We start from the raw sequence: 72,089 nt of genomic DNA on the forward strand, positions 1-72,089 counted from the left end.
TGGTTAGAGAGGGGTTGTGCTGGCTAATCTTCAGTATGTATACTGGGGTTTTTTTTTTATTCAAAAGGGTGCTATGCATTATTCTTGTAATAGTTTGGAGAGGCTCAAATTGTCAGGGACTCATTACAAAAGATAATGATATGTATCAGGGTCTGGCTGTGTGGTGGCACTGTGGGAGAGGCTAGTGTTTCTGTAGATGTGAAGGGCAGTTTGAGGACAGATAGTCCTCCTCCTGTAGAAAACAGGCTATAAATACAGAGTGAGTGAACAGAAACCCCAACCAAGTCCACGGGGAGTGAGACTCGACTTGTAAGTGAGCACTTACAGTAGCAGAGACACTGTGCTGAAGCAGTGAGGTTATTGTTTGTTAATTTCATTAAGTCTGCATTCATCTAAGTGCTTAGGAGTTATATAGAGTACATCATATCCTGTAGCTTTTGTATTATTTATAAGCTCTGCTGATGCTATATTGTAACTAGGTCTTTGTTTTTAGGGAGTAATTTCTAGCTTTAAATAAGCATGGTCCATGTAAAAAATTAATTTAGCATCACAGTGGTACACCACAATAAATGCAGGAACATTTAAAAACATGCATTCGCTCTTGTAGGTGTGGCTGTGGAAGACAAATGGCAAAGTTTCAATCTACACTACAGAAATTACAATAAAGGCCAACCACTGGTAGTATTTTAATGATTATACATTTTGAATACCCCAGGGAGAGGTGCATGAAGGCTTATGGGCCAGCATGTAAACGCTGGGCTATAGAGGGGGTTTGAGTGCTGAATTGACTTTTCACAGCACGCCTTCTGAGGTAATCAGTCATTTTGACTGGCAGTGTTTGTGTTAATGTTCACGCCTATTCAGTGGCCTTCAGCCTCACGCATGTTCCACCAGCAAGTTCCTTCCTGTCTGGAAATTATGTTTTGATTTCTCACTCCACCGAGACTGCCACAGAGTGATGAGTGTGTCCTCTTTTGCCATGGCAGCAAAAGCATAACTGTAACCAAATACTCTTAACTGTGCTAGGGAACAGTACACAAGCAGCCTTCGTCTCTACCCACACACATTTTACTATGTAACTCACCCCCTATCACATCCTCATTGGCTTAAAATAAGACAGTAATAGCAAAGTGAAGATCAGTCTTAAGGGTTGAGAGAGTGTTGGTGGTTTTGAGGTAAATGAAAACATCTCCTTGCCTCCCTCTATTAAGATTATTAAAAAAGTGTATCTCGATGGGAGATGTCTAAGCCCTCTCCTGCTTTCTCTGTGGCAGGTGGTTCTATCTGCAGTGTGTGCGCTCTCTCCCCGACTCTTATCACTGCTTACTCGTCCCTTGAACAGGACCTGTCGACAAACAATCACAGCAGGAAGAGAGAAGGTCACCTACACCCACATACTGATGGCTCCCTATTCCTCCGTTCCAGTAATGATACCCTAAAGAGAGAAATGGGCACATAAAGAAGATAAAGCCAACACATCCGAGACTCACCCTGCTATATCAACAGTGCTGCAAAAACAACATTATTTAAGTGCAATGCAGGCATGCGATAGATGGTAAAATAGGGTTATGGTAGTAAAACAAAAGACAGAGTAAACTGAGTTATGGAATTCTTCCATGTGATTTTTTTTTACGATTCAATCATCTTTCCAAACAACCGCTTTACCACTGCTGCCTAGTGATGTCATTATGCGTGTTAAAAAGTAATGTTTAGACAGAAATTAAGTTATTTGAGATATTATACTAAACAACAGATTTTTTAATTCATCTTGAGAACTTAAATGTCTGTACCAAACGTCCAAATGCCAAAACCATCTAATGGTCGTTAGACATTTCACTCAAAACCACAAACATGGTGACTGGGTTAGCTCAGTTGGTAGAGCAGGCGCACAAATATAGAGGTTTACTCGTAGATGCAGCGGCCGCGGGTTTGACTCCGACTTGCGGCCATTTGCTGCATGTCATTCCCCCTCTCTCTCTCCCCTTTCACGTCTTCATCTGTCCTGTGGAAATAAAGGCCTAAAATGCCCCAAAAATAATATTATTAAAAAAATGTCATGTAATGAGAATTCATCCTCTAAATAAAAGATATCTGTACCGAATGTTCCATCCATCTATTACATATTAAACTAGATACCTTTAAGTGTTGACAAGATGGGGGCACTAGCTATAAGGTCATGGGATGACCAAAGTCCTTAAGATTTTCCTTGGGATGAGGAATATCTGCAACAAACTGAATGGCAATCTGATTAACAGACATTGCTATCCCAAAGCCATATAACTATTAGAACTATTAAAAAGTATTTTTCTTGTACAAAATTAGAGCAAAATATATTTCCGTGTTATACTGCCACAAACAACCATCAACAGCTGAGTCTTTGTCGGTCTTACAAATGTTTAATGTCACCTAGAAAATGGTTTGGCGACAGGCCATTACAGAAGAGATACTTTATTCTGACCGCATCACTGGCTGATCTATCGTCGTCCGGTTGGGTCGAGCCACTTGACTGACATGGCAAGCACAATGCTGATCACCACTCAACGTAGCTCTCTCTCACTCTGTCATGAACAATTACAGGGCTCCTCAGCTGCCATCCAGCAAATCTCTGCTACATGTATCCAATACAAACAAGCCAAGCGTGGGGAGATGGCTAGCCTCGAGAATAGAAGGAAAATACTTCAGATTCAGTGTATTCTGGCACACAACATGGTGCTGATTGGTGTCAAAATAACCATTTGGAGAGAAGAGGCTGTTGTTGTCAAGAAGAGGAGGAGTTTATGTTGAGATTATTTGGCACTACAGCTGTTGCAGTAATATGAAGTATCAATTGACAACCTTTGCTTATATGGACAACCAAATCAAGTTCTTTTTATTTAGATTCCCTTTGTGCTGTTACCATTGTCTAGGCACAACATCCATGGTTGGACTACACATATTGTTATGAGATGTTAAGTCAAACAAAAACATGTATTCAGAGGAGATGGAGAATATGGTGACCCTTGGAGAGAGCCTATTTCCTGGCTCAATGGCCATAAACCTTATTTTATGGCCAACCCTGTTATACTCATATTTGTCCTCTTGGGGTCTCCTAGAATAGGTTAATATGCTTTGATGTTAAAAAAACTAAGTATGTTTCTCACACTGCCCATTGCTGCAATGCTCTGTGTGCCTTTCTGAGAAGCCCTATCTGCTCTGATTGGTCAGCTGGCCCATTTCTGTCTTTTCCACTTCACATGACACCCGCGATCATATCATATACAGTGGGACTCGAAAGGGTGGGCACCCCAGGTAAAAATTGGAATTAATGTGCATAAAGTAGCCAAGAAAAGATGGAAAAATCTCCAAAAGGCATCAAACTTTGCATATGCCATTTTTTGGTTTTCTGTTATTTTGAAAGTGTAAATGATGTAAATAAAATATAACTTTTTTTGACATATTCTACAAATGTCTAATCTGTCATTTGATGCCTTTTGGAGATTTTTCCATTTTTTTCCTAGCTTCTTTAAGCACATTAGTACAGATTTTTACCAGGGGTGCCCAAACTTTCGAGCCCCAATGTAGCTCTATTGATTGTATTTAGTATTATGATGCAGATGTTTTATTGCAATGCATTCAAGATTGTAGACTTTAAAACTTTAACAGATTTAATAACTTGACGTGTCTTATTGTATATTCAATGTTAAATTAGTTTTCACATCTTAGAAATGAATGCCAGCTTTTACCAGTTGCGCGTAGAATTTCAATTGTTTTAAACAGTTTTTAATATAAACAAAACAAACAAATCCCCAGATATATTAATACAAACTAAACTGCTCTAGGGGATAGAGTGAATGATGAAATTCATTTATTTCACTTACATCCACTTTATTATATTGTAGTTTTGCTTCTGTTAAAATTACAGATCAGTGAGTTCACTTGCAGGATTATCTGCAGTATAGCTTTGCCTCCATGCCCTGGAGGCAGACTTTAACCTTTGTAAAACTATGGCATATAAAAATACCTGCTGGGTTACAGAAAAAAGTGCGACGCTTTGGATGAAAACCCAGCTCATGCCACAGATAATGATAGACATGATAATTACAAATGTGCCATCTTGTTAAGTTGTCATTGCCTGTGGAGCTTGTAACCTCAGGTCCTGTTCTATCATGCAGCGTCTCTCCCACCCAAGTACGCGGTGTTGGTACCTGTCTTCTCTGAGAGGATCCTTTCACAGCACCCTGGTACTACCCGCCCAACCTGCACCCAACTCAAACCCAGATAGCTCAAACCAAAGCCCTGTAATCACAAAGTCCCGCAATGTTTATGACCCAGTGAATCAAAAGCATGGACAGATTTACCCATGGGCCTCTGAGGGCCTGTTCCCAGCATCTACTTGACAAGAACAGACAGAACCCTGACAGTTGAAGCAAGCCTTGGTGATAGATGGCTTTCCTTAACGGCACCACCTTCCTACCTCACCTGAGTTAGTGTAGGCAAATCCTCTAATGATAGTATAAATAATCTAGAAAATATTTAGATTTGGAGGCAAAACATAGGGTTCACTGTAGTTTTAGCTTGGTATTAGAAGCTACAGCATCCCCAAGTGACAGGAAACAGACTTCGCGCCACCAGTTATGAGTGCAATACCACATGGTGCACTTTGGCTGGTCGATGTTCACACTTCACAAGTGAGACTCTCTGCTCAGAAGTAACGGACACTAGCAGACACTTTTCCTGATCGCTGCTCATTCCGTGTGTCACAAGGGACAGGGAAACACTTTCCCTGCTCTTCCCTTTTTGCCATGTTCTATTTCTCTTCCTCCTCTCTTTATCTCAGACTATAGTCTCCACAGGTTCTTCCCATTAGCCACATTGCCTGCTTTCCAGTCAGCAGAAGTCTCGTTTTAAATCAGACTGTGGATTGACTATAGCCTGGGGGCCTTAAGGGACCGCATCCGTACCACATCCATCTTCCACCTGGAAAACAGCCATCAAATGGCCTTGGAGAAAAGTCATTACTGTAGTATTCCTCTGCTGTTCTAAATTGTGATGGGAGAGATTGTGAATTTCTTACCAAGTTTTAAACAGAGCAAAAAGGCATGAAGAGGTGCATACCATGTCTCCTAGATTAATCTGGGCTCGGCTCATCCCAACAAGTGACAGCGGCGGGAGTCTACAAGACGCCAAGCTCTGCAGCTCAGAGGAGCTGATAAACAAGGCACACAACGTACAGAGACTCTCACTGAGCTACAATATGGCAATGTTTACACTTGCTCCAAGCCATGTACTAGAAATCAATCCCTGCATAATCAGGGAAGTTTAATATAATTCCCTAAAGTGTGTATCACCTGAGAAAATTAGGATCCAAACAAGCGGAACAGGCCATTGCTGAATTTTCCTGCAAACATGAAATGAATGCCAGCTGAAGTTAATACATGTAATGAATATACTGATTAATAATGTAATAATGTAGACAAAGCCTAATATGTACTGTAAATACTAACATTATTTAAGGGCAATGCAAACTAGAAATGTTCTAAATGTGAAGTGATGGTCTAAAAGTACATTTTCTGAGCTGTTCCATGTTCCCGGTTCCCATGGCCTTTTGAATGTCTTTACCTCCATGTCATCTGACATCGTGGTTGCATAATTTAATTTCTAGACAACAGAGCATCCTGACAGAAAGTGCCAAATTCAGAAATTCTGAGAGAAACATTTGCAGTTTTACTACTTAAACGTTATCTGAGGGTCAATGCAATTTTTAGTTTTGATATTAGTTACTGAATCACAGTAAAATGGAATTGCTGATGTAAAGTGGAATTGTTTTGTTAAATAAGCCTGGATTTGCATTTAGTCACATACTGCTTTCCATTTGATTATACACATCAGAGCCAAACAGAATATATTTTAACTGAAACTCAGATGGGTGCATAGCATTATGTTTTCTGAGCAGCCTGTTTAATTCTCAGGGGAAATCAGCTGCAAGAAACATGTAGAATAATCCGTCAATATTTGAGGATAATTTACAGCTAAATGATAGACGTTTCTAAACAATAAAACTATTTGCCTCTATCCATTACATCCATTTGTAATGTGGAGGCTATCCCCTTAATTGGACCCAGCGTCTAATCGATGTGATTTCCGACCAATTGCCCATGAGTCATCATACAACAACAGTACGAGTGATCACAAATTTACAGGAGTGTCAATACACTTTGCTAAAATGATATATCTACTGTATTTCCATACACATCAATTTGAATCCTGTTGACAGAGTGTATTGATCTGTGTATGCCCAACGGAATATTAAGAGCCTCTTTCAGGTATGCAGATGTCATTGTTTGGCTTCAAGCCCAAATGCTGTATGACAGCAGCCTGAAGAAGATACTGTGGTTTGAGATTCAGGGAAGGAACGCTGCCAACCTATTCATTTGAATCCTATTATGTTAGCCTCGTTCCCACTAGAGCCTCTGGATGCCGTCATTCAGGATGCTCAGGTGTTGCTTCACTATCATTAGTGGTCAGTGTTTCTTGGAAGAACAGCCCAGGCTGTGAAGATATGCAGGGATAGCAGTGGTGGTGAAGGGCATGTGCTTGGAATGGCTCATGTTTTCCACCTCTTGGGTAATAGCTATGGATCGCTATGTAATCATCGCTCTTTGTTATGTGCTACGACTTGGCTGCTGTGCTGTGATGGGGGGTTGCAAAGAGATGAGACTGCCAGTACAAACCTGGACCATAGTCAGGTTGAAAAAAAAACAGAGGAAATTATAAGAAGTTCATTTTATATCAAAGCCTTGGGATGAGCGGGAAAAACAACAAGCTCCATCTGCACTTGAAGGGTTACAGACCACATTTTCAAGCAGTAGAACCAAAATCACAAATTAGTTGTTGTTTTTAGTTTGCTTCTTTAAAAATCATGCATAAAAGTACAGGTGACCCAGAAATTAGACTGGAAACTGAGCAAAACAGCTTAAGAAAATAGATCATTAATTAAATATGCACCTTGCACTTTCGTGCCCATATATTATGATTATCATCACGAAAGGGAGCTGGAAAAAACCAAGGGGCACTGGGTGCATGTACAACTTTACTCCAACAGATTTATTAGAGGGCATGCACTCATAATAAAACAGACACGCTGCTTTTATTTACTTACACTATGATTTACTACTTGGCAACTGTCTTTTCCAAAACCGCCTGCAACAATTTCTCTTTTTTTGCCCTTAAGACTGGCCAATTAACGACATGATGATTGATACATGGTCAGATTATTAGTACAATGACAAAAAGTCATTCACACATTCATTTGAATATCTTGGTCATGTCTTTAAAAAGGAATTCTAATGACAAGAAATGTATCAGTGACTCCGCTGCCCTGCCAAGACAATATTGTTGTACGGCTTCTTTTGTTTGATGCTGAACCGAGGAAAACATCAGACATATTGGAGTAGACTGATCTGTCAGTCTGTTAGTACAGCAAGTTTTACCTCTTCATCCTTGTACATAACATGTATAGTGTTTAAAGTTCAAAGAGATGAACAGGAAAATGTAAAGAACAGGACAAACAGACTCAGAAGGAATTTAACAGCTAAGGAGAAATACAAACAAGTTATCCAGCTACTTCTTTTCATGGTAAACTAGTGTTTAAAGTGGACGGGCGCTGGGGGACAGAAGGGGGCACGATATCTGAAGAAAGGAGCTGGATTCATTGCCGCAGCGTCTGCAGGCTCAATTTCAACATGCAGCCCTTTGCTGCATGTCATATCCCCTCTCTCTCCCCTTAACGTCTTCAGCTGTCCTATCAAATGTCTAAACAAAAAAAAGCTTACTGGCTCCACAGAAGTAGCCATTGTCTTAAGTAGTGTGCCTTCTCTCTGAAATTGGTACTCATGATCCTTTTGTGTCCTCCTCTCACTTTTGAATCTGAAAATGTTAGAATCTGAGAGCCATGGAGGAAAAATAGCAGAAGTTGATATTGTATAGTCGATATACTCTACTAAATTATAAATAATGCAGGGTATTATTACAAATATTTTTAAAATAATTTGAAAGTTTTTTACCGACTGCTAAAAAGCGCTTAAAGCACTACACTGGGTTAAATTGTCCGTTCAACACAGAGTATAGCAGGCAGAGACCCAACAGACAATCTCGCAGGTGTATGCGGTGGAGATAGGCTCAGACCTACTTTCCACATCTACGGACAGCTGCAGACCTGCACTGGCAGCATAGACAGGAAAAGTGGGTGCATACGTCCATGACAATGCATGCAACTTTGTAGCTGAGTGAGTGGTATAAGTACGCACCAACGGAAAGTATGAACAAGCCTCCCAGAAGCGTCCTGGACAAGTTAACAGGTACTCCATTGCCTGCATGTCGGTAAACGGTAACTATCGGTGAATGACGGTCGGCTATCAGTCATAAAAAAAACATCAAAATAGGCTTAAATTGTTGAGAGAGAAGTATTTCTGATTCTAAAATCACCATTACAATCAGCACAGTCCATACAAAGTAGTAACAGTACACATAATAATATAGCCATATAACATTTAACCATATAGCACCTATTGTAGTGCTATGGCACACTATGCATACATGTCACAAACCAATAAAAAGAGCTTCCCCTCCACTGCCCCACCAGGATTATAGGAAAGCCTGTTCAAATATCTAAATGTCAACTGCGCATAAACACTTTCCAATTACGCTCTATGCAAGCAGTAACTCGGGGCGGGGGTCACACATGCTTTGTGAAGCCTTCAATCCCCATTGGGGGGTTGATCACAGCACACAAAGAATTCTCAAAACACATTACAGAAGGGAAACCTCTCATCATGCAACAATTAGTGATACAACGATAAAGGATAGGGTAGACAGAGATGTCCGTATCAGATAAAGAAATAGTAGAACCCCAAAACCTCGGTTTCTAATGTTTATCTGCAGATTCAGGTAGTGACCCTGAACATAAAAGCCCTTGTTTTTTGACAGCAGCAAGCAGATTCCACTACCCTGTATTCCCACAATCTTCTCATATGTGGTGGTGATGATAACTGCTGGCTGCCTGTCATCACCCCTCCACCAGCACACACGTCATTATTGTCACAGCAGATGATGGGTCATTTGTGCCTCACTGGGGGCAACAGGCATCCCTGGACCTTTTCTGACCTGTCTCCTAATTACACCCTCAGGACATTGGAAGAGGCAATCAAGAAAGAGCTGGTTGGATCAGTGGTGCCCAACAGTGGATCTCCTGTTTGGTTTCCAGTCAGATATGTGGCTGCTGTTGTCCTCCAGACGTGATCGCAAAATCTCAGGAACCACATAAAAGATCTCCTTCAGCTTAGAGACACAGGCCTTGAAGAAGCCAACTTAAACCACTTGGCTTCTTAAGAGGTCATAGGAGTGTTTGTGACTCCATGTCAACTGGTGGGGGCTTTGTAGGGGAAATGTAGATGAGGTCTTTTTAGTTTTGATCCACAGACTAATTGCCCAGGTTATTAGCATAAATAGCAACCCTGGTGCCCCAGACTGGGAGGAAGAAATCCCTGCCTAATTATTACAGCCACCGCTATGGTGGCAGCATGTACTCCCAGCAGCCTGGTTAATACTAGTGTTAGCTAACAGTTTAGAAGTAGACAGCTGACTGAGTCTGTTCCTCATGTAGACTTGAAACGGTACCAAAATATCTTCTGTATAACTGTCAAGCAGTGCTAAAGATTATGGTATGTTGATGGTTCATGGTATATAATTAAGTAAACATAAAATTCCAGAAATATAAATTTTATACTTAAACACAAAAGTGAAATAAAAAGGAAATAAAAATGAAATAGTTTACTCACACAGTGTGCCAGCTGGTAAGAGCCTCAGCATTTGATAAAAACAGGCTTTACTCGGTTATCCATTTTCTATGTTTTAACTGGTTTCATGGGACGCTGGAAAAATTAATGTCTATGTAAGTACTTAAACTTTAGGAAAGCATGTGACCTGAAGCTGGTCTCTAACTGGTTTCTTAAAGATTCTGAGTGGAGTTCTGAGTTTGAGTTGGCTATACCTGGCCATGATGTGAGTAAGAGCTCAGATAACCTGCACTTTTTTTTTTGCCTCTCACAAGAGAAATAATAATAAAGAGATAATATAATCAATGAAGTCCAGACAAGTGAAGTCCGGAGAGAGCTCAGTCTCATCTACATCAAGGAAGAGTTTTAAGCCTGCCATGGCCCTGTGGAGCTATTCCAGCTCTTTATGGAAAATAATCTTGAAGAACTCTTTTTCCAAAACTGTCACTCTCATGAAAGGTGTCATACACCCATGATCATGGCTAAAGCTGAGAGGTGTTTCTCAACCTTGAAAATAATTATAACTTTTCCCAGAAACACCATGACCAAGGAGAGGCTAAATGTACTGACCATGCTGTCCATGGAAAAAAGAACTGTTAATGAGATGACTGACTTTAATCAGAGAGTTATTGAGAAATCTGATGGCCAGAAGAAAAAAAAAAAGTATTACCGGCTGCCACTGGCAGTCCGTCCTTTTGTAGGGCTGGGGAATAATTCAATATTACTGTATCAACTTTCAGTGGAACTTATAAAGTGGTAATTTATAGTGTTGTTTTTCTCAGGTTAAAGATAGGAAGCGCTATGCTAGGCACAGATAATCACAGGTGTAAATAGTAAAATGAATTTGATTTAGCTGCTACAATTTCAGTGTCTTATTGTGTAGACTGGATCATTGTCACACTGTTGTGGCATATTGGAACATCTTAAATGTTTAAAGTAACACCTGAGCCTTTCACACTTTGACCAGTTTAATATTCTGCTGTGAAAAAGGCCTGTTTTCACATTTATAAAATAAGTTCTGTCAATATTTTAAATAAATTACATCAGCCATCATCTTGCCCTATCCTGTAGTTAAACTACCAATACTGAGCTGATTATTCCTGCTGTTCCTTCTCTTTCTGGCATATTTCAACTTAGACAATTCAATCATTTATGTTACTATACCATAGTATTACATTAATAGTTGTTTGCCAATATTAGACACGTATTTGATCCCACAATTTTCCACAACATAAAACATGTCCATGTCAGCCTCCACAAAACATGTTTATAATTGAACAATTAAGGTAAGAGGACCCTCCTAAGGCAAATTATACTTTTTCAGTGACAGTAAAAGAGTAAATATTGTGGTTACTTTCAGTCATATTACACCTATGTGCAAAGGCCTGCAGCAGCAGAATGTTATTCTGGCTTTAAAGACTCAGCAGGGGGAGATATTTCAGTGTTGTGATCCTTGGAATAAACACTTTATTCACTCCTAACTCCACGGGTTCAGTTGGCTGTACAAAGAGGGAGAAGAGAGCGAAGAGATATCACAATATGACGCTCAAACATGTGTCATGACGTTGACGGTGGCAAGGTTAAATGAAAGGTAGGCTCTAAATAATTTGTAGAGTAAATACAATATATCTGACATGAGGTTAAGTGGGGGTCTGTGGCACAATACGGTGATGTGTATGCAAGCATTTATCTCCTTCATGGTTAAACAACAGCAACAGGTCATCCAGCGTAACAAGAGAAGGATACATAGAATCCTGTCATTAAAACTGGCAAGGGTGATCAAGGGAGAAAACACTTAGACCTTTGAGCCTCTATCTGTTTTCCCCCCACTATTTCAATGCCTCTCTCTCTCCTTGGGCTGCTTAAGGTTCTGGCCCTGTGCCAGATCAGATGTGTGTGAGCACTTCTCCCGTTTCTCCTGAAGACATGCTCAACGTACAAATTATTCAGCACCCTTGTCCCCTTACCAACCCACCCCAGAGTCCTTTGTCAGAGGGATCAATGAGCTGCAGGGCATGGGTAATAATAATAAGCCTGAGTACAAGCACATTCCTAGGAACCAACATGGGCCAAGAACAATAGGACAGGCTTGCCTACATGGCTGCTGACATGTAAACAACAGCTTCATGTCAGCTTTATGCTTTTTCTGTGCATAGTAATATTTACCATCTTAATCCATTTTATTTTAAGAAAAACAGTAATTATATCTTCCATTTCATGGGAAAAACTCAATACAGTGTTATTGTGAGGTTCAAACGGCCGACTCATAATGTTGTAATACTGTGCGTGGATTCTGTCAGTAACTCGGCTGCTGTGTGCTGAAGAAGGCATGCTACACACCGTTACTGTATTTCCCATTTGACCTTTTTGGTTTCATTACCTGTGACCGAGGAAATGGTGTTTCATAGAACACATCTCTCTTTGGTTTCTGATGCAAGGTAGGGAATTGTTTACACAGACAAATATTGTGTATTAGGTCAGTATGAATTATAAACCAAGTTAATACGAATGAATTAAATAGCAATCTGCCTGTATTTGTTACTGCAGACTAGGGTTTCTCATTGACATAAAGAGGAAAGTCCGATGGCATGTTAATTTTCACAAGTATTTCATTTGGGCTTTTCATGCTGTCCTTTATAAAAATAAATCCTTAATAACAATTATGATATAACCCTGCATAAAAGGGGACATTTTCTGCTGTTTAATTTACAAATTTTTACTGACACTTTTCTTCCAACACAATTAATGATGCCCATTTTTCTGTGATGACAATTTAATTATTTCATCAGTCGTGTTACATTTCTCTGGAGCAAAACTCATTCCAAAAACCGCATAACATAACAAATGTACCAGAAAAGAGCGGGCTTAAAGGTAAGCATTCCAATTGGTCAAATACAATACAGTATATCTCCACATGTCTAACTGGAATATTGGGTTTGTATGCCTGGATCCCGTTTCTAAGACAATCTACAGCCTGACATCTCTCTATCCCTCAGCTCTTTTTCATTTATCTGTTTCAATATCCTGTATCCTGATGAGTCTAGGAACAGGGTGTTGACCTGACGTTTAAATCCCAGGCGAGTCCATTATGGTAAGACAGCAAAGAGTGCTGATAGAGAAGAGAGATACAGCTCAGAGGACAAAGAACATATATGGCCACCTGGCTTTACGGTCCAGTAGGACTATCTCTGTTATTGCGTACGCTGTTTGTGTGTAGTACATCTATCTGCCCGTATGTGTGTGTTACTGTGGTTGTACTGTGCTGACTGAGCCATGGGGTCACCAGAACATAACATAAAGAGAGTTATGGTCAGCTCCAGTGTGCCGCCTCTATTTCCCAGTGCAGCCAAATCTCTCCCGGCGGACGAAATCCTGTCAGATAAGAGTGGAAAGCTATCGCTCCAATTCATCGGCACAGTCACACCAGCTCCACGGTGGGCGAGATTACACCAAGGGAGCGGGTAACAGCTCTATCTCTAGGCATAGGGGATCTCTGTGGCTTATCAGACCTGCTCCGATGTCTTTTTACCAATAGATCAACAGTGACAACAGACACTAGGAGACTCATATTTATGTATTTGCATTTCAAGTTCTTACCAAAAGCAGTCTTTAGCCAATTTTAAATAAAGTCAAGGACACAATATCAAGCCTGCAACAATAACTGTTGCTATTAAAGCCATTTTGCATCTTTTTGTACAACATCAAATATTATTTCAACATAATCTGCTTGGACTTAAAGACTACATTGTTTTTACAAAAAACAAGAAAATTATATTTTCTACATTGAGCATGATTAGTACTCTTAAAATTGTCATACAGCCAAATGTATGCACTAAAACACAAAAAAACTATTAGCCCAAGAGTGGAATGCAGCAGATATCTGTCTATTTTAAATAATAAATTAAAGCCTTGTATTCACCCTCATTAACTCTGCTCATAAAAAGGACATATAGTGCAGAAGCTTTTAACTCTATTTCACATATTCATTAGTTTCAATTTTCAACAATAAATCTGACCTTGGAGCCACTGAACTGTGGGCTTGTAAACATAAAGCAATTTCCAACATGCTCTTAAAATGAATAGCAAATTAGTAGTAAAAAGCCACAAAAGGTAATGAAAAATATTCATTGAATATTTAGCCTTTAGCAGGGCTATTAAAAAAACCTGTTACGAGTAATTCTCAAACATTTTGCGGAGCACTGCATCATTTAGAGAACGGCAACTGAAAATGACGTGAAAAGCTCATATATAAACGCCTACATATAAAATGAGACAAAAAGAGTAAACAACTCTCAAAGGGCTATATGCTGTAAACCTCATGCTGTATATTATTGCAAATGAACTCTGCAATGAACTGAAACCCCACCACTTACACTCACACTCAGTTATTTAGTTGCACTTGAGAAATTTAATGTAATAAAAATACAACAGCGCTAAAATAACTCATTTTTGTAAAGCTTATAATGTTCACAGAATCTATGGTGATTTTTGAAGGTGTGGTTAGTGGTGATGTTTTATTGGACTTAATTATATTGAATGTGTCACTTTCAAAATACTCATAGGCTGCAACGTGTTGCTGTTGAACTATGTGACACTGATGTTGCAGGGTTTATAGAATCTCAATTTAATGTATGTAAAATGCCCCCAAAATAAGCAGGGTTAAAAAGAAATGCGCATGAGTATTTCAGGGACACATTGCTGCAGAAGAACACGACAGAGAGACTGTTCTTGCTCTTCCAACACAGAGATAGCTGCCATCATAATGCCATTCTTTGTGGTATTTCCTCTCATTCCTTTTCATTCATAATGTACAAATTTCTGAGCAGACTGGACTGGGTTTGAAAAAGAGGATGTGATAACTTCAGCTCCTGATGTTCCAGATGATAGACTATTGATTTGTTTGCTCATTGTTCTGCTGACTCTATAAAAAAGTGACAGACAGAAGCTTCCATACTGAAGAAAGCCCAGCAGCTTCTTTCTTTAAAAGTCATGCTTTAATGAACACCCGCAACTAGACGTACACCCAGCCTCTGTTCCACATGTCAGGTGGCATTATTAAAATATTTTCTTCCTTCAGTTGCTTTTGCACTAAAGAGAACTACTACCGTGCTGCTAATTTGTAAGGAAAAGCAGGCAGTTCCCATTTGTGTTGCTTTGTTTTTTTAGAGCATTGGTTTTCTAGAAAAGCAGAGAAGTAGAGCCTGAGGGGAATTTATTAAAAACACAAAATTCTCCACATCCAAAGCAGATGACTGGAATAAACGCACAGCTTTCTGTCAATTATTATCCTGCTTTCCATTATACACATTTCCATTTACAGAGATAACGACTTCTCACTGCCCCAAAAAGCACTGCAAAGTGAGCTTTATGGATAAAATCTCTGCACCACACAGGTATAATTGCAACCTCCGATCTGACATTAAACCACTCACTGCAAAATGTAATTTGTCCTTTTTCTTTGAGTTCCATTTTACAAAACAAAAGCCCCGTAAAAAACCCTCAGCTTCATAGAACGCTGAGCTTTTACAATGTGCATGTGTAAAGGCAAAAAAAAAAAATGTCTTTTGTAGAAAAAAGTTGAAAGATTGCAATTTTTTACAATTTGCAAAAAGGGGGAATGAATAGGTTATTTAGGGACCGGTAATTTGCGCTCCCTCTCGTTCTCAGTCCGCATCTAACGTAAGAGTGTGTAAGAAAAGTTGTTCAATTAGGAAGTGCAGTTTTGTGTAAGTTAGTTTTCATAGAGTGCATACGACTGCAGTGATGAGAGACAGGTTGCTCTATAGGCACATTAAAACAACTCCCGTCAGCTGTTTAGATGAGCTCAAACGAGGAGCAGAGATAACGATTGTAAGATATGTACATGAAATACATGAATATGCTGGAAAGTAGTCTAATATTGTATTATACAACTGTCTTTGAGTACAATATTGACTGTCCTTGTTTTTTCCCCTCATTAATTTAGAATAACAGGAATTTATTTGTATAATTTGGTGTTTTTGTTCTTAGTTGGGTTTGTACATTTTATTTTATTTTAAATATAATTATTAACGGGTATAGTGCAATTTCGCTGATGGTGCAATTCTAGAGTTGGTTATAGGCTCAGATATAGCTTTAGAGACCCCCTATAGCCAGGATTGAGGAGTTAGGTCTTCTATTATTCCCTGCATGTAGTGAAAAATGAATGTGTGGGTTTTAAAGTGTACATTGGTATTTTGTTCTAATGGAGCTCATTGCTGTTTTATTATGTGGATTGGTTCCTAAAGCATATTTATAGCCTCTAAATTATTCTTGTGCATTTTTGCTATTCATATCAAGTGATTGCGTCGGTGCCATTCACTTTCCCCCAATAGTCGCTACTGTGTAGCTTCATGCTGACGGCCTTTTCCTATAAGTTTTTAATTCTTGCGGACTTTGTGAATAAACTCAATTTATATTTTGTAGCTGGCCTCTCGTCCTGGTTCTTTCTGGACACCTGTTTCCATCATTACAAAGTAATGGAAAGCAAATTAAAAGACACCTTGCATTGCAACATCTTGCAAAAAAAAAAAAAAAAAAAAAAAAAATCACTGCTCACAATTACAGCCAATTATATTGCTGTAAGATGCTTAGTGTTACATTGTGTTCAAGGAAACTAAGTACCCTGAATTGATCTTAAGATCATTAGGTACATGAAAAATTATTAAAGGTGCTAATGGATAGCAGAATATTACTCAGGTCTTACTGAAGGTGAGTACAGCAAAGGATAAAGTAAACACTGTCATCTAGTCTCTCAATTTTCCTGAAAAAAAGTGTAGGGCAGATCCTATTGGACGCTGGGGAACTTTCCCATCATAGCTGATGTTTTAACACAGTAGAGCCAAGGGAATGGGGAGAATAGTCTCCATGGAGTACAGCGGCACTCTTATTCAGCAGGGAAACCAAAGTACAGCAATGATCAGCCTTCCCAGCTATTAGGGACATCACCCAAGGGCGAAAAATACTGTTGAGGTTGAAATGCTGATTAAATGGCATCCTTGATGCTGCTTCTAAACAGTGCATCCAGGAGGTGGGATCCCTACTGCTCATTTGTCATAGCAATGCACTTGTCCTTTCATAACTTTTTGAATGTGTTTGCTTGAGATCTACAGCAAAGAAGATAGAACTATTCTGAAAGGTCACTTAACTTTAGATTTTTAAATATTTCAAAACCTGGAAAATACATGCTAGACAGCAAATTGTGATGCAACGAGACTCATGCCTAAAAATACATCTGACAGGCATCTTTTCTACTTGATTTTGATTTTAATTCATTTTATTGGCACCGTCAACAAAAATATAAGCGAAGTAAATGTATATCTAAGACAGCCAACAGGTTTAAAGAAAGTGTCTCTTCTGATGCAATAGGCTGCTTAAAACCTGCTTACCACCTTCTCAAGGGCCAAGTCATCACCTGCAGTAAAGGTCATGGGCGACCATGATGGATGGCCACTGCTGTGGATTTAATTTAAAATAAAGAGCAATAAACACAAGGCTCGTGCTAGTGGCACAGGAATGATGAAGGACCCATTAGTTAAGCAAAGGTTGAAGGCTCCTCCCTTGACAGTAACTGTCACCATGGCATCACAAACACTGACATGGGACAAGGGGCCACAAAGGGTCACCAGGCGACATCGGCTCCGCAGAGGTTTCTGTCTGTCAGAGCTGTCTTGTTTATCAGCCACGTCAGGGAGGTTCAAGCACATACCTATTGGTTGGTGATAAAGGAATGACCTCCAGTAAGACCAGATACAGAAATCAAGATGGATTTTAAATGTTAGTTCATTGACATGCACCAAGGGTAACCTGTTGACACTGTATTCAGCATAGGGCAGAAATCCTTTCTTCTGTTTCAAAACAAGTGTAACAAAATAGCACAAGGTGTCCCTTGTGATTTTAAGTGTACTCCATGTAAGTGTTTAGGTGTGTAACTGTCTTACATGAGTGTGTTCCAAAAGCTAAAGATGTGCATTGCTTATATTTTACAAATCGACATCAAAGCAAACATGTTAAAAACACTAACAGAGAAACCTGTGTAGCACATGGGTAATTTGCTGCCTTCAAATGCTCCTCCCTAATGGCATTTAATAGGTTCTGTGGGCCAAAATCGTGACAGCATGATGTATTTGGCCAACGAGCCAAGCTAATGACTGCCATCAAATGTGATTTCAGTTTTCAGCCGTGGTTATCTCAGTGGAGCCCAATTTATTTAGTGTCACCTTTTAACTACAGCGTTTGGCATAGACACATGGCCAAGAATAACATGAGTGAAGGCTATCTCTTATTAGCGGTGCTGATTGGCTAGTGATGGAGGTATCTCGTTTGTTTCGGATTAACAATATGAAGCCTGATGGCACTATTTGCAGTAGAAGGAGGTGACAAATAGATGAGGTGAGAGTCTAGACACAATGTGACAAACAAGATGGAAATTTGGGCTTGGTTGATCATGAAAAGTTTAGATGTGATTGAGTAGCTCTGTAATGTAGACTTTAAAATGGTAAGTGGACCATGATGAGGTCTTTGATAGATAAATTAATATTTACACTGGGTTTATCAGCTTGACCGTTAAAAAAGGAGAATTTACTGAGCCAGTGCAACAGCATCTACGTTGCAAATTCTAAAGGTCCAGTGCAGACTGTTAACAGCAATTACTATTTGACATGAAAAGAAAATGACACAAAAATAACTAGCTTAAATAATTAAAATCTAACAAAAATACGCTCCACATTGAGTGAGCCACACAGCCCCTTCACTCTTTGTATACATCTGAACACACATAAAGTACATTTCTTTTTATGTCACATTCCGGAACCAAGGCACATTCATTTAGCTCTTTTCTATTTAACTTTCCCTTATCAAGATGGCTTTTCAAAAGCAGACTCCTATTTTTCTGATCACACACATTTGCAAGCTTTTATCAGACTACCATTCATTTACATGTATAATTATTACAGGCGCTTCAGGAGCTGTTGGCTAAAAAGCCTTGCAAATTATAATTAACAGTAATTAAAAACCGGGCTGCCTTGAACAGGAGCCACGTTACCAGTGCATCATTTACAAAACCAAATTGAATGTTATGACTTGACTGTGTGAAATCAGCAGGGGGTGTGAGCTGAGGCTAAAGATGTCGTGTCTGACATTAAGACCAAAGAATGCAGCACTCGAGTCATTGATACATATTTGGACAAGAGCCAACTGTTAATATTTAAATCCCGTAATTATTCACTCCAACAATTAACCATCCATATACAAAGATATGAAACTCAATACCCTGGAGTCCTGCTTTAGGATTTCCCAGGCAAATTAGCTCTTAGGGCAAAAACTGAGAAAACGGGAAAACCCAGGGAACAGGAACGAGAATGAACGAGGGAAACATCTTCTGGAACAGGCAGACAAACAAAACAATCTGACACGAGACGAGGGAAGCACAGCCACTAAATACACACGGTAATGAGGTAACAAGAGGCAGGTGACAAGAGGGCAGGAAAGCAGGTGGAAAACATCAGGTACTCACAAGTGCGGGAAGACACGGGAAGTAAAAATAAAGACAGGGCGAGACAAAAACCAGACTTCAAAATAAAACAGGAAACAGAACATACAGACACTCAGGGGAACGCAAGACAGGACCAACAACAGAAGACCGGGAAGAAAACAAGACACACACACCAGACAGGATTGGAAAAAATAACAAAGAGGGAGAAAAAGAAACCAAAGCAAACACCCAAACCATAACAGACAGCATCCCAAAAGATTAGAGGCACCCTGACAACCTTTTTTAAGACCTGCATACTTCAGTTACGCTGCACATTGCCCTTGACACAGCTGCAGATGGACTGTTTCTTCCCAAGAACACAGACAGATTTAAAGAGGGGGGTAATTAAGCTCAGTTGCAGCTTTGATAGAGCAATCCTGGATCTCTCACTGGATCTTAGCCTACAAAAATGCCAATTAATGTCATATCAGAATTCAAAATTACCTGCAAAGTAAGGAAACACATATGAACATACTGTTGCAATGCAGTTGACTTGCCTAGACAATATTTCTAGGGATGCAAAAGAAGAAGAAATGTCTTACAGATTGTACAGAACTCACAGCTAAGCTTCTGCTGGTAAACAAAAAGGTACAAACATCTTATGAACTATAGCTATTCGGAAGTAGTAGGGGTTCTTTGTCTTTACAATAAAGCACACTTTCTCCCATAAGGGATCAAAAAAATAAATCCAGTTAAAAAGCCAATAATCTTCAAAAGGAATTCTTCATGTAAACAACATGGGTCTCCAGCTGTGCTCGTTTGAGAGGAAATGCTTTTAAATGTGTTACAGATTTGTTGTAGATCAGTTCCCTCCAAGGGAAAAGAAACACACTGCATAGCAAGATTGTTTTGTTACTTTTTAGTGTTGTCGACACACAAAAACGTGAGTTTGTAAAAGTTACCATATGGCCACACATGCAAATGCATAACAGGACGCTGGATCCAGAATGTAAACTCCAAATTTTTGACAGCATCGAACCCCACTCCTCCCCATGATTTCTGGGCTATGCACTCTTTATCTTGCGGCAACGTGCACAGCCATCATAACTGAGATTAGATGCATATGTTGGGCCAAAGCTGTCACTCAGCATGTGTTAGGCCAAAGTGAGCTGCTGAGTGAGAATTTTAACATATGCAAATCCTTCTTAAAACTGATATTGCTGTGCGGTGAAATCACATTTGGATTGCAATGTTAATGTTATTCACTGATAGTTTGTGGCTGCATTTCGCAGCAGTCACAGGTTCGAATCCGATGTGCGGCCCTTTGCCGCATGTCATTCTCCTTCTCTTTTCCCTTTCAGATCTTAAATGTGTACATTTTTTCAATTTCAATCATTTGATAGTTAAGTCACTACAATGTAAAAAAAAAAGCAGTTAAAAGATGCCTATTACAGTTCCATAAGTCTTACAATTACATGTTTGGTCTTGACCTACAGATATTCTATTCAGAAATAGAAAAACAGAAACGTGGCACACTCACATTTGACAATCTAGAACCAGAAAATATTTACTTGATAGATAACTTAATCAAGAGAGTGGTATCAGCATTTTCCTCTAAATCTTAACAAGAAACCAAATAAGCGCATTTCCAAAAACTTCTAACTTCATTTAATAAGCAAACTTTTTCCCTTCCGAAACTATGTTGGTACGCATCCCTGCCACATTTTGAGCAAGACCGCGACATCAGTATATTGGTTTATATCGTATTTCCTGCCCTTTTTCTGTGTGTTGACCTGAGTCGAACTTGGTTGCTGGCTTGCAGAAAAGAGTGAAACACCTCAAACATTTCACACATCTTCCATGCTTCTCAATTCCTTTTTCCATTGCTTATCTGTCGGTCAGCCGGGTATAGAGATCAGGCCTTGCTCTATACCCACATGTCTTAGCAATTAAAGCTATCAGCCAGGTCAGCCAGGATTTACTCAAGATGGGCAGAGAGAAAAGCCAAGAAATTATCTCCTCCTGCACATTTAAGGGGACAAAGGGGAAGAAAGGGAGCGAGACAGAGAGGCACGAGTGTGAAGAAGCATGCTCGAGAGTAAATAACGTGCATAGCAGCACGTGGCAAGCGCCGCTTGATGGCCAAGCTCACAGCAGGAGATGATTACACAATGCAATTCAACTATAAGTGAATAGAGTGAATCCAAGATGGTGCTCCTGAGAGGACAAAGTACTCCGAGCCAAATTATTTGTTTGTTTATTTCTTGTTATTTTTCTTGTATATGGAGAAAAGGGATTTTAGAAAAGAACATCAGAAGAGAGATGGCCAGTATGCTTGTCATTGGCCCATATAAGCAATGGTGCCACCCCCTCCCTTCAGAATTTTCAAATCACACCATATATTTATTTTGAATTTTCATTCAACTATAATCCCAAAAAATCTGGGTGACTAAACCATGAAACTGAATGGTATGTGTGGCCTCTTGTACTTCTTGATGACTACAACAGTGTGAGTCCATGATTATGTTCTTACTAAACAAGATGGGGCACTGGGGTACAGAGGAGGCACAGAGACTGACGCATTGTCACTTATTTCCAGCCGAAAATGCTCAAAGATCTCACACTCTGTCAATTTATTCATAAACCTCCCTTTCACCCACACACACAGTGGTGGAACATGGTGCAACGGACTGAACGAGGACAAGGATGTGTACAATAATGGCTCTATCAGGATACTACTTCTCAGAAAGCATCATCTGCTCACTTATGTGTGTAATACTGACAGCTAGAATAATAATGGCTGTCAGACATCAGTGAAGGAACTGTTGGACCGTCACAGTCCAGAATACATTGCACTTGTTTACCTTGCACTTAAAAAAAAAAAAAGACAGATCAGCAGATATGAGGGATACACCTCAAACTTAAACCTGCTCAGAGGAAGGTGACAGACTCTGAGGCTAATGATTCCACAATTAGACATTAGTTAATTAGATTAGTAATTCATTTTACTAACAGACAATGCCAATGTTTGTCAATCAGACCATTTGTGGTTGCTTGAATTTTTTTTTAACAATCTCTAAGATCATGGGCCCTAAAGACAGGCGGAAGGGTCACCAAGGGTTTGTTGTTTAACATTCTGAAAGTTAATACACATTAAGCAAGGACCTGGATAGGTTAGCAAACTAACTAACTAAATAGACTGGAAACGGCTTATCTGGCTCTGTACAAAGTTAAGAGAAAAATGCTCTATAACAAAAGATGACATATTACAAGCTATACCAATGGTACTGGATGAAATGGTACGCTTCCTTTCCCCTAAATGGGCCTCTCCCCCCACCAAACCATTCATTACCAAAAGAGAGAACAGATATCCGTTTTGCCAGATCTGGTGAATGTGATGCTGAGACAAAGACGGCTCTTGAACAAAGTAAATTTTCTAGACAGTCTCAAAAATGCCAATTTAGTGTCAGAATGTTTGGGAGACATGGGTCCAATGTATGCTTTGGTGACTAGGGGGAGAAAGAATTGTTCATAATCTGTGTTCACAAACTGGTTCCCCGTTTAATTCAATTACAAGTGAAGGTAGTATTTTTTGCAACACTAGTCTTTATTAGACTGCATTAGTTTTAGATAGATATACCTAATCAACTGGTTACTGAATGTATACTCATTCAGTTTGCAGCAAACGTTTTAATGCAGAATTGATTTTTGAATTTGCATCCGGGTAATATTAATTTTATGTTATTTTGCTCTCTTCTATTGGCCTTTCCAGACAACCCCTACTCTCACCTGCACTTACAGATATCAAATAACCTTTAAAAATGCATTACCTAATTCTGCAGAGCCTGAAATAGGACAAACAGACGCACCTTGGTCCTGATATACTATGTGTTACTGTGCATTGTCAGCTTATCATAGAGATAGGTAGGAATAGGCAGATTTAAGAAGATTAATCCATGAGGCAGTACACTCTTTGAAGGAATTATGAAAGTCTGTAATTGCTATTCATGAAAAAAAAAACAATCCGACAAGGTAGGAATTTCCCATCCACTTGAGGCTTGCCAAGAAGTGGAGTGAAAGAACATACACTGCTTTATTGACAGCCCAGGGGAACATGATTCCCTTCAATGAATATCATTTGGCATATCCACATCCCATGCCTTCAATAATTTACAGTATTGATTTAAAACAAAGTCATACACTGTGAAGTGGATAGAGAAATACAATGCCTTCATTTAATGCTTTAGTGATCTGTGGCTTCGGATTTTGTACACAACAACAACAACGAAACATGCATCTGTATTTGGCCTGGGGGGAGCGGTGACACAAGCATCCATCATTGTGAAATAGGGACTCACAGAAGAAAGATGATTTTCACTTCTGATACTTCCCATGTGACATCCTGATACCATCAAGATGAAAAGCATTATAGGCCAAATAAACACAATATAAAAAGAAATCACTTCCGCTAGATTTTTGAAAAATACTGCAAGTTATTAATGTTATTGCCCTATCTTTGACATTTCCAATCAATTAAAGATTGTATCCAGGTGATTTAATTAGATTTTGTGTTGCAATGGAGCAATTTTGGGATGCACGACATTAATCAAAGAATTATGCAGAGTGAAACACAGGGGAGGCCTGTTGTCACTGTTCCAGCCAAATCAATCAGACTCTGCTGAGCCCCCCTCTGAACACAAGCCATTTTTATTCTCCTGATATCTAGGTATTTATCTGTGCATGTCTTTGATGCACAAGCTTTTCTGCTGTTTTGACACCATCTTTTCAAATCTATATTTTTTAATTTAAACAGGACTATTACAAAGGTAAAAGTAATGCATAGGGTGTTCTCTATCATTCCTATAGCTGCCATTTATAAACTCTTTTTGTGAGTACCTCATTCTTAACTACAGAGGACTTCTTGTATCGTGTATTGCTTCCGCCTTCATCTATCATAGCCCCCCCAGCAGTTCAGAATAAAAGGCTTATAGCAATTTTTTCCTTATTATTGGGAATATCAAACGTATCCTTTTCCACAGGCCCATGGGTGAACGCTCCCATCTTGATGGGTCTCATTCTTCTTTTCCAGAGAGATTGATGCTGCTGCTCGGCAGGTGAAAGTCGTATTTTACCGCCCACTTGGCGTATGTGTAGGTCAGTGTGTGTGGTTCAGTTAAAAGTTGCATCGGTGTGTAAGTAGTTAAATCTGACTGTGTGCTCATAATTCCTGTCTGGACTTTTACCAAGATGTAAAGTGCAGGCCAAAAGTTTGGAACCACCTTCTCATTCAATGCGTTTTCTTTATTTTCATGACTATTTACCTTGTAGATTATCACTGAAGGCATTCAAACTATGAATGAACACATATGGAATTATGTACCTAACAAAAAAGTGTGAAATCACTGAAAACATCTTATATTCTAGCATAAAAATAAAGAAAATCTATTGAATGAGAAGGTGGTTTCAAACTTTTGGCCTGTACTGTATATCTAACCGCATAGCAATTGGCAAAGTGCTCCCAGACTGTTTTTTTTAACTGTACAGCTCATCTGATCACACAGATTATCCAACCTAACAAATTGAAAAACACAAAACTAAAAAGGTCACCAATGGGCAATTTCATTCAGATCCTGCATATGGTTATCTATCATATAGGGCACAGACCTTTGCTTGACTACTACACAGTGCTATCATATCATACAAATCAGTGGAAGCAGAGGAGTTTTCTATGCTGTCGGAATCTGCTTAATGGGAAATCATGTGGAAAGCCTTTTCTTTCTTTTGGTCTAACAGCGGAAATCCAACAGAAATCCCCCCGAGATCTGACACCATTCACACCTCTGCATGACACACACTTCATCCACACTGGGATGAGGAGTATAAATTATTAAATCCTGCACTGTCTATCCTCTTCACTTCATGAAATACTGCGCTGGCTTCATAAGAAAACCCCAGTGACAGCCAGACACTATCAGCAACACCAAACCATCTTTGAATAAGTATCGTATTGAAAGTGATAACGTTTTGACAAACAGTTGGCTAATAACCCAAAGTGATCCTTTTTTAATTTGACTAAAGCGCATGGAGTCCTTCTTATCAACAGTGTCATATGTTCTGTGTGATGCCTCTCCAACAACAGGCTACCAGCGGGGGGGCCAAGGATTAGAGGAGGGTTCCTCTGACATCTCTGGAACGCTACACAGCCAGCTGTCTCCAGTCTACTGGCAGAGGCCACAGCCCATTCAGCCTAGGCCTCTGACAGAGGTCCACGCAGGCCGCCAAGCCAGCTGCCCAGTAATTAGCCTATTAAAATGGAGATCCAGGTACAAGTGGAACAACAATATGAAGATTAACCACGTTCATATCTTAAGCCCTGGGCAATGTCAAAATGGATTTGTACAACACTACTTTCTTCTTTCCAACAAGAGACTGCAGTCCCATTGTCCAATCAGATCATTTTCCAGCTAGGGTAAAATTTGGCATACATGTAAGTTTTGACCTGTAAATATAGACCATCTCCATGGAATCATGGCCACATAACAGCTCTGGGAAATGCGTTTAAACAAATTAAGTTTCTTGCATGTTTTGTTAGGGGTGCAACTTATAATTTGTATTAGCCATTCATCCACACATACATTAAGTTGCCAATGTAATACTAGGCACACCTATCTAGAACTAATGCAGTCTACAATAGCTAAGTATTAAATCCTCCCTTCATGAATGTAAATACTGTTCAGTTTTAGTTTAATTTAAAACAGAAAAGTTAAATTGTTTGCCATTTTTGCTTGATTAAATACAATGTACTCTTAATTATCAAAATGATTAAGTTTTCTGGAAATTAATAAATCAACTAATGGTTTCACTAGTTTTGTTATACACCATCTGAACCAGTTTTGCACTGAAATAACCAAGAGTAGTACAAGTCAGGATCAACCACCACGATGACATCATTAACTCCAGCAGGAGAGACCATCCTTCTCCTTGAGGAATTGCTGCCCGACGTCCGCACATCAGTTATAGAGGAGACATCAGTCTCTCGTATAACAATGTTGAATGAACCGCCTGGAACGACAAAATTAAGCTCCTAAATTTCCCTAACAGTGTCGGATGAGTGATGAATCCCACTGGCTCGCGGACACTCTCATTCTTTACCACAGACACGTTGATTTTCTTCAGATGGTTCTCTGTCTGACACACAGACTGCTAGACAATACTGTATACTTGTAATTGGGAGACTGAATGAAACAAACTGCAATATAAAATTATCTACAAAGTATTTTATGATCCTTTGACTTAAAGGGTGTTAACAAAATATTAAAGTGGTCAAACAGTGGTGTGCGTAATCTGAATAAATTTCACTTTTAATGCTGCATCTGTTCGCATTTGAGAAAACTAAGCCAGGTAAGTTTCATTAATGAAGTGTGCATTAGACTGTGAATTGAAAGTGCAAATGAACAGAACATATACATTAAGTATTGATGTACGCGGAGATTAATAATAAAAAAGAAATGCTTGTCTCTCTGATTGGACTGGCAAAGGACAAAAACTACATATCTATTAAAAAAAAACAGTGACAGCAGACAGGAAGAATACAAATTGAGTATCACAAAAAAAAAAAACTAGTGATAGTTGGGGAGCTAAATAACTGAGAAAATTGTTAAGGTTCATTTTCTTTGGCCCTGATCTCCCCATGCTTCGGTTGGCAGTTGAGTTAGGAGCTGAAAGTAGAACACTAATGATGTACATTTAACACATGACCTGCATAGACATGCCAGCTCTTCTGTTTGACTTCAGAACATATGAACAATTTACATTCCAAATCACCTCAATCAATACTCCCATTAAGCCCTAATCAATTGACCATTAACAAGCTGTTTCTCAGAAAATCGCCAGCCAAAGACTGTCTCCAATAGCTGTGTAGAGCAAAGCACACGTACTGTAAACCCATCAAGTCATTTATATGAAGCACAAGTCTGAAGCCAAGCTCAATATACGTCTTAGAAAAGAGCATTATGGCATACCTGTTCAATTTGATTGCTAAAGGTCATCACATCAATTTTCTCTCTCTCACAAACATGTCAATCATGAAATTAATATTTTATGTCCTTGAGAGGAGGTCTGAAACGGGCTGACGGGTGACATCCTGGTATTGCCCCTCAAACTCTCTGAAGCCATGCACTTTAAGTAACATGTACACTTCTAGTTCAGTGAAGTGGATAAATTATGTCGAATGTTAAATGCTGTCTACCATATGAACCCCTACAATAAATATGTGAACTGAGTAGCTCTTTGACAGTACTTCTCCATAAAGAACAGAAAATCAGAAAGTAATCGGTCGAAATCTAAAAGTCACAATTTATTTATTTATTTTTTTATTTTTTGTCGCCACATAAGTTTGGATGAAGTTGTACTTTTATCATATCATGTTAAGCTTTAGGAACTGTACAAAAATGAGGGTGGGATATTGCAATTTATCTATTGCAGCCTGCAGCATCAGCAGCGTCGGAACTGGATCTAGAAACGCTCTACGGCCTCTAAATAGCCACAAGAAGGCTAATACCATACACACAATGCTTCTAATTTCCATATAGAAGATACAAAGTGAACAGATGATTTTATCCTTGGACGCACTCTTCCACTGTCTGAGCTCTAGAGGTGTGGGTAAGGAGATAAACGAGGTGGAAGGAGGATTAAAATGTCCCAAACATTCAGGCTGTTTAATTGAAACCTCCCCTGGGACCCCGCAGTGGGAATCAGAGGGCGGAAAGGCTGTCGATGAAGCCACCGCCGGGGATCCTCGTAGGTGAATCCATTCCCTCATCGCCTCTCAATAGTAGATGATGAATAGTGTAACATCAGCATCCCACAGAGGAGCAGGCGTGTGCCACGGTCCCCTGGAAAAACCGAGCACCGTGTGGCCTTTATTGCAGAGATGGAGTATGAAGGAGTGGGGTCTTGCTCTGATAAATAATTAATCAAAACATTAAAAGCATTTTCCCTTTTTTTGGCAGGCCAATTAGACTGTCTTTCTTACATTATAAATAGGAAGGCCGAATGTTTCTTCTGCACTTTCCTATCTTTGGCCTTGTAAGAGCAATGTTAGTCATAGTTCAGTTTTTGTATTTTATTCCCATTGCAGAAAGTAAATAGGTTTATGACATTTAAAATATGGAATATACATAAAAATTTAGGTAATTGGTCATGTTGTACAATGTGCTTTGATGTGCGTTTTGCCTTGTTTAGTTTGGTAGAATCACAATAGAGTTTGTTTGCCCCGCTGGTGCGATTCGTTTGAGCAGGTGAGAATGTGGCCATTGCACTCTCGTGCACACCAAAAGTAGACCAAACAAGCGCACCAAGACCTGCTTGATGATGTAGCCTTGGTACGCCTTTAATTGAACTCTGGAACAGTTTGTTTGTGAGGAGAATGTGGTCCATTCTGACACTGACTACACTATTCACTCACTCTGAGATAAATGGCTCCTGAAGTCAGGTGTGCTTAGCAGTCTGTGATGTGGCAAAGCACGCAAACTGTAGCAGCTTGCACGGTTTCTCTCACAGAAATAAACAGCAGTCAAGGTTGCCGCCCCCCACTCGCATCCCTGTGGTCAAATCAGCTTCGGCTCGAGTGGGGAGTCAGACGCCGGCAGAGCAAAGTCTTGGTGAGTAGAGCATATGTAGTAATGTCGCTTGCGAAACAATGTTTGATTATTTAAATAAAATGAGCTGGTATGACCATGCTGGTTTGATGCACAAAATATGCACACATGACCTTCTTTCTGTATTTACTTTCTTGTACCCACCCAGACACATAAATGAGGCATCAGGGGTCTGTTTCAGAAAGCAGGTTTAGTGTAAACTCAGTTTGTTATCCCTGAGGGAAAATCTAGGTTTTCTGTTTTAGAAAGGGAGGTTAATCAAACCTGAGCGAGAGGGGTAACTCTAGCCCGTTTCAGAAAGAGAGGTAACTTAACCTCAGACTCAGTGAACCTAACCTGAGGTCTCGTTTATAAAACTCTGCATAGATTCTATTCTGAAAGATGTCATGCACCAAAAAAAAAAAAATATATCAGAATTTTTGCATGAAAAAACCCATTTTGATTTATAACACGTTATGCAGTCGTGCACAAGCCTCACGCTCCTCCCAAGGCTGTCCCATATTTATCCTACAAATGTCCATATCAATCAAACAACATTCCAGCCTTGTAAAAGAAGCCCTTAATGACCCATCATGAAACAGAACAATGGGAGATGCGGAGGAACACGATTTAGTGATTGTGAGATTGAGGTGCTCTTGCTAAATCTTTGAACAATGCCAAAACTGCCATGCTGTTGATTGGTTGCAATGCAGAGGCCAGACACAGGTCAATGTTTGCTAAAAGAAAAATTATGCTGTTTATAATGTCTTCTAATTTAAACTCATTGGCCTTGGCTCATTTTCTGTGAAGAACATAAAAAATAACTTATTTTCAATGACTGCACACGGTACACCCCCCCCCCCCCCCCCCCCCCCTCTACACATAACTATTACAAATGAGGTGTTCGGGTCTACTGGTGCCGAGTGTAATAATTGTAGGTGCTATGAAACTTAACTGTGTCCTCCTCCTAACTGGGCCTGCTGTGTGTGTGTGTGTGTGTGTGTCTGAGTGTAGGTGTGCAGGAATGTATTTCTGCAAATGTTATTACACAAAGCTATAAAATTGTTACATTTCAAGCACTTTCACCTGTTCTGATTAAGTTCCACGAAATAAGCACCAATAATATTTTTTTTTTACCTTTTATAATTTAATTTCCTTGTTTTCTCACAAAAAACAAAAATGATCATCTAAATGTGATCGCACAGGGAAAAATCTAAAATATGAACCATAGATGATGTATATATCATTAGTAGTTGAACTAAAGTAAACATCTGTTAAGTTTTTTTTTAACATGAATTGTTATGTCTGTATTGATTTAAAAGCTTAAAAATATGGTGGGTCCATCAGGCCCGGGAACATTGGCTGTGTAACACCACGTATTGGATTACACGCATGATTGCAGAAAACCGGGAACATTTTTACCCATGGAAATTCTTTATAAATCCCGACTTTTGAGAGGAATGTTGCAACCGCATACTTCAATCTACTTCACGCAAATTTTTCTTGCATAACAGGTTTTATAAATGAGGAGGCGGAGGTTTGCTTAACTAAACCTAGAGTTTCTCTCAGTCTCTTCCCTCTGACACAGCGCTCTTTCATCCATTTATTCATTCAGTATGAGGCACATTTTAGCAGTTAGCTATCTCCACACAAAAAAAAAAAGGATTGGTTTATCTGTTAGGATTAATAGAAACACTTTGGTTCAGAACATGGCATTTCCTTTTGTCAATGATCCCGTTGATGCAGAAGCTGTTTTACTTTGCAGAGAGTTAAACATACATTGGGAGATAATTTCGAGGCCCGGCGATATAGATGTATTTCCGTTTCCAGATAACTACTTTCCCAATCTATCAGTTATGTAGCTTACCTAACCTTATCCGCCCTCATATCACTAACATCAACCATTGTTGACATGATCTACGTCAGGAAGTCGCCAGCACATTCTTTTGTCGCAATGTTTTTGTTGCCAGCATATTAGTAAAGTCACTGTAGCAAAACACTGTCAAAAGAGCGTGACTCGCTCTGAAAAGTTTGTGTAGAGTTCCTTGACCACAAACCAGTAAAGACATTACAAAGTAATAAAGGATTGTAAATAATTCCGTTAATGATGGTGCTGCAACCTTAGAATGGGATTAGTATTTTACTTTTTCGCCCGCAGGATTGCACCTAAATGAAATGAGTGTAGCCTACTACCATTCCAGTTTTCACCAGTAATATTATAGGTTACCTGTGATCAAATATGAAATTAATACTATATTCAAGCTTTTCCATTAACTCGAGCAAGAATTTTCTCCCACACTAATTCTCCCTATTTTACAGCAGTAGCAGTTTTTTGTTTGCTTTTTTTTTAAAGAAAATACAGTACATGTTCAAAGTCGCTGTATGTCTGCATGAGTATTTCTGCCGACCAGTTTGTTTGTGGTTGTTGCCACGGTGAATTGTAGTATCATGGCTCTATTCATGCTGCCTTTTTATTGTGGTGGTGCACGTGCTTAACTGAGTGAACCTACTCAGAGTTGATTGAACCAACTCAAATCAGTTGTTCTGGAACTGAACACTCAGTTTCCCATCCCAGGATAAATCAACTCAGAGATCAGGGTCAGAGTCAGAGTTTGTTAAGCCTCCCTCCTGAAACGGACCCCAGGAGATGATAGTAGTCTACGCTCACATTTATGATCATTTACAAACAATGACAATGAGGTTCTTGAAGTTAATCTCCCACACAGGGAATGGAAAATACAACAGGAACACCTTATAAAACCACTCATAAAAAACTAAGAATCCTTGCAATAAATTAAAGACAATAATTTTCCAGTCCATTATTTGCACTGCTTTTGTATTAATTGCTTTAATTTGTAAAGTGATTATTTTTCCAAGAAACTACATGGAATTTTGGCCTTGACAGTAAGAAAAAGGTTTTAATGCCATCACTGGGACCACTGTATTATCTGATCGTCTATGCTGCCTATCGCTCCTATAATAGAGCACTGAACCATGCAAGTTGTGAGTGATGGCTTTTGTCAAATCAATGAGATGTGAACAAGTGCTGTGATAATGTTGTTGGCGGCATCATTTTCTCTTGTGCTTGGTTGAGCTGGTGATTGATAGGTGGTCGCCACTTTGTCCAAGGTCAAGACCCAAACAGTGTTAGACATAAACGTGCAGTACAGTGCGTGTCCTTGAGAGTGCACCACAAGAAAATAGCAAGAATGAGCTGTTGGGATCGCTGACACATCAGTTTTAAAAAAAGGGTCCTTGGAGCTAGTAGATTTTTCATTTCTAAATATCTCCGGGATGACTGGGTAGACCTCCCTTCCTGAGGCCTGTACTACGAAGCAAGATTTGGCGTTAACGAGGTAACTTCAGGTTCAACCCAGGGTTTTCTGTATTACAATGATGGATCACTTGTTACCGGGTTAAATTGCTGTGGTGACTTATGCTTTAGACCTAACCTGGTCGGGAGCAGGGCATGTTGGAGATTAGAGATCAATCCGTGTAAAAGCACCACCTACTGAGCAATCAATACTCGATTGATAATGGCGTCTCTGTTCTTAGAAGATCCAGTGGAGCATGGTGCGCAGAGTGAGAGGTGCGCTCAAAACATTCAGAGACCGACAACCGTCCCTGATAAGTAGCTTTATGAAAGATCTAGATTTTAAGTGGAGGGAATTACGTATAGACTATTTGTGTTTTACAATGATACAATAAATGATTATTTAATGGAGTCTGGTGGGTTTGGTGATGGTGATTTTGCCATTAAATTAAATATATAAACATATTCAAATGTTGGCTGACTGAGTTTAGCCTACATGATTTTGTATAGATTGGCTTCTTGAGCAGTGTGTTGCCAATGCACACATTTGAATTATGTTTTACTATTTTTTATTTGCTTTCAGATCGCTTAAGGTAGTGCCTTAGACTTAGAAAAATGTAATGTTGCCGAGAGGCAATTTGTTGTACATTACAGGCATGCTGACACATAATCCACAATACAAACATTGATCCAGATATCTACAGCACCATTTACACTTAACATACACACATCAATACATAGAATAGATTAAAAGATGTACTGTATATTGCACAATATCATAAATAAATAGATAAAACTACTGCCCATTACTTAAAATATATTCCTTCAGTCATACCCTTCCCTACATCTTATTTAATTTGGTAATTGCCACAGGAGTTTTTAACTTGTTTAGTTCTGATTTTAGGGTATCCATTTCTATGAGCAGAAGGGAGCGGTTTGAACTCCACTGAAAGTGGATGAGTTGTAGCCATGCAAACCTTGTCTGCCTTCTGTGCCAATCTGGTCAGATATAGTTGGTACAGGCTTACCTGTTTCTTACCAATGTTTTTCCACAGGTTTTAACAATCTTCGTCAGTTTGTTCCTGTCATGGGGCTATCCCATGCCTTCATTTAAGCCGCTGGTAGAATTTGTCTTAGCATGCTAAGCTAACCTTAGTATGAGCAGTAGCATAGGACGGTTAGCGTGAGCATTATCATTCGCATGTGGGCTTGCATCAATGAACACATGGCTTATCGTTATCTTTCAGTTAATTCAGTTCAAGTACTACTTGAAAGACTAGAAATCATAGTTGGTTAAATACAACACATACACAGTTAATTTCAAGTAATTTACTTTATGTTAGTGAATTTACCCAAGGTCATCTAAATGTTTAAATGTTTCATTAACCTGTTCTCATCTTCAAGCAGGGATGTGGGTTGAAGTGGCAAACAGGAAGTTAAAGAATATAGAGTAATTTATAGGGGGGGGAAACCAGGAATGGTCCAAGTGTCAGCCAGTACAGAGGGGTGTACTGGAGTGCCTAGAGTTCTATTTTGAGAAGCTTGTCTAGCATGTAACATTTAATTTCTGATGTTACATAGTGTATAAATGTAGCCAGAAATGTTTGGGAATTTTGAAGTAACATAAATCCGGTACAAAGGAAGGAGGCAGAGGCTCCTCTGGGCAGAACAGCTTTAGCCTGGAAGGGTGCATGTGGTAGAGTTTAATAGTCAAATGGTCAGGGCCTAATATAGTCTTTGGTATTGTTTAGTATCAGTTTTGGATGTTAATTTATATAGTTGGTACTTAGTTCCCTTGTTGTTTTTTCAATTGATATATTTTTGCTAAAATTCACCCTTGCAATACTGCACTTCCACATGATTGGTGAAGTAATAAACCAAGGCACCAGGTGAAGAACTCCTGAGTCCATGTCCACTCCTTCCACCATGGAGCTAAACCTTACAGTTCCTATGAAAGATTTGAGTCTCCATACCAGCAGGCAATACAGTAGGAGATAGTACTCTCAATGGACTTGTAAAAAAAAAATACACACCCACACCTACACCCACACACCCCCCCACACACACCCCCACACACACACACACACACACCCCCACACACACCCCCACACACACACACACACACACACACACACAGGCTTGTTGTTGGCTGTTATTAAAAACGGCATTAGCACACTAACCCTAGGATTATTTATGATCAATGATAAGACCAAGATATCTGTACTCCGTCATCATTTCTATCTCCTCTCCTCTGGACGTATTGAAATGCAACTGGGAGGCTTCACACCAATCAGTAAATTCATGCAACACTGGACCGTGTTCAGTTTCACCTTGCTCCAGTAAACTAATTGCAGCAGTATCATCTGCAAATTGAATTATACGACATCCAGGGTAACTACTGGGACAGTCAGTGTACAATATATACAGTAGGGTTGACAAGACACTACCTTGTGGTGTCCCAGTTAAAGTGCAGCAGAACCCCGATAGTGTGTTCCCCACCCTTATGCTTTGTGGCCGCCCAAGTCCAAGATGCATTTAATAAGTGTTGAGTTTAGCTGAAAGTTGTTTCTAAGTAGTATATTTGCTAGAATTTGTGGGTGGATTGTATTGAATGCTAATGAAAAGTCTGCAAATAAAACGTGAGCATGTATTTTACAACCCTCCAGGTGTGTATTCACCTTTTTAGAAGCACTACAATGGCATTGTCCGCCCCCCCTCCCAAATCTGTAGGCAAATTGTAAAGGGCCGAGGACTACAGGAGTTAATGATGTGTTTTAATGGATGCTTCAGCACTCTGCCTCCAATGTTACCTGGCCTCGGACTCTTCCGTACGTTAGTCCAATGACAGTTTATGGAAAGCACAAGTGTAATTATGGTCAGATCTTGTGCCTGACTGATGGGAAAGTGATATTGATTATTATTATTATTATTATTATTATTATTATTATTATTATTATTAGGAAGCGGCGACTGAATTCCATTTTGCCTTTAAAACTGTCTGTTCATCATATTTATGAAGTAGTATAGTTTGCTCTTATATAAAATATGCGGCTCTGGTAGATGTTTGAGATTGGTCACGCTGTGCAAACACCGCCTCTTAAGTGAACGTGTGCACCACTGGATTGGGAAACCCTGGACTGATTTAACTAGTAGTCAACCTCCTTCATGACACATGTTAGGCAGGACCAAGGTCCTTAGAGAAGGTGAAGCCGGGTAACTAAAAGAAATCCAGGGCATGTTGATCTTAATTTTTCATACAGGGCTCAGATCCATGTTCATTAAATGCTGACAAAATTGCACTTAGCTTTGATTCACAGTCAATGTAGTGTCCATCACTTAGTCACAAAAAACTAAAACCAGCATCCATTTGATGAAAAGAAGCCTCTGGCACTTAATCTCTTTCATGGCGGGCGAGTATGGTTATAATTACTCTTACAGGTATCGGAAACAGACAGTTGCAGAGTGCGGAAGTAGAACGGTTTAAATTTACCTTAATACAAATTCCCGCTGTTATGTCTGGTAATATCTTTATGAGCGATCACCCAATTGGAGTCCAGAAACACACGCTTTAAATTACTTCAGCTAACAAAAAAACACATAATAGCCCATTAGTTCTTATTGTTACTTCCCATTTGGCTTAGGGTGGTGCAATTATGCGGGTGTTAAACTCCTGTCAGTCTTACTTCACGCTAAACTCACTAGTGTATACTCGTTTGGATTTTTAATTAGCTAAACTGAGAATATTAATTAGTTGAGAAAATACTATTTATTTTTGTTTAACCGATTAGAGATGCTTACTCAATTCTTAATTAGCTGCTGAAGTTAAGCTGTGTGCACTTTTTTGTGTGAAGCACAGTTTGTTCCAAAGCTAATACCCAGAATGCAAATGTTGTTGAATACAGCAGCCCAGGGTAATTCAACAAGAGAGACAGCAAACAAATGAACCAGTCAGGGTTTAGTTCCTTTGATCAACAGAGTAGTAAAGCATGGTGGTCATTTTCAAAGAGGAAGTTTGACAAATCATTACTGGGGGATCAGGAAATCAGGGACTTGTTTTCCACAGGGAAATCTTGGTTTAAGCTATTATAAACAAACAGATTTCTTGGACTTCTAGTGAGCTGTGACGGGTGCAATGCTGTTACCACCATTACAAACAGGATTTACTTAAAATTACATTATTGAAACTATTTGTTTAAATATAGAAGAACATTGAAAGTGGCTTGCTTTCAGTAACATAACATTTAAACAGTATTTTTTTTAAATCTGTAAGTTGATCCATTTTCTTTTGATTAATGTGTATGTATTGTACATAGATTTCATTGTTTGCATTATGCCTTCCTCAGGAAAAACAGATACAGAACATAGATACACAATACTGAGTGTGTTATTGTGATTAGCAACTTATGGAATTTAGCAGCAAGTTTTGCTTCCATTATTGGCAGAATGAGATAGAACTGTAATGAATCATTAAAAAAGATGCAGAGTGGAAAATGACATCTTCACTTCTGCTCTTAACCATCTGGTGGCACTCTTCCAGCTTTTAAAGACCCAGGAGTGTGCTACATGTGCAGTCCCATAATGGGACCAAAAGCTGCTGCGCCCACTGAACAAAGGCTTTTGTGACAGAGATCACATTCACGTTGTCCTCATAGTAACACAATCACATAAAGCATCTCTGTGCAGTAGAGTTCCTTTTCTGTTATTCTAAAACCATTCTCATTTAGTTCAGATGCAACCAATTCAAAGAGCGCATCATCTGTGACAACCATATCATGATAAATGAGATGCATCATCTAATGATATCGGTGATGAAGACAAACTCTGTGACATTTCTGCATTACAATTCATTAAGCATCATTTTCATTATTGTTAGATCAAAGATATTTTAATCATGCTGAATTCCACTCACACAATCTCTTTTTTGGGATGATCAATAGAATGTAACAATTAATCTTTTCTAATGTGGTCTGAGCAAATTCTATGTAGGTTCACAAATGTAATTGATAAGAAACATCTGTGGGCAGAAAATATCAGTCACTACTAGTACAAATGGGTAAAATTACACAATATTCACACAGGGTGTGGAATGCCGGATTAAAACATAATTCACCGCACTACAAATTATCCAAATTGAAGCAACATTTTGCCACTAGAGTTAATGCTACCCTTATGGCAGCTGTCCTTTGTGTGCCATAATGATGTAGCAGCAGTAAGTTGCACCGTTTGCTAATGTCTTCCACAGAATCCGAATGGCCCTTGTTATGAGAGAACTCTAGCCGAGCCCCTCTTCTCTCTGAGTAGCATCGACCCCCTCCATCCACGCCCACTGTTTTGACTGTCAGCAGCCCCTCCTCTCCTCCTCAGCCCTAATGAGCCGTCTCCTGGGGCAGGGCTTTTCCCCTGGTAGGGGTAAAGAGGCCATCATGTTGCTCATCTAAAGACGACACATAGCCATGACTTCCCCCTAATTGTGTGTCTATGTTGGCTCATTTGTTTTTGTTGTTAAAAATTCACTCCCATATTTTCCCCTCCCCACTGATAGACCGGCTGTAAGCAATTTAGGGGCGCAGATCATTTCTACTGGCTTGGGAGGGCTTTTGAGGCCTCTCTCTCTGATGTATAGAAACACCCACAGACAGACTTGCAAAGTCTAATGAAAATATTATACACAAACATTCTTCATTATGCACACACACGTACACACGTGCTGGTGAAACCCTTTGGGACTGGTTGTGTCTGTGGTGAATTTAAAGTAGTAAACATCAAACCTAGACTGACTATGACCTGTAGGAGAGGAGACCTTTACAGTAGATGGCCCTTTAAATATTAATGCAGTAAAGTTATGCTGATTGTTTATTGACGGGCATCAAAACATCACCCGTCAACTCCATTCCTAGCGTAATTAGTTTGATTTCTAAATACTGTTTAAATGTACTTTCTCTTCCTGACAGTTATGTTCTAATTCCAGAAACAAAAAGCGTATTTTTTTTAATTATTTTCTCAATTGCTTAAGTGCTTCTCTGCAGTAATGCTTCAGTTTGCACAGAATGGATCCCATGAATGTATACACAATTAGTTTGTAAAACCTCAATCAAGCACAATTACCGCTGATTCAATATAAACATGGCCTTCCCCTCGGTCACTTGACTTGGCTATGACATTTGCCAGGTGGCGTTTGCCTTCCCCATGCTAAGGCTGTTATGAGTCTAATGACCTCGAAGCATCCTGTTTATCGGACTGAAAACAATATTAAGACCCAACAATGCTGCACCTTATTACAGAACCTATAGTTAGTAGGCCTCCATTTTGTGCAGGTCTTGATTTAAATGTTTTTTCTTGCATTTTTTGTTTACATTTAAATCCCTATAGGCAGAAACATTGCTTGTTATTGGACAGATGTACTGGGTACACTTTAAATGCACATGTTCAGGTATAACAGCAAAAATAAGCATCAGAGACAATGGGATTATTTCCTAACTTTGTTATTTTTCAAGTCAGATAACGCCGAACCTGGTGATTATTTTCTCAATAAATCGATTATCTTTTTCATTAAAAAAATTAAGTAAAATACTGAAAACACATGACAGAACAAGTCAAGTGTGAAGTCAAGTGAAATGTCTTGTCTTGTATGATCGGCAGTCCAAAACACACTTCTTAATAGGTCATATCACATTGGCAACAAGATAACATCACCGTACTGTATATGGCTGCTGAATACTTCTCTCTTTAGGCCATTAACTGTATATCTGAAAGGATTGCAAATATTAAATGTTAGATTTAAGAAGCAATGTGCTGTCCTAGATGTTTTCACACATTTTCAAACACTTAACATGGAAATGTATATTCATGGATCATTATGTCACCATCTACCCAGTTTTGAAAGTGTTATGACTGCATCATTAACTTAATCCACTCAGGACGTTAACTGATCTTAAGCAGAGCTACGCTTTTTCTTCTGTCCGATTGTCAGAGCTTTATCTTCTCAATTGAAGAGGTAATTAATAACCAATTTGTAAATATTAAATTATCCAACATTTGTAAAGCTGTAGAAAAACCATGGGCAGTGGGACATGAAGTATATGAGATATAAAAATGAGAAGCTGGAAAAAAAAAAAAAGAGGAAAATAAATCACTGTGGAAAAAGCTGATGCTCAGTCTGAACTGAGTAATCAGCTGATGACCATGTATGTTGAGATCTCTAATAGAGCAAAAATGTACAAAAGACTAAAACTGATGACCTCATACTCAGTGCTTTGTTTTCAATTAATGCAAAGACAAAACTACTAATGAAAGCAGGGGTATGTATAAAAAAGGTATAGACTAATATTGCATGGTTAATGAGGACATCAACTTTTTTGTGTGCATAATTATGTTCAGAAACCAAGTTATATTAATCTACTGCATTTTAAGTATATGAACATGAGGCTCCAGGAGTCAGACAGATAATGATGTCAACTTCCTGTGAAAGACATCCTACTGTCAAACAGCGCTGAGATGGGAATTAATCTTATAAAGTTTAATCAAAGCTGAGAGTCTCTATTGTTTTACACTCTGACTACCTGCTTCCGAGAGCAGAGATGTGGAGGAGAGTAGAGGGTTTTGAAGGTATAAGGGCAGGCAGAAACACATAACCTCACTCATATAGCGCCCAATGTAAACAGAGGAAGGAAGAGATTCATTTATGTAAAAAAAACTAAATTCAAAACTGTTTCCTTATCGTCTCATTGTCATGTTAGTGTCACATGTAAATTACATCATTGTGAAATCTCACATCTAGCGTTAGGGATGCTAGATAATATCACAGATCAAATCCTATTTGCAAAAAAAATGTACACTGTGTGATACCTTAAATAGATAAAATCTAATAAAATCACTAAAAACACACAGGTGAGTCATCTACACCACATACAGGGCTGTTACTGGCGCATGATCTGGTCTCCAGTTACTGGCACCGCCTGGGTGCTGTCGCCAGCATTACACAATGTAGTGGCTTGTTCTGACCTTCTGTTCATCCAGCCAGCGCAGCATGAGTGCATTGCTGGGAATGGGTCCAAGCTAGGCAGCACCATGTGGTTAATCCCAATGCAACTACAGCGCCGAGGATACCCACAAGGTTGGCACAGTATAACAGCATCACAGAGACATAGCCTGGGTACCAAATTCCTTACGATGTTGCCGCTTAATTCCATAGAGCCGCAACAATATATAAATTCAGAGAGATGAAGGGAAAGACAGTGATACATTGTTTTTGCCTTAGGTGAGACACCTGTTACTGTCTCGACATGACAGAAAGTAGAGATCAGAGAAGATGCTCTGGAGAGTGGGCTTTTGCTTTGTGTGTACGTAGCTAAGCTACAGTTGCTGACACAGTTGTTCATAACCCTTTTATTCAGGCTTTTGTTATTGTGCATACACATAAGACAGTCCTGCAAATGCATGTGAGCATGCTTCTATGATCACACACACTCCTCCAGAAAGTACACCTACAACACAACAGATGATCATAAGCTTTGGCAGAGGTCCATTTCCCATCTCTTGCGTAAATCAATATCTTTAAAAAAGAGCAGACGGAATACTCCTCATTCTCCCGTCTATCCTTTTTCATTTATACAAGTGTTTCTGTAGATGGGAGCTACTTTAAATAACAAAAACAAAGTCCTGCGTGACAAACACCCAACAACTTGGGAGTGAGTAAATCAATGCTGGCAGCCATGCAGAGAGCGAACGTACATTAAACAGAGGCAGTGTCAGTTTACCTCCATGTTTATGTAAGACAATCCCTCTGACAAAACATACTGATATCTTCCAAACTGAGTGCAAAGTGCATGCGGGGAAATGTAATTAGTGCCTGTGCCTGTTGTCAATGCGTGAATTATTGTTGTGATGGGCATACGTGTCCATACCTACAGGGGATACACTGTAAAAAAAACACTGGAGAAGAGGGAAAGAGAGAAAGCACGTTTGTGTGTGAGTGCATGTAGGTGGAGGGGGTTAGCTGATTGGCATGCAGGTGGAGTACTTCTCTGAATGCAGCAATATTTGCAGCAAGCCTCTGACAAGCAGATGCCACTCAATCATGTGAGCCCCATTGAAACCCTTTCCTCAAGGCACAGATGGTGCAGGACTGAACAATTCCACCGTTAAAATCCACATAAACGCGTAACATGATGTACGGTATATCATTTAATAAAGAAGACAGCTCACATCCAGCTTAGTTAAACAGTAAATTTCAGCTGAAGTCAATAATGTTACAAAATAGGAAGCCGATAAGTCGACATGAAATTACGTTTGTCTTTTCAGCAATTCATGCCAACATGACAGCTTACACTGCAATACACTAAGCACCAGCAGCTGATCTCTGTGCTGCTGTTGCATTGGGCCTCCAGGGCAGGTTTTGGAGAGGTACCTTCCAATTGCCACCCTGTTCTCACACTCAATATGGTGACACAGAATGTGTCAGACAGAGTCAAGCTCTGCTATCAAGCTCCAGATAATTGTGTGGCCTCATGAAGAGCAAGCACATGGAGTTTAAACTTGCCTTCAGCTATAAGCACAGTCAAAACCAAAATGACAGAAAGCAGAGACGAAGAGTGAAGAGTGAAGACTGAGTTTGCTGCCTTGAGGGAATGATAACCTTCCTTAACAAGTCCATTGTTGAAAAGTAATGGAGGATTTTTAAAAGCAGTGCAGGCGTGTCAATAATATAGGACGCAGCGAGATTATTTGGTGGATGATATCACTTTTGCTTTGACAATCAAGGATGTATTCTTTATGGTGCTGAGGTCTGTAATGTGTTTCAGTATTCGGGTAACAACCATTTCACAGTGACTTACGGTAAAGATTTATTATCTTAAATTATCTCACATTTGAGTGCAAACCAATTCCAGTGACTTGATTCTATCAGTTTTTTTCACCAAACTGTGACAGCTACATAGATTGCTAACTGACACCTCTCCAGTTGATCTGACAGAATCTAACACCTTTAGGTGTCCTTTAAGCCAGTTTATCATTATCACTCTATTCTCCTGTCTTTCACTTGTTTCCTTTCTCATCTGTGCCCAGACCAAGAAGTGACACCTGACCCCGTTGGTCCCTGAGGTTAACGCAAAGCCTAATGACTTAGAAAACTGCCTTAAAGCAGAGGGAAGTATTTGAAATTTCTAGAACAGAACACAATCAGCAAAATTAAAAAAAAGGAACTAAACAGCAGTCTTTTACAGAGGTCTTGATGGACACTTCCTGTAGCATTGTAAACAACCAGCCGCAACACAGTATTTAACAATGAACCAAGAGTAATAGAAGAGGCTATGTTAATATACAGTCTATGCTCTTAATGTATACATCCTTCAATCTCAGAACGGTGTGAAACGGTGTGTACCTGCCTTGAGATCATAGACTGTAAATATTAAGTCTATGGTTGAAGTACGTTTTCTCTCGTTTGGTGGTGTCTCGGTTCCGGTCACAAGATACTCAATCAGCAGAGACATGTTTGTAAACTCGTGGTAATAAAACATTTAAAGCTGCATCAGCGTTTAACATTGATTTGTTTGTTAAAGCCATATGACAGGAGAGGGTTTCATTTCGAGGTCCGAAAGGCACATCACTGAAGTGTAAAACTCCCCAAGTGTAATATTGGGATTATACAACAACGGTTACCAAATAGGTGATAATCAATCTCAATTCATGTTGTGGGGCAATTTGCTTGCGTAATAAAAAACAAAACAAAATACAGACAGGATTTGTACTCCCTCCGTTTAGTTAGCCAGCCAATTTGCACTATATAGACAGTGGGATTTATCACACTGAATTAATCACCCCCCCCACCACGTACAACCACAAAACTGCTAACTCCATTGTGTTGTAAGTAAGACATCTGCTGAAGACGTTATTGTATTCATTAGCAGGATTGCCTTACGGTTTAGTTCAAAAACATCCAAAACACCAAAGTACCACGACATAGCAGACCAGACATAAGCTTTTATTTTGCAGACAGCACCAGCCGAGAGGGCATGAGATGGGAGCAAAGACTGTATAATAATAATTTAACATACATCCATATAGTTAAATGGACTGGAGGCATGAGATGGGAGGTCTCCAGGCTGTAGTCATACCTGACTAAGAAGGCAGAGCACTCTCTCCCCGTGTGATCGAATATCAAGCTGCTCCATTTAGCGCTCCCTCTAGAGGCTTGGAGAACTTCCGTTGTGTAATCTGGAATCAGCTGTTGTTGTTTTTTATTTGCTTTTCTTTTTGCATTGCTTCTTTTTGGGGGGTTTGTGTGCTTTTCTTTTTGCATGGTTTCTATCAGGGCTGTAGTACTCAAGTCTGTGTGTGTGTGTGTGTGTGTGTGTGTGTGTGTTTGTGTGTGTGTGTGTGTGTTAACGTTAAATTACACGCGGTTCATTGTTGTTTAACCAAACTTTGTTTTCTGAAAATACATGTATTTCCCATTAACCCGAGTCCAAATAACAATAGAATACAATATTTTTTAGGGAAGCCATAAACCAACCATAGGGCTATACTCTGTAATACCGGTCACTTCATTTCTACACAACATCTGTAGTGAAGCTATGTTGTCATTTAGTTGCTCAAATGCTCAGTAATAGTACTACTGCAGTAGTATTAGTTCTAATGCTCATTACTAGTACTACTGTAGCAGTATTGTCTATGTAGCTATTATGAGTTATCACCATATGATATCAAGGGGAATGGCTATACTCATAAATCCTGGGTGTTCTGACACTGTTTTTGCTTTTATATCAACAAATAACCCAAATTGATTGTCTTGATACGGTCATGCATAAGACTTTTTTTTCTGTCCGGGACTCGGTCTTGACTCTGACCTCTCTGGACTCTGTCTTGACTCTGACTCGAACATCTCTGGACTCGGTCTTGACTCTGACTCGAACCTCTTTGGACTCTGTCTTGACTTGGACTAGACTAGTCCTGGTCTTGGACTTGTCTTGGACTCGACAAAGGTGGTCTTGACCAAGCCCTATTTTCTATATTTGCAGCCTGTTTATGTATCTGGTTGTATTGTGTGTATTTGCAGCACGTTTGCTAAATGCTGTGCATGTGTTGTCAAATGAATTAAGTTGTTCTCTTAATTTGCTTGTGTTTTGTCTATTTGCATGTGTTTTCTTTAGTTGCAGGGCTTTTGCCCCTGTTGGCCACCATACATTTCAAATGAAATATTCCTTGATGGGAAAAGATTCAGTGTCTGTCATGTAGTAACTGCTTTAGTTTATAGTCCTGCCAGCATTTTGGATCCGGAGGGGCTCGCAGTAACATGCTGACACCATTTTATCCATTTAGTTGAAAATGAGAGGAGAGTGCCTCTGCAGTTTTATGATCTTATCCCACTTGGCGAGATTTCTGTCGCTCCTGGTATGTCTAACGCCCAGGGCATGGAAAATAGAAAATATGCTCTTGTGCTCACCCTCTCTCTGTCTCTATAGGTTTGTTACAGTTACAAACACCCACACACAAAAATATTTGTCTGCACACTAAAATATTTGTGCGTGGGTGTTTGTAACCCCTGAGTGATTGCCCTCTGCTTAAAAAACAGCAAAGCTTCTATACTGCTGTACCTGTCATCTCCAAGCCTTTCACTCTACACGGTTTAACTCTTCTCTTCCTTCCTCCTGGGCTCAATGGTCCACTATGTGCAGAGTGATTCAGCTTCAGGTTGAGTGCTGGCTGTGTTTAGAGTCAGAGCCAAATCTTGGCTCCCCCATGAGCGACCTGTAAAGAGGAGGTGACAATCAGAGACACATAGCACCTACAGCAGTAGACTATATACATAAGCAGAACATACTGAAGCCATTTTCCCCTCATGTACCACCGTGACTCCAGTGGTATTTGAAACTGAAACATTCTTGCATAAGTCACTCCAAAGGTAACACAATTCTTACGTATGACAAATGTAGCTACATAGCAACAAAGGGTTCAGCAGGACGCATTTTGGAGTACTCTAAATTGTTCTGTTTAGAGTATGTGTATATTGTGTTTATATATTAGTGTGTATATTTTTGTTTTGGTTGTTTTGTATGTGTAAGCACAGTGTGAGCAACGATGCTCCAAAGAAAAATTCCTCATATGTTTCCTCGTACCTGGCAAATAAAGCCGATTCTGATCCTGAGTACCTCTACATCACTGAAGATAAGAACCGTGCGGGGACATTTGCCGCAATGATGATCATAGAGCCGGGGATGCGGCAGCCAGCTAACATGGCTAATGGTGCTATCCAACAGTGGTAACGCAGCTAGCGGGATTACTCACTGAGGCTATCGGGGAGTTGCAATGTTTCCCAGAGTGAAGCCAGTGAACTGCTGCTGTTGTGGGCGGAGATGAGGGCCCAGCTGTTCTGAAGCTTTATGGGTGCCTTAAAGCATAGCTATCATTTCTTGAATGTTTGTCCCGAAAAGCAAAACGATGGAGAGAGGGGGGTTCATTACAGGGATAATAGACTGAGCCAGAGGTGTCTGTGTCCCACCTGAGCTGCACACATTGACCAGCAGAGGTTGACAAGTGATCTCAGCCAGCATCAGCTCGGTCCTCTTGTGGGCGTTTAGTTTTTTGTGTCTTGGTCTGTTGGTCTGAGCTTGTTAGTCAACAGTAATGGAATGTAGGCACTGATTAACGTACAGTTTCATTTCATCTTTCCTAGTCAAAAGTTCCCAAATTCCGAGTACAATGGAACGCGGCATAATCGGCAGTGACCAGCTCCACCTGGGCACACAGGGAGACCAAACTGTGCTGACCGACGTAAAAAGTGTCACTCTCTGTGCTCTGCATTTGAATTTAAGGCGGGGAAGTTCCCCCCGACACTCAGATTGTATTACTTGGCGAAGCAGCAAATGCATGCACTTTCATCAGTGGGTTATATGCTTAATCACCAAAGTTTTAACTCACTCTTTGGCAAATAGGAACTTAGACAATTAACTACAACCCTAACATGATTAAAATCCAATTATATACAAGGTAACTAAAATGAAACAAAATATACAGTAACAGGGCAATTGTTACAAAACATAACATTTTAAAAGTCATATTTGAAAGGATTAAAAAAAACACTACCTTTCCACATACTTAAATCCAGACGCACATCTGGAACCCCCATGGGTTCTTCTTTACCATTACACATAACAACTGCCATGCAAATAACAAATTTATTCATAGCATTAAACAAAAGCTTCAAATAAACCATATAGCCATAGTGTTGCAGGGTAAAAGATGGGCTGAAAATTTGCAGAGAGACAAAGAGGAGCAACACCAAAAGACTATCTGTGATTACATGTCATAACACACCATGGTGAAGACTGCGGGTGTCCTGCCAAAGCGTAAATCACAGCCTGTGCTCCCTTGGGCTTTCCAATGGGTGACAGCTCCAGACCTCGTCTCACCTACTCCTCACAACTCCCCTTCTAAACACACATTGGCCAAAATATACACAGTCTGCATAATAAAGACAGAGGCAGGATGACAGTAACCTCATATCTGTTCTGGCAGTCAATCAAAACTTCCTGCATATATCATCACACTGGAGTTAGAGGTGGATTTTTTAAAGGTAAATATATTAAAATCTCTTGCAGAAATAAGATCATCACAAGGATAAAAGTAAAATAAACTCATTAGGGATGATTTAATGAGTGGACTAAATATTGTTTAGAGAATAAGAAATAGATTCCAGATACTGCTCATATTATGCTTATTTTCAGGTTCATATTTGTATTTAGAAGTTATAACAAAATAGGTTTACGAGGTTTAATTTTCCAAAAACACTTCTGTTCCATCTTCCTGGGAGTCGCCCATGCACAGTAGCTAGGTCAGTGCTACAAGCCAGTCAGAAGCAGAGTAGGAGGGTGTGCTACGCTAGCAGCTAGGCGAGTATTTTAACGTGCGTTACAAAGTGACGCACGTTTGTCACGGACGTAAAGGCTGGACTACATTAGAGCTGTTTGGAGCAATTTGTAAACAGTGTTGTCTGTTGAAAATGAAAAGTCTCTTTGGGGTGGCCTTTTTTAGTTTGTAAACCTATAATGTGCACAAAAAAGATTTAACACAATCAAGTAAAGGGAAAAAGCCAAAAAGCACAATATGAGCACTTCAGTAAATGAAGAGCTCATCTTTGGATTTGGCCTTTCACACCATGCACTAACTGCATTGGTAAGTCCAGTAATGCAATTAAGCATAGATCCTCTCCATAAAGGATCACAGAAATGCTCATTTATGCAGGTATCATTACTTAAAGTAATTTCTAGTAAATGATGCCTTTGATAGCCAGCGCTGGAATATAACCAAGTACATATACTTCCTGTACTAGAGTACAAATTTTAAGTACTTGAAATTTACTTGAGTCTTTTCTTTTCATGATACTACTTTGACTCCTACTCCGCTACGGCTCAGAGAGAATTATTGTACTTTTTACTCCACTTTACAACTTAAGATTTTTGCAAACAAAACACATGTAGTTTATAAAATGTAACTACCCAACAATATATAGCCCTACAATGACAGTTGCAATGAGAAGACCATTAAACAAAGAACGTTTGGGACCATTTCCAGTTTCCAAACTGTGAGCATTTTTTCTGTATTAAGTACTTTTAAAACTTTAAGTACTTTTTCATGATGACACTAGCATACTTGTACTTTAATAAAAATGTTACTTGTTTTACTTTTTTTCAGTGTAGTAGTCACACTTTTACTTAAGTAAAACATCTAAATACTTTTTCCACCACTGTTGGTAGCTGATAATTATTATAGTCCAAGAAAAAAAATAAAAACAGTCAGATGCTCTACTGGATAATAACATTGAACTACTGTGGGAAGACCCAAAGGTTTGATCCACACATTCTGAAGGTTCACCGAGGAATAAATCATAGGTCAAAAATCATTAGTGGGTCAAATTAACTACATCAAAGACTACGGTGAAGATTTTCTGTTTTCCGCAGTAAGACTGATGTCTCATGGCATTCTGTACAACAGGCTCTGAATCCCTACTTCGTCACAAAAACAATAATTTAGTGCTGCAAGTGACAGTTGTGCTTTGTAACAGAAATGTATGTGCCTGGTTATCCTCCATCTGCGGTGGCATCTGTTTCATATTGTTCTCTCGCTCTCGGTTTGCCAGTATTTTATCCAAAGTCAGGAAGGTGGCCCATTTGCTGGATTCTTTCTGCCAATTTTATATGACAAATTTTAATTATACCTATTACAACTGGTAAAGTGAGGAAGACTGTCAACCAAGATTGCACCAAGAATAAATGACTGACCTCTTACTCTTATGCATGTGTCTCTCAAAAGAAAAGAAAACAAAGCGCTTCATCTGTGTCAGGTAAAAAGTGCATATAAAAATCACTTGTGCTAAAAGCCAGGGTCAGCGTGAACCTCATATCTTCCATGTTCCATCTTCCACAAGGTCGGGATCCTGTCAAGTTCAATGACCCTGGTCAACAGTCAAGATTACGGTCATAGGGCACAATGTGTTTTGGATGGATGTCCATCTGTGAGCTTGCCACGAGGGTCACGGACACTTTAATTTGAAAGCAACAGCGTTCTTCATTATGTGCAGCTCTCATACTACTACTTGCCTTGGATTGCAGTGTGGTAGGTCATGCTGTCATCAATTTAAATCCAAGACATAAAACCGTCCAATCAAGACCAATCTACAGTGTAGAGGGGTTTCTTTTCTCTTTTAAATGTCACAAGAATTACATTTTGAATTCACATTTTATTTAAAGCAACACTTTTTAAATGGTGTACTGTACATATTTTAGCACATCATACCAAGGGCACTGTGTATTCAAACATAAAACCAGGCTATCATTTTCTCTGATATGCTGGCAGACCTTCAAATACATTTGCCTTTAAGCATGGTCCAGATTGAAGAGTAATGGAGCCTAAGAAATCAAAAGGGGTGCTAGCCAAGCTAAAAGAATAAGAAGTGGGATTCACCACACACCATTTCACACATACTGGACCCAGAGTAACCAGAGAATGTCAGAGGTATGTGCTGTTCAGAAAAACCTATGCATTTATACAGGCTTAACCCTAATTCAATACAGAGGGGGTGGTGCACTGGGCCAACCATGAAATTAACTATTTCTGAGACATATCAGCTTAAAGAAACCTATGCAGCTCTACACACCTGTAAGGCTACAAATTCCAGTTGAGTTAAACCGCAGTGTAAACGTGCAGCGCATGGAAACAGTAAAAGTAAACTCAGCAAAAAAAATAAACGTCCCTTTTTCAGGACACTGTATTTTAAAGATACTTTGTAAAAATCAAAATAACTTTAGAGATCTTCATTGTAAAGGGTTTAAACAATACTTGTCATGCTTGTTTTAGTGAAACAGTCAGGTTGAAGAAAATTAGGAAAGTAAAGAGACCTTTCTACTGACTCTAAAAAACACCAAAAGAAAGATGTCCAGGGTCCCTGCTAATCTAAGTGAACCTGCCTTAGGCATGCTGCAAGGAGGCATGAGGACAGCAGATGTGCCAGGGCAATTTTGCAACGTCCCTACTGTGAGACACCTAAGACAGCGCTACAGGGAGACATGAAGCACAGCGGATCGTCCTTGCACAGGTACAGGATGGCAAAAACTGGTGTAGTACATGAGGAGGAGATGCACCAAGGTACTTAATGCAGCTGGTAGCCACACCAGACAGTAAGGCCTACCTTTGATGTTGAACCCCCCCCCCCCCCCCCCTTCTTTGTTCAGAAACACACAATTCCATTTATTTTAATCAAAAAAAAAGTCTGAAAATTGTTCAGTTTATGTCTTAGTTGTTAAACCTTTCAATGTTCATACAATTTATAGATAGATAGATAGATAGATAGATAGATAGATAGATAGATAGATAGATAGATAGATATCATTTTAATGATTGCTTTTATTCCAGCTGCTGACAATCCATCCTTGTGTACCCAACGCTAATGAAGGATTACTTTGGCCACCTAAACCAAACCCCTGCACGTTGTGTCATGCGTTTAATCTTTACATAAAAATGAAAGGAATACGCAGATTTCCCAAAATGTCAAACTATTCCTTACAAGGTGTAGTAACCCTATAAAATTAATAAGCAAGGCAAGGCAGCTTTGTATAGCACATTTCAGCAACAGGGCATTTCAAAATGCTTTACACAAAATCTGTTAAAAAACTGTTAAAAAATAAAAACAGATAAAACACGTGAATTGAAAATAAGAACATTATTACAAGACACATGGAACACAAGAATAAAAGTTACATTGCAGCATAAGATATTAAACATTAAAGAAAAGAACAGTAATTTAAAGAAAGGCAACATCAAAAAGAAAGGTCTTCAGCCTTGATTCAAAAGAACAGAGAAGCAGCGGCTCTGCAGGTTATACGCTGTACATTTTGTTGCAACACTGGAACCAAGCCTTTTATCATTTTCCCTCCCTTCATTTTTGGAGAGCATCCATGCCGACTTGCTGGTAAAAATTAATTGAGACGTGTTAAAAATGAGAGTAAGAAAAGGATGCAAGTTTTTATTCAAATCTGTGCTGTGGTTAAAACAAAGGGCACATCATTGCAAACTCAATAATGAATGCTCTGATTTAAATACAGCACCAATTAACCAGAAAGTGTTCCTGTAAAACAGAGGAAGTGACAGGAATGAGTCGGGCTTAGCCATATCAGCAAGGCGTAACTGCTCAGCCTTCCTCTCATCTAGCTCTGGTGTGTGTGTTGGTATTGTAGAACTTTATGTCATTACACTACAGACAGAGTAAAGCGATGCAAAGAGGTCAGTTTTAATATGCAAAGCTGTAAACCTATTTTATGGTGACTTTCATGAAGCTCTTGCTAGGCTGTCATTCTTTATCTGCTTACCAGCCGACAGAACACAGCTCCACCACGACCTCTGACCTCTCTCATATTTGCTATTTGCAAGCCTCTTCTTTGAATTTCAAGTCCAGCTGGAGTCCAGAAGTTCAAAGCTCAGCCTTTGAAGTTGGGCGTAATTAACACAAAACTCCATTTTCTTTTTTAACCAATCATGCAAACAGCTGCAGCATGGTCATAGTCACACAGACTGGACTGGCTTTATGTGACAGGATTACGAAAAAAGCAACCCATTTATGTGGCCATATCCCTGTGAATTTATAGACCCGGCAGCAATGGTGTTATTGCTTGCAAAAGGTGACTAATGAGCATGAGGTGAGAAGTGAAACTTGTCATTAGAGTAAAGAATATGAGAGGGGCAAGCTGAGAGGGTCAAGTCTTGTGTGAAAGGAAACAGGGATGATGATTGAAACTGCCAAGTAAAACTTGAGCTATGGGGTTGTGATTAAACTGAAAGGACAGACATTATGGCCCTCCCATCATTCAGCACGTTGATTGCATGCCTGCCATGTCCCTGTCAGACTGACTGCTTCATCAAAAGGTCTTTATCTGGTTCGAGTACCCCATTTTGTTGTAGGACCTTCCCTGGAGACCACAGAGGACAGAATGAATGAAAAACAAAACAAAAAAAACTTATGCTCAGTAAAGAAACGTCCAAAATGTCCATATTTCTATGAGTAATTCCATAACTGTGTGAGACGAGGTGCGTGACTTAGTGTGACTCAAGTCCTGGTTTCTCCTCAAATGATACATTACTATGATATGATTAATGCAAACTGCTAACGCAGATTTTCAAGTAGTTTTATGAAGTGTAAAAACTCATCCCAAAACTATAATTTAATAAAAACTGGAGCCTAAGTGTTTCATTAACATTATCAATTATAATGTGTGTGCTTTGCTACAAGCATGGCTTTATAGATAGCAATGTCAGTTGGCTGGTCAGTCCACTACTTTGGCACTAACAAATGCAAACTACTGCATGGACTACATACCAGCTAAACATCAGCATGTTCTCATTGTAAGCATGTTATGTTGAGGGCAGCATTGACCTTTAAAAAAAAAAAAGGAACAGTTCACCCAACCTATTTGTTTATTTTTTGAGTCCCATTATATTGATAAAAGAGAGACAACTCTATGGCCAATATCTCACTGGGAAACTCACACCAAAACAATCTAGACTGTTAAAATATCACAACAGGTATTTGGTAGGTATTTTTTATTTTGGGGTAAACTGTCCCCTTAAGCACTATGTAAACTACGTTTTGGATTCTGCACACAAATAGCTTGAGAAGCTTTATATTTCCAGGGGTTTAAAAATGATTTGGCTGTTGTTGATAAAAAGGTCTCCAAACTGTTTACCAGGCTGCACTCACCATTAAAGAGCAGGAGTACAAATGTTTCTCCACGGCATTCTAGGCCTGAAGAGAACAAGGGTAAACTGATCCAGAAATTACAGTTTTTGGTGAAGTATAAAACGGAGATTAAAAGCCCATTTTGAATAGAGTCAGGGAGCAAATTATGTCCAAATCGCTTCTCCTCTTAGTGCTTTCAATTCCGCTTCACAAATTGGTAAGGGGTTATGGCGTGCCACATCAAAACGACAGAATAATTATGACAAGGGGTATTTCATTGGTATACAAAAAGATTCTGAATAGAGAGGCCACAGAGGTGGACTCCTTGTGATTGCGATGTGTAGCAGTTCTTACATTTCAAAATAATTCTCTCAAAATAATAGACTAGATAACAGCTTGTTTGAACATTAAGAAAAAAATGGATGGCATAATTTATTTTGGTCTAGATCTTCATTCTCTTTATCATCAGTGTTCCTAAAGCTCAGACACCCCATTCTGGTCTCCACCCAGGAGGTCTGGCCCGCCCAGTGACCCCAGCGTACCCAGTCAGACTAAACAATGATGCCGGGTCACCTGCTCATGGCCCAAGACAGATGGCTAGCTCCTCTCTCCGGTCGCCACCATGGCCAAGGTCAGCTCCTCTGCTCTCTGTGCACCTGCAACCAAACACTCCCATCATCTTTATTTCTGCTATACCTAGCACACGCCATAGCACAAACCCTTCCTCCTCCCGTGTTAACAGAGGAGAAAATGAACCATTTAGATTCTGCTGGTGTATGCCACACCATGCTGATAACAGCATCCCACCTGCAAAACAATACTTGTGGGACAACCGCGCAAATACAAGGCCACCGTGATTAAAGAAACGTCACCGGAAAGCATTTTTCAAGAGTTAGTTGATAGATCTATTTCTATACGTCATTACTGAAGAGCTATTCACCATTTCCCTAATTAAGACGTGATGCAAGGCTGGCAAAGATGACAACAGGATGGAAACAATGAAAACACACTGAAATAACATTAAATTATAACAAATGCCTCCCTTGCATTAATCCAAATCAATGAGCACCTAAGTCATTCCACAAAATGCTCCACAGCAGACCACTGGAGATGGTGAGTAGTATTGACGAGAGGCTGTGATCCATGAGACAGGCTACCTGTCACCATCCCGCGAGTCCCTCCCTCACACATCCAATACAGCAAACCATCAGATCAATGTCTACAGACACAGTCCTCCCCCCTGCAAAACTAATTATCCGAGCATTTTATATTGCCAAATCCCCTCCAAGCTTTGTTTATGCAGGCTGCAATTAGCAAAAGGGTCAATAAAAAACTGGGGGAGGTAACGGTGAAGGAGGAACAATGGCAGAAGGTGAGATGTGGAGTCTCAGGAAAGCTGCCACTGCCTAGGCAGCAGCCAGGAGGCATGGATGCAGGGCTGAACGTGTAACAGAGCAGACTGTACACTGGGAATTTTTCATGACATGAACCAACACAAACTGTTCGTGTGAGTTTCTCACAAGTCAAGTCCGAGTGAGGTGCCAAAGCACTCCGCTCTGTAGATTCTATTCCCTTAGTGTGATTTTGCTGGATCTTTATATCACTTCAGCACGGACAGTTAAGTTGCTGTGAATATTTATGACTGGTTTAAAGACATCCTTCCCAGTCCCCCAGGTGTCACAAAGTGGCTGTTGTCAGAATTCAGAAGAATCTGCTGCTCTCTCGATAGCCTGTTTGTCTACATACAGATCAGAATCCTGAGCTCCACTCTGCTTTAAAAAGGTCTGGTTAAGAAGCAGAAATTCATTCTGCTTTATGCCATCAATAATGCTGCATATGAACACATATGAAGTTTTTCCAAGTTTTCAAAATGATAAGCACTTTATCAATCCATCAATTATTTTATCCTCACCATCTGTTAGAGATTTGACACACATTTTTAATTAAAGGTTGTAAATGCTACCAAATATCAACACTTTGTCTCCCTATTTAGCATTTTTAAGCAGTATGCAAGCATCAAATAAATGGTTTATAACACTTGAATAAAAGCAGTTATACTTGTTGATGAATAAATGAAACACTTATATTGGCATACAACTAGATTATAGTGTTAAACTATTTAATGTTTATATACTGCTAATAAGGGGGACTTAGAGTAAACTGATACACATAACATATAACTGGTTGTGAAACAGTCAATCCAAACACTAACATGAGTGTACGAATGTGTGTTTAATGCATTTCTGCTCGAGTGCAACACAGCTGGGGGGGGGGGAAAAGCAACAAGATTTAAAATTGGGCTTTTTTTTCACTGGGATAGAATGATTGTTTCTGTTCACGGCAGGTCTAAGGCCCGCCATCTGTCAATAGAGCTATTTTGAGTCCGTTTGAAAGCTCATCCATGTGGTTGAAATTCTGGAGGCAGATTCACGTAGGGGACACAGATCTGCTGCAATGTCACTCCAAATCCTGATTACTATGTTTATCTGATAATTCAAAGACAGTCAGTGAAGACTGTAATGCTTTTGAATGGTGACACTAACTCTAGTGGAACGGCCCATAGATTTCCATGTTAACAGTAGAGCAGTCAGTGTTTAATTTTTCTCGAGGGAACTGCCAAGCCGGGGCCACCAGCTTGTAAAACCGAAAGACCTACAGTACACACTGCATATCTTCCTGTGCAGTCTTATCTTTAATTAAATTAAAACCTTGATTTCCCTGAGCTGAGAGTTGATTTCCTCCTGGTACAATTACGCTGGTCTAATGTGTGCATTGGGGTGTTTGGACACTGGCAGTTGATCTATCCAGAGAGCATTGATCCCTGACCATCGTAGCCGAGAACATTCATTACCATCATATGAAGCATGACAAAATCTGCAGTGCACAGTCACTCTGAACATGCTCAAATAATATTTACCAATAACATTTGGGCATCTATGACAATATCTTTTAATCACGTCATTAGAGTTAGTATTTGAGACTGCTGACGGCAAGTTCTGCTCCTTCTCTTTATGGAAATAATCAACCTGCACATAAAAACAGCATGAATCTACACAACTAAGACAAAATAATGACAATATATCTATCTTTTACATCTTGTACAATATAACACTGGATGTTTCAACTGAAAATGACGAGTAATTTTATGCTTTTAAAATGACACAATTTTATCTGACTAATAGGCTTCAGAACTCGGGGAGTTGCCACGTAATTACGGCACATACTATGTAGATTTAAAACACAGATAGATGCCAGTGATAATAGAGCAGGCTAAACATTGTTCACTGTAATCCTGGGGAGCAGCACAAAAGCATAGTTTAAAATATGTGTTGTTTTCCAAAGACTGAAAGGAGCTTTTTACACTCGTTTCTTTTGTAGGATGATTGCAGGGGTATTAGCTTGCTTTCTTCTATTGACAAATGGCTACATGTCAATTGTTATACTACATTTGAAAACTAATCTTTGAATCCTCCTTTCTTTAATTGTTTCTCTTCAAAACATAGGAGTAAAACAGTGTGTGGCTAACTGACTAACTTCCACTGCCCTACAGGTATGCAGACAATTAGGAAAGCCTCTCTGTTTAGTATTATTCCCTGCAGCCATTCTACTGAAGGCAGGAGAGTGGTGGTGCCTTTTAATCAGCACCGATGTAGGAAGCGCCCATGTGTGACCAAAGCCCCTGAGACAATCTAAAATGAGGCAAGAAAAACAAGTTAGCCCCATACTCCCTCACAATCTTTGCTTCCCCCCCCCCATCTCATTTCTTAGCCTTTCTCCAATTGCTCTGTGGCATTTGGTTGGCAAATCTAGCCTCAGTGTTATCTCCAGACAGCAGCCATGGAAGCAAGAGCCAAAGTGTGGAAAACAAGATTCTGACTGAAACACAACCTCAGAAAATAGCCTTATCAAATGCCAGGTATGCCTTAGATGCCTCAAATATGTTCAAAAACATAAAATACACTGCCATACAAGTGGTTAAGACATCTGTGAGCAACCATCTATCTATCTATCCATTTTCTTTTTATAAGGAAAAGTGCTGTATGTTTTCACATTTGGTTAGAATTCACCCTCTCAAATTAGGTTGCGTAGAGCAAATGACAGTAATAGTCAAGGTTTCTTTCTATAATTTGTTTTGGAATCATAACAAAGGGATCCCCAACTCAAACAGTTTACTGACATCCTCGGCACAGCAGAGCGTCCTCCTCCCCTTATCTTAGAGGAAGACGCTCTTTGTTCTGAACACAGTGGTGAGAATCTTTGACAACATCAAAGAGTCGCAGAGCGTTTCTCCAACCAGAGTGCTAATGAGAGACGACCATCCTGTACGAGTGCGATTACAGCAGCTTCATCAAGGGGTGAACGGATATTGTGCGCTGAGCTCTGAAATAGCTGCCTTTGGGAACTCATCTCCTTCTCAGAACTCACACTCACTGAAGATCAGGTCTGTCAGCAAGGAGTGCATGGGTTAAATACATTTGATCTTGTAAAAAAAAAAAAAAAAAAAAAAAAAAAAAGAGTGGTTTCTATTGTAAAATCTTAAGAAGATATGGCAAGCATGTTAAAAGATCACATGTGAAATCAGTATCCAAATAAGGCCGACAAACATGAGTTCAACTCAAAACATAGAGAAAAAGGGAAAAACAAAAAGGACTCCGTTAGCATCACATCTTACAAAACATAAACTCAACAAATCACCAGAAACCAACCGAGACCAAGAAAGAGGGTTAATGAGAACAACTTGATCCTGATTTCAATCCTTCACCAAAAGGGACAACAGTAAGAGTTTATTTCCTCCTCAGTCTTCATCACAGCCACTGTATTTACTGCCTGGCCACTGATATTGTTATGGATTATTCGGCCAAATTGGTTCTGGTAATTTATCGTGGTTTATGGTTAGATTAATTGCTTGACCTTTTTGGCCGTGTGTTTGTGTGTGAGTGAGTGTGTGTGTGTGTGTGTGTGTGTGTGTGTGTGTGTGTGTGGGAGAAAGATGAAAAACTGGTCATTTTGCTAAATTGTGCAATCTACAATTCCAATCACAAAAGAGACAGTAGCCTCTATAAAGTAGTTATTCATTTACTATTCACTGACCCATATTACCTGCTAAACAGCCTTTCAGCATAATCAATTAGTGACAATAGATCTGACACCCCCTTTTTGATATACAAACCACTATCTCCTCCCCCTCCTCTAAATGGGGTGATTGATTCAAGCCTCCCTCCACTTTTCCAGCCTCATTCCATCTTGCTATAATTAGTTGAGTTGCATTAGGTCTCCCATTAAAATTAGCAATGTTTTATGGTAATTTCTTTTGAAAAACCCTGTTGCTGAGGGAGATAATTATCTTAATTATTCAGGCTCTCATACCCAAGATGCATAGGGCACAGCCTCCTGTTTGCTTGGGGCCGCCTTACCCAGAAGTGGAAATAATTGAAATGTGGCAGATGTTTAATTTTCGCCATTTCAAACAGAAGATTGTAATAAAGAGTGTATCATTCTAACATTACCAAGTATGATAATCAGATGCACCATTTCATACAGGCTGAGAGCAATTATTTTTTTTAGTAATTTAAATGTAGTACTACTGAAATGTTTATCAAGTTCATGATCCATCACACCAAGGGAAACCCTGAATTAATTCCAGGTTAATGCAAATCTATAAAAAAAAAAAAAAGTGATTCTAGTCATTGATTTTTCCTTTTATGGAGGACACTTTAAGGACTGACAAATTCAGCAACATACTATACAGAACATGCAAATCCCAAATTTTACAGCACACAGGAGTACAAAATAAACATATGATGATGTATGATTTGTGCAATACCAAGGTATAAAGATGGATCAGTGGCCAGTTTTGACTTTCAGTAGGAAACATGCTGGTTGGTATGATCTGGAATTCTCTCAATAACAAGGGTAGGCATAAGATCACTGGTCTCGAAAGGACATCATCTATTATTCATTTGAAGATTTTATGAATTAACAATGAGATAATCTCACCATATATGTTTTACATCATAAACAGGAAAGCCACTATTATCAGTAATACCGTCTTATTTTCTTGCACAATTATAATTCTAATCAGACAAGTATATGCTGCACAAAAGCTATATGGATTGATAATCTTGTTGGTTTAAGTTAGTCATTTAAAATAAGAGATTTGTACAATTGATTGTAATTCTAAAAAGGGGGCAGTAAGCCTGTCATACATTTGTAAATAACCAAAACTACAACAAAACTCCAGTCCTCAGAGGCAACAGTAACAAGCATCACACGTTGAAAATTTAAGTCTGACTATATTCTACATTTCTTTTTGCCAACAAATCCTATGAAAAGGACAATAATTAATTGATCCTCCTAATAAGTATTGCTTGTGTATACAAAGCTTAATACATGTTCTTCATCATCATCATTCAATAACTATTAAAACACATTAGTGAGTCAGTGTTGTACCAATGTTTCTTTATTTGAATGAGTATGGGCACTGTAGTTTATTTTGAGTCAATACTGCAACCGCTGTCCTGCTGCTAAAAAAAAAAACAACAACAAAAAAAACGCTAGCACTTCCAATGTGCTCCCAACGCTGCTGAAAATAGTCTCCATCAAAAACCTAATGTACTTGCTTGTGTGTCGCTGAAAACCACAATGCTCACTTAAGGGAAATTGTTTAACCTTCTATTTAAATCAAAATATATTTGTGACCTGTATTTAAGATTTACAATGCTAGAAAGAATAAATGTACCTGGGGCCAATAAAAAGTCTATGACAGATGCACATTGTCGGTTTTCATGGGATTTGTTGACAGGAGCGGAAATATACAACATCACTGTCATTATCTTTTAAGACCAGACAGGAAGTGGCCATCATACACTTTCATACTTTAGGTCACCAATTAGAGACAGGCATTCTCATCTTCATATTAATTAGCATGAAAGGACCCCACTAAGGTGTGCATCTGTCTTTGTGCTTGTGAGGGCAGATGTCTCTCACCCTATGGTCCACCTCTCACCGCCTGACCCTCCCTCCTCTGAAGAAGGTCTTTTAATTAAAACACTGTAGTAGGACCCCACCAAGTGTGTAACACCCCTTCTTGCAATTAGAAGACCAGGTCGAGCCCAGCATCAAGCCGAAGTAGATACACACAGCCTGCCGAGCCAGAGATGTGATGAGACTAGACATGAAACAAGTACTTCACTGCGGGATGGAGCGAGGACACAGAGATGCGGCGGGTTCAGCTGTCCCTCCCTTAGTACCAAGTGCTAAGCAAACATTTAGTACACAGGACATCAAACAATATTCAACAAATTTGCTAAAGCTGAATAAAAGTTTCGTTATGAAAGCTCACAGTGAACATGTCAAGGGCAGGATGTGATTTAGGGCAAAGCTAAATTACTGTAGAATAGTATATTACAAAAAGCTGAGAAGTTGTTCAAACTCTTAGGCTAAGTCCTTTATGTTCACTAAATAAACTATAGCCTCAGTAATCTAGGACAGCAAATGAGTAGTTTGCTTGGTGTGGTTAAACTCTGATAAAAGGCAGACACTCTCACTTAGTAAGCATATCAGCAATCTCTGAGCACACCCTTTTCTGACTTAACAGTTTAAGATGTGTATTTGTAGTGGAGAAAGATTGACAGTTGCATGTAATTGCTCAAATGCAAACTGTGTAGATAACTTGCACATGTGTAGGTGTTACAGAGCAAGTGCATTTAGGACTAAATTTGTGTGCAAGGTTTTCCCTGGAGAACGCAATTACAGACCAATTTACACCCCTCATTTTTCTATGCTGCATTTATCTTTAGCAAAGTGTACTTGGGTTGAAATGAAGCATGGCAATGGTCTCCGTTTATGAACACTATCAAAACACACTGGAATTGTCTGCCATATGCTCCACCATGCTCAGGTTGCCCATCAAAATGACTTCAAATTAGAGAGGATTCATCCCTCGTGTTCCTATTTGATTTGGGCTTTCACTCTAAATCCACTTAGCTTTAACAGATCACTGCTAATTGGTGTTTTTTTCCTTCCTAGGATGGCATCCACATTGCTGGAGCCTCTCTCATTTCTAGTTTGTTTTAATGTCTACAAGACATGCTTCTGTTCAGTAGCTAACATAAACGCACAATACTGTGTTTAACACTGCGGCCCATGGAATTCTCCACTAATGCGTCTTTGGATGAGTAACAGAAGAGCGAGGGTAAAGCTCCCGAAGTGGTAACATGTCTACAAACACCATTTAACAATGCCTGATGAATATTCAGTTATCTTGCCCAGGCAGGAAATCCCCATCAGCCATTTTACAAAAGTATAGCACATATTTATGCCACCTCTAAAATGGGGATCTAACGCCCAGTCTTGTCTGATGGCCCCCAGCATTTAATTAACTAAATTACTGCATACTTCTCCCACCATTGATTACAGCTATGGGGATTGATTATTTCCACACAAACACACATGCACAGAACTGCTGCAGGTGTGAAAACTAGTTCTAATGAGTAGTGTTTCAATTTTAGGAAATTAAGACAAAATGAAAGTAAAATGTAGACATTGTGCCGTCTCCAGGTTTCATCCTACTTTTGACCTCATTTGCAGATCAAACATAGTACACTTTTTGCTAGTGGTATAAATGTCCTCTAAGCACAGACAGAGGACAGATATAGCCAGACAGAGGTCTGGCTACAACCACAGTCTTAGCCCTTGAATACTGTAGGGTGACGGAACCAAAACACACATTACCAGTTTATGACTGCAGCAGTAGCAATGAAAGCACATTTACCCCACCTACGCCGCTATTTTACCTGAAATGAGTGGTTGCATCAATAGTCCTTAATAAAGATGGACGTTTTAGATGGAAAATTGAAGGCATTGTTTTGCCCCCCCAGTGCAGAGGGAGTGTAGGCTTGCAAACGTGTGGTGTGAGTGATCATTCAGCAGCAATTTCCTCGGAGTCTTGAGTTACTGATCTGAGTGGTTCTTGTTTCAGTCTCACCTTAAGGTCTTTTGCTGAGTAATAGATCTCAGCCTTCAGCCCCACCTCATTTGAAAGGTAATGATTAAAAGGCACTTAAATAGGCAAACTCTGCTTGCCTTTGCAGATTTAGGCTTTGACAAAGACAAATGTCTGGAGAAGATATTTTATTAAGATAATATACAAAGCACATGTACAAAAAAGGACTGAATTAGATGGTTGTCATTTTATGCAGACATATTTTCATTAACTGCATGGTTTACAAGAACTCGCATCATCATACAATATGAGACTAAGCCTGAGACTTCCTCTGAGAAAGTTGCAAGGCTAATGCTCTCGGAATTACTTTAACTTCATAACTACAATGGAAGGCTGGTTTTAAGATGAGCCCACATAATTCAAAACTTGTAGGCCAATTTAAATGCAGGCACAAACATCTTTTCTGCACATGTAAAACTCCCAGGGATCATGAACCTGTTTACTTTGCGTTTCTCTAGCATCAGAAGACAGACACATCAGCAGGTGACGTGTGTCCAGAATCTTGCTGACCATTATTATTTTCAACAGAGCAAATGTTGCAGCTGTATGCATATGGCACCTTTTGTGACATTCACAAAAGATGAATTGCAATTTCTCAACCACATTGACATTCAACAACATGGGCTCCATGTTATGATAGGATCTCTCTCTCTCTCTCTTTTCTCTCAGCCCCCCTTCTTCCCCTCTTGGGCACTCACTGAGTTGGTACAGGCTGCGGCAGCCCTGCTGTCAGACTGCCATAGCAGCATCTCTCTCCCCCTCAGCCCATGGGGTACAGCTGACAACACATGATCCTCAAAGCCAGCTTGAACACAGCACGAGAGCCTTCAGCTAGTGCTGACATATTCCAAGGCCCATTTTTAACAGATGGAGTTTTTACAGGTACCGTTTGGGGTAAAATACCTAGCTTGGGGGAATAGCATCTGGTCCATCACAAATTGGGTTGAGTACCCTGTCTGCTCCCCCTCCACCCAACATCTCCAACCTCTATCCCCTCACCCTTCCTTGCCTCTCTTTCCCCAATATGTAGTAGATGGGTCCTGTCCATCCGAATAAACACAACATCCTCGTAAATAAAAAAAAGCCCTGCTGTAGAGAATATGCAGCGCTGGTGTGAAGCATTACTGGGGTGATTCATTTTTAGATAGTTTCAGTTCATAATGTCTACCAATAAAGACTCAAACATCTCAACCATTGCAACAACAAATACAATTCAGTCCCACTCAAATGTTTTTCTCCTCTGCTCCGCTAACGTCTGTGACATGACAGTGTTAAATCTAATTTCCGCAGCAACTTGAGCCTTGTGGAGCACTCACTCCAAGTCTCCATCACTCACACTGCGCTCAATAACCTTGGACTCATATTTCTCTGGCGGCGATTTAACGACTTGCAAAATTACATTGCGGTTGGTTGAGCCTGTGTTGATGTTTATCTCTCTACTCTTTACTGTACGGTGATCGGTCAGTCTACTCCTGTCATTTCTCATGAGTGACGCCATGACACATGAGCAACGCCCAATCGGCCATTCATCTCCCGGTTAAATAATACGTGCCATACCGGGCCCAGATCAGAGGAGCAAGGTGAACTATGAGGTTTTGAAAACTGCAGAAAATGAATTACAGCCATCAAGGAGTTCCTTTGAAGTTGTGCTACCAAGCGTCTTGCTAAAGCCTGACAGACTGTAAAAAGAAATTTCCACATGCAAGGCAGTTACTGTGGTTAGATTAGTGAGCTGCTTAATCCTGTTAGATGGAATTTATGTGTGTTAATATTACAAATGCTAGAAATTTGCCATTGTGTTAGCAGGAATGGATGTAAATACTAAGCTAAAGCTTAAAAAGGCACTAGCAGAAGACAAAAAAAGACTTACTATGCAGGCTACCTTTCACAGCTTTTCACAGGACGGTGCATAAAAACACAATTGGAGAGAGCAAGAAAAATATTTGAAGAGTCTCAGTCTGTGCATTTTAAGTAGTCTATGAGAGAAAAAACATGCATATTCCACTATGTCTGAATTATTAACAATTGTATATGTTTTAGTATTGCTGGAGTATACTGTCAGGAATGTTAGGACAAAAGCAACTATCTGGCGTTCATTCAGTGGTAATTCATATGAATTCATAATAAAAATGTAAACACATTTTAGAACTAGGGGCCGTGACTGGATGTTCTAGACTATAAGATATTTAACATGAGCGTAAACGCTGAAATGAACAGGTTTAAAAATATATTGGAACTCTTGTTTCACTTAGGGCAACACTCATATTTACTGTAAATGTAAGCGATTCTTGGAGCATTCCTTCAAATTGATATCCCGAGTGACTTCTTATTTATTTACTCATACTAATCATAATTCAGTCCACACCATTATGATTATATACATACTGCACATTGCACATTAATTCTCTAAAAATGTGGTGCCGCGCTAGAATACATAAACATATCCCTTACATAAATACTGTATGCCTGCAATGATACACATTTACACAGCAACATGCTGCGTGGGGACTTTTTTGGGGCCTACCTTGCTTCTGTCAACAGGGTACAGCGGTGAAGTAGCCCAAGTATGAAGGAAGTCATTGTCACCAGAACCAGGGCTCCTTTAGCACCTTTATTAAAATAAAATAATTTTATTATTTATTTAAATGGAGACTACAATATGCATAAAAATCACACAGGAATTCATAAAAAAAACTTAATTTCTTTTTTCACTTACTACAACATTAGTGAATAGTGTCATGGTATTTTGAGATTTGTACTGTGGTAGTGAATTCAATCTTGCAGGCAGGATGAGAAGAGGAGAGCTGACAGAGTAGGCAGAGATATTCCTAATTAGAAGTCATGAGGGTACTTAAAAAATTAAAGTAGTCTTAAATAGGAATATATGGCATTTCACAACAAAGACAACACTACTGCAAAATGTTCCTTTATACCTTTGTCACATCGGATGAAGGTAGGATAGGCAGCGCACACAACAAGATTTATGCTGATATGACGGCAAAACAATCATGGCAGACAAATGGCCAGTAATTCAATCACTGGTGTAGGACATGTCATGTCAGCCAGCCTATTGACTCTGACAGGCTGCACGAGGTGCTGGCAGACCTGTATTGACCCGGGGAACACAATGTGCTGATGCATCATTGTGTAAATTACAATGAGACTTGTCTCCTTCACCTTTGACCAACAGCTTTGGAGAGGCGGAGATTCAAAAGAGAAGAAACTCAGGGCACCGACTCTTAAGTAAATGATTGTAATTGTAGAATATTTGGTGCCACGTTGACATCCATCTGAAATATATTTTAAAATGGTCATGTATTCTTTTTGGTTGTCAATGGGAAGTACAAAAAAAAAATGTAATTACACAAAATCAATCTGCACAATGGCTTATAAGAACTGTTCGGGTAGCTGGGTTATTATTTTTTCTTTAAAATATAACATCACTTCTAAATTTCCTGGGTCTACCAGCGTGGTCTCACTTATCCAAAACAATAACTAATGCTGCAATGGATAGCGCGCCCCAGAAATCCCATTTTTGTCTCAAAATATTGGGATGAAAAACAACATCTCTTATATCCCTTCAGTTCCCATTCCCATCACATCTCGGAAGCATGCATAGCCACACCAGATCCAGATGCCAGTCATTAAATAATTAACGTCCGGCCGAGATGAACTTTGATTTAATTGATCTGGTCATGCCTAGGGATGGGTACCAAACCCCGGTATTAACTGGGACCCTGGGGTAAATTATGAAAGACCGGAGCATCCCAAAAAAAAAAAAAGCCTTGAAAAAGCCTTCATAATTTCATCACAACTCCAATTTTATTTCAATTTACGACATTCATCTACGATGCATATTTTCTATTTCCAAAACAAAAGAAAGATCTCTCCCTCTCTCAGAACCTGTGTGTGAGGGGCGGAGGCAGCTGAGCGCTCACTCACACACATTGCTGCTCGTACTCAAACATAAACCTGTTTTAGCAATGGCGGAGGGAACTTAACGTTTAAAAGTGTGGTTGAATTTTTTTTGGGTGTATTTTTAGGCTTTTATTCGACAGGACAGCTGAAGACATGAAAGGGAAGAAAAAAAAGAGTTGGGGGGGGGGGGACAAAGACAACATGAAGCCAAGATGTCGCAGGTCGAAGATGAACCCGGGCTCCAACTGAGCCATCCGGGCATCCGCACTTTACTTGGGAATCGTTGCCACAAGTGCAACAAGTATTTGGCATGTGAGGGTGGAAACACAAGTCATCTTTCAAAACATTAACTAAAGTCCATCATATAGGCTACAGACTAGGGCTGAACGACATTTTATCATCGACATTGTGACATGCACATGCCCGATAGTCACATTGCAGGATGTTGTAGACGCTAATCCTTTGTAGCTGCTGAGAGAAAAGTAATCTTTCACCGTTCTCCTTTTACATGACTACCGGCCGACCCTTTCTTCTTAAAGACAGGTAGCCATGTGGCCAACGTGTGTATGTGACGTTAATCCGACGGAGTTTATTGTTATGGGAAGTGAGGCTCTCCCTGTGTAACAAAACACTAATCTACTACAGAAGTCGGTGACTGATCTAACGTAATTTACACCGATTTGTTTTTTGATACACAGTGTTTGTTGCTAGTGCACGTGACATGCAGGTCTGAGTAATTTTCCAAACAAATGAGCTGGCCCCGCCAGTGGACCACAACCTGAAATTTAGAGGAAGCAACATGCAGTCATTGTCTTATACTTTAGCCTGGATTGAAAGGATTATCTGAATATAATGGTGTCATGCTAGTCGACCAGGGTATTTCTACTTAATTTCCCTCTCCAAAATCACTTCAGAAGAAGAGTAGTCACAGCGCTTACTTGCTTTGGTGTTTGTAAAGCATTAATGTTTAACCAAAGATTCATGTTAGAAATCTTATCTATGTTATCATCAGATGTTATCATCTATGTAAATGTACTCCCGTACAAAATCGCCGCAGTAGTCAAAGATGATTTAATATTCCCAAATAGAGTCATTTTCTTCTTTTCATATCGCAATATATAATCGCATATTTATATATATTTATTGCAATGTCAGTTTTTTCCAGTATCGTGCAGGGCTACTACAGACTGAGAAATCCACAGTTTGATCATCTAGCCATTTCATCTATCGTTGACCCAGGTATGTTTTTTGCTAGCAGCCTGAAGCCAACAAAGGAGTTAAGTAAATTATGTGACAACATGAGTAAATGATTACAATTAACTATTAGCCAACTGATTGTTGTGGGCATGTTCATAAATTCAATCTGAAGTGGTCAAAAAGTGTAATGGTAGTGAGCTGCAGTGAATACTACAAAGCCAGGAGATGTCCCGACTTCTGCCGGAGAAGGCTTAAGAAGAGCTAAGGACTGTAAGGCCTTTTGGAGCCTATCTGCATGTCTCAGCTGAGTCGAATAACGATACGTTTTATAAAAATTGAAAATTAAGCCGTTTCCTTTGCTGCAAAAATATTTTACATTTCTATAATCTGTTCAAAATAATTCTTTTGTAGTTTGCAACTCAATAATTTTAATTGATATCCACAAAAAAGCTGCATCAATTCTGTTAATTTGTTTGTACGGTAAGCATTATTACAACTTGTGCAATATTGATTATTTCTTGGTAGGTGGCGCAATCCGTTTTGTCTTTGTTTGAATGTTGTGCGATTCAGTGCAAAAATGAACGGAAACACCTTAAAATGTCTCAATTCGATTGCAAATCAGCATGTGACTACAGTACGCACAGGTTCTTATTCCCTTTAAAGCCGTTGGGTGGAAACACACTTTCACAGGCTTTACTCAAAGTAGTTTTTTTACCAAACTTCAGACAATTCAATTGACAAGTGGATAAACACTTAGCTAGTATTAATGTCATATCACAGCAAATGCTGTCGGTGTTAAGTTTGAAAAACTAACCACATTTTGTAACAACTTTATTGGCATTGCCGTGACTCACTGCCTTCAACAAAACTGCAGAGCCAATTTAGTTTGCTTGAGTTTACTCCGTGTGCGTGCATGTCAGAGCTCCGCTTTCTGTCAATATGCAGAGGGACAGATGTGTGATTGCGAGTATCTTCAGAAATCCTCCATGTGGTGGTGTCTATTTCAAAGGACGCGTTTTACATTAGGCAGCCAATCACTGGCAACTTTAGGTCCTTACACGCAAGTATGCTACATAATCATTGGCTCCCAGATGCTTTTGGAACTGAAAGTTGGCACCGAAAATAAGTTTTTGATAGTCATAGTATTTCTGTTGGTGCCATAAAAGTATCAACGTTCGGTGCCCAGCCCTAAACACAACACAGCAGCAAGCAGAAACAAGCTCCTCTCCCCAGCATGACTAATACCATTACAAAACTGGTTTTAGAAAATTACCGTTCAAAAAAAAGTGATGGACAGTAAGTAAACAATGTTAGTAAGCCCTGTTGGTAATTGAAACACGTTTTGTCCAATTCTTTTCTTTTTCTGCAGCACAGCTGAGTCTGATCTTCATAGGTGCCCAAAAGGGATGCCCATCTGACATCAGTGTGTGGCTGTATATGGAGGGAAAATGGAGGGTTGGGCTCAGCCATGGAGAACTCTATCCTCTTCTTTAACCTTTGTTTAAAGGCTTTATTATACAAAAGACGACATGGAAACTTAAAAATAAAGATAAATGTAGGCGGGTACCAGAAGTGACAGACGGTACAATAAGTGGGGGCACATGCAAAGGGGTGAAGGTAGGAGGTGATACCTGTGCCATGACACCTCAGCTGCACAGCTTGTATGAGGCAGGTGTTGCCAGCCTTAGGGGTTGGACAGTCTTTCACCTTACTGTATGATATTATTCCACCGCCCAAAGCATGCAGAATAACACAGATGCCGTGCACACAAACATGGACAAACAACTGTGCCCACAAAGAACAGAGAGGTGGATAGGGAGTGGAGACACGGGCAAGGCAAGTAAAAGGCGGCACAGCACAAAAAAAGCTGCTGCTGCTGCTTGTGTAAATTGGCTGTTGCTGCCTCCTCTTTGTCAGATTAACTCCACAGGGCAAGGAAGAGGTGGTGGGAGGGAAAGAGTGCGAGTGGGGGGCTGGGTTCTGTCCTTTCATCAAAGGGCCTTTCTTTCTCCCATCTCGCTCTTTCTGTATGTGAGGGAGTGCCAACTCCAGAGTAGGCAATTCATTCTGTGCATGCATGTCAAGAAGTAAAAGCTGCATCGCCCAGGCTGGAAATCACACCTGACAGTATTAACAAGCTTTGCCCAAAGCCTTTAACAACATTATGCATCAATCACACACTTCTCCACATTCAGTTTGCTTAAATTTAGTGCAACAATAACAAGCTGCAGATTGTGTATGGAAGTCAACCCAGGGGATGCGCTCACAGCTAAGACAGAGCACCAACATAATTTATATGCATTATCCTCATCGCCGATTATTCCAATTCCAGCTCATGTGTCTGGGTGTTTTCAGACCCTACAGCCAGGATGTTTTAATCGCTTGTGCATGGCCTGAGGCCATGAGGCCGAACCTCAACCCTGCGAGACAGGTTTGCTGACACTCCTCTGCTCCCTATTGTGAGGTTGTCACATCACTCTCTCAAATCCCCAGCCCACTGTTGTCTGCCCTCCCCTGAGTGGGTGTAATTTCATTAAGGAGTCAATCTGTGCTCAAACTTCCTCTACCCACATCTCCATCCCGCTGCATATCTTAGTATTAGCTTTTCCATAATCCTAACCTAAGGCAATAAAGATGACCTGTGTCCAAAGGGCCATCCCCCATTAGGTCCAACACAAGACTTCGCTCACCTCTTCAAGATGTAATAGCTCGCTTCTGAAAATTGATTGTGCGTGCGTTTCACTATTTTGTGACTTTGTTCCTGGAGTACATACGAGTATGGTCCAGAGGAAATGTAACCACACTGTGGCCGTTTCCAACTCACCATTATACAACCCCATTACATCTCGCAGAAGCACTTTCTACGTGGAGTTTTAAAAGATGTAACCACACTTGTGACCGCTTTATAAACACTGCCTTGATTCACTGACTTGAACAAGGTGCAGAGGCTTCCTAGATGCGCTTCATCTCCACCGAAGAACAGCAGAAAACTGTATTTCACACTAATGGTTAAACCGGGGTTTGCACGTGTTCTGAACTGTGGGAGCAAAATATCTGAACATTAACCTCACTGTAAAAGACACGTCAAAGGCAAAAGGAGGTGTTGCCATGCTAGATAAATGATGTCTTATTCAATCTGGAGGGGTTGAAGTTCACCATATTAATCTGATTTGGGAATATTCACTAAGCTTGATAATTGCTTTAGCACCAAACCTGTGGTTGTAATTACATCACTTGGTTAATATCAGCATTTGGCTACTGTTAATCTAATTCTGTATGAAGTGGGTGAGCATTGCTCTAAAGTTGTCTAAATTGAGTTACAGGCTATCGTTTTCAGTAAATTTGCCCAGATTTCCTCAGCTCTAAATGGAGGATTTGTTGGTGTGCTAAGTCCCCGGAGGACATGACAGCCTTATAAAACATGAAACTAAACTGACTGAGGAATTGCACACATCAAAAAAAATATAATAGTCTTCATGGTTTTACATCAGTTTTACAATGGAGTGTGTAGCATTAATGAGCCATTTATCTTTGCTTCATTATAGTGGAGCAACTTAACAGAACAACATAAATAATGCACTCTTTACATGCTGTTATATATTATAATACATGTTAAAAGTGATGACAAAACAGCATTACTTATTTTCATTCACATGGGTTACAATGCAACATTTGACAATATATTGTAATTCTATTAATTTTTAAGTTTATGCAGCTTTGATGTTTAAGGGATGCAGTTATTTCATTTGTCACTATTAAGTCTTAATGTTACAATATGTTGAGTTAAAAAAAAAAAAGTCAGTTAAATTGTTTTTTCCACAACTGTAATGTAAAGCAAGAGTAGCTGAGGAAATACTGCTGTAACAACTTCCACTTGAATGAATAATCTCATGAAAGATCAAAGTGTTGCAACCCCATGTTAAATCATGTACAACCTTACTAAATAATTCTCAATAATTCTGTGATTAGGGAGGAGAGATCAGTGCAGTGTATTTCAACCATCTGTAGTACCTCACACTGCTGATGCAGAAAAAGGAAAAGGAAAAATGTTCCAGCACAAAGCTAAGGCACTATCCCTCTCTTCTCATGTACCCATCCTCTGTCTTTGCAGAGTAACAGCAATGAATTTTGCATGGATTCTCTCCAAAGACAAAAGTGCCAGATTTGTGAGGAAGGCTGGCATTGCCGTGGCCCCCAGAATCCAATCCAGACCCCACCCCCAAGGAACCCAGTCTGAGGTTACTCTGAGAAGAGGAAATGACTGCCTGCCTCATTGAGACCCTGCTACTCCATATTTATGTGTGGATTTTGAGAAAAAAAAAAAAAAAAGAGCACTCAGAACAAAACTCAGAGCACCCCCATTTCTGGATACAGGGGTCTGTTTGAAGTGTGCAGGGGGTGCACTGTCATGGAAGAAAAAAATAAATACAAAAAAATAAAAAACAGCATTTTTCATTCTTCAAAAGTTCCCCAAACAAAAATACACAACCACAATGCTGGATGTGCATGTTGACATACTGAGGAACATGGTTTACACGGTCGTATCATAATCGAGTGCTGCGTTCGACCAACAAAAGCACTGTATCAATAAGGTTAACACAAGAGGCTACTTTGATTCGGGTGGTAGCCGCAGCAGTAGTAGTAGTAGTAATAATAATAGTAGTAGTAGTGGGCAGTTGTCTCCTTGAAAGAATGAGCCTGTGTTTTTAACGCAGTGCTATCGTTGGTCTGACCGTGGCCCGAGGACACATGGCATGTTCATGTTTATGCATTTCATGGCCATGTATGGCTTTGTCAGAGAGGATGAGAGAGGATGGGGATGGCTGCCAACACTCAAATGCCCTCAGTGCAGAGTCCAGCTGCCGATTGTGCCATTTAAATGTGTTTTGCCTTTACACCACCATTCTTTCCAGAGGGAGAAAGAGGGAGATGCTGAGAGGTGTGAGTTTTCTAAGGGTCCAAGTCTATTGCAGCTGTGCATGAGTGCCTGTCAACATCTCCGCCAAAATAAACTGTCTGCATGTTACTGCATGCGGCCTTGTCACACGAGATGTTTTAGGCCGTTAACGCTGCCACACAAATGCAGAGTAATATAAGATCCAATCAAATCTGCAGAACGAGCAACTAACCAAGAACCCAATGGTTCTCCTCTTAACAATTGTTTGTCTTCTTCTGCTGGTCGTTATTGTGTTACCTTCTCCATCAGAGCATTTGGAGGTTTTATGGTGATGTGATTTATACGGGCTTGTGGCATGTTAATGATGCCAGGGAGCCTAGCCTGCCATCAATATTCATGAACAACTGTGTTTGGGGAGCTGTGGATATGGGAGGATGAGGAGGAGGGACTGCCACACGTCCGCCAAAAGTCTCCCGAGCACAAAGTGTTGATGGTGAAGCTACCGAGGCCTCAAGTTCACATGCCTGTAGGCATTGGCCCACCTGTTCATCTAGACTAGTCACATTCCCAGAGAGAAGATCAATGTTTATGAATGAACA

General features: G+C 39.7%; 3 long non-coding RNA genes across 3 annotated transcripts; 1 reads left to right on the forward strand and 2 right to left on the reverse strand.

Moving 5' to 3' along the window:
* Positions 1–1,173: 1,173 nt before the first annotated feature.
* LOC117936089 lies at positions 1,174–45,002 on the reverse strand. The gene is made up of 2 exons (XR_004654883.1): positions 44,844–45,002; positions 1,174–1,345 (listed from the first exon to the last, which is right to left on the reverse strand). It is a non-coding gene; the product is annotated as an uncharacterized LOC117936089 (long non-coding RNA).
* Positions 28,169–44,999, forward strand: LOC117936088. Its single transcript, XR_004654882.1, has 3 exons — positions 28,169–28,181; positions 39,847–39,849; positions 44,935–44,999. It is a non-coding gene; the product is annotated as an uncharacterized LOC117936088 (long non-coding RNA).
* LOC117936091 lies at positions 39,524–43,233 on the reverse strand. The gene is made up of 3 exons (XR_004654885.1): positions 43,096–43,233; positions 40,255–40,257; positions 39,524–39,536 (listed from the first exon to the last, which is right to left on the reverse strand). It is a non-coding gene; the product is annotated as an uncharacterized LOC117936091 (long non-coding RNA).
* Positions 45,003–72,089: the final 27,087 nt, after the last annotated feature.

Source organism: Etheostoma cragini, chromosome 20, assembly GCF_013103735.1.
Source record: "Etheostoma cragini isolate CJK2018 chromosome 20, CSU_Ecrag_1.0, whole genome shotgun sequence".
NCBI lineage: Eukaryota > Metazoa > Chordata > Actinopteri > Perciformes > Percidae > Etheostoma > Etheostoma cragini.